The sequence below is a fragment of the Pistacia vera genome, unplaced genomic scaffold (assembly GCF_008641045.1).
Source record: "Pistacia vera cultivar Batoury unplaced genomic scaffold, PisVer_v2 Contig50, whole genome shotgun sequence".
Classification (NCBI taxonomy): domain Eukaryota; kingdom Viridiplantae; phylum Streptophyta; class Magnoliopsida; order Sapindales; family Anacardiaceae; genus Pistacia; species Pistacia vera.
Window position 1 is genome coordinate 1,340,608 of NW_022196335.1, and position 70,622 is coordinate 1,411,229.

At 35.8% G+C, this 70,622-nt stretch overlaps 8 protein-coding genes and 2 pseudogenes across 10 annotated transcripts in view; 6 read left to right on the forward strand and 4 right to left on the reverse strand.

Annotated features, from left to right (window-relative positions):
* Nucleotides 1–6,320: 6,320 nt before the first annotated feature.
* On the forward strand, nucleotides 6,321–7,305 carry LOC116105480 (CASP-like protein 1D1). The gene is made up of 2 exons (XM_031391895.1): nucleotides 6,321–6,598; nucleotides 6,700–7,305. The coding sequence occupies exons 1-2, from the start codon at nucleotides 6,372–6,374 to the stop codon at nucleotides 7,049–7,051; spliced, it is 579 nt and encodes a 192-aa protein (XP_031247755.1). The 5' UTR covers nucleotides 6,321–6,371; the 3' UTR covers nucleotides 7,052–7,305.
* A 1,470-nt stretch (nucleotides 7,306–8,775) lies between these two features.
* On the reverse strand, nucleotides 8,776–10,444 carry LOC116105570 (divinyl chlorophyllide a 8-vinyl-reductase, chloroplastic). The gene has a single exon (XM_031391979.1). It carries the CDS (start codon nucleotides 10,302–10,304, stop codon nucleotides 9,057–9,059), a length of 1,248 nt encoding a protein of 415 aa, XP_031247839.1. The 5' UTR covers nucleotides 10,305–10,444; the 3' UTR covers nucleotides 8,776–9,056.
* A 1,516-nt stretch (nucleotides 10,445–11,960) lies between these two features.
* On the forward strand, nucleotides 11,961–15,975 carry LOC116105574 (double-stranded RNA-binding protein 2-like). Its single transcript, XM_031391983.1, has 4 exons — nucleotides 11,961–12,383; nucleotides 13,031–13,306; nucleotides 13,957–14,176; nucleotides 14,536–15,975. The coding sequence occupies exons 2-4, from the start codon at nucleotides 13,061–13,063 to the stop codon at nucleotides 15,852–15,854; spliced, it is 1,785 nt and encodes a 594-aa protein (XP_031247843.1). The 5' UTR covers nucleotides 11,961–12,383; nucleotides 13,031–13,060; the 3' UTR covers nucleotides 15,855–15,975.
* Nucleotides 15,976–16,821: 846 nt separating this feature from the next.
* LOC116105563 lies at nucleotides 16,822–19,808 on the forward strand. Its single transcript, XM_031391962.1, has 4 exons — nucleotides 16,822–17,091; nucleotides 17,198–17,329; nucleotides 17,725–17,973; nucleotides 19,297–19,808. The coding sequence occupies exons 1-4, from the start codon at nucleotides 16,909–16,911 to the stop codon at nucleotides 19,573–19,575; spliced, it is 843 nt and encodes a 280-aa protein (XP_031247822.1). The 5' UTR covers nucleotides 16,822–16,908; the 3' UTR covers nucleotides 19,576–19,808.
* Nucleotides 19,809–21,193: 1,385 nt separating this feature from the next.
* On the reverse strand, nucleotides 21,194–25,583 carry LOC116105586. 3 transcript variants are annotated; one of them, XM_031391999.1, is made up of 9 exons: nucleotides 25,327–25,582; nucleotides 25,139–25,245; nucleotides 24,795–24,957; nucleotides 22,642–22,735; nucleotides 22,295–22,405; nucleotides 22,086–22,175; nucleotides 21,890–21,975; nucleotides 21,724–21,788; nucleotides 21,194–21,517 (listed from the first exon to the last, which is right to left on the reverse strand). In XM_031391999.1, the coding sequence occupies exons 2-9, from the start codon at nucleotides 25,146–25,148 to the stop codon at nucleotides 21,408–21,410; spliced, it is 729 nt and encodes a 242-aa protein (XP_031247859.1). In that variant the 5' UTR covers nucleotides 25,149–25,245; nucleotides 25,327–25,582; the 3' UTR covers nucleotides 21,194–21,407. The 3 variants fall into 3 exon arrangements, with proteins under 3 accessions (XP_031247859.1, XP_031247857.1, XP_031247858.1); XM_031391997.1 differs by having other exon boundaries at nucleotides 24,795–24,967; nucleotides 25,327–25,581; XM_031391998.1 differs by lacking the exons at nucleotides 21,194–21,517; nucleotides 21,724–21,788; nucleotides 21,890–21,975; ... (1 more) ...; nucleotides 22,295–22,405; nucleotides 22,642–22,735 and adding exons at nucleotides 23,224–23,343; nucleotides 23,454–23,545; nucleotides 23,665–23,773; nucleotides 24,010–24,103 and having other exon boundaries at nucleotides 24,795–24,967; nucleotides 25,327–25,583.
* A 4,334-nt stretch (nucleotides 25,584–29,917) lies between these two features.
* Nucleotides 29,918–38,002, forward strand: LOC116105481 (annotated as a pseudogene).
* On the forward strand, nucleotides 37,251–37,843 carry LOC116105542 (basic proline-rich protein-like). The gene is made up of 2 exons (XM_031391945.1): nucleotides 37,251–37,399; nucleotides 37,558–37,843. Exons 1-2 carry the CDS (start codon nucleotides 37,251–37,253, stop codon nucleotides 37,841–37,843), a joined length of 435 nt encoding a protein of 144 aa, XP_031247805.1.
* Nucleotides 38,003–41,622: 3,620 nt separating the features above from the next.
* LOC116105554 lies at nucleotides 41,623–44,061 on the forward strand (annotated as a pseudogene).
* Nucleotides 44,062–60,880: 16,819 nt separating this feature from the next.
* Nucleotides 60,881–64,680, reverse strand: LOC116105562 (tubby-like F-box protein 6). The gene is made up of 6 exons (XM_031391961.1): nucleotides 64,228–64,680; nucleotides 63,234–63,321; nucleotides 62,813–62,942; nucleotides 62,548–62,727; nucleotides 61,821–62,307; nucleotides 60,881–61,272 (listed from the first exon to the last, which is right to left on the reverse strand). The coding sequence occupies exons 1-5, from the start codon at nucleotides 64,528–64,530 to the stop codon at nucleotides 61,836–61,838; spliced, it is 1,173 nt and encodes a 390-aa protein (XP_031247821.1). The 5' UTR covers nucleotides 64,531–64,680; the 3' UTR covers nucleotides 60,881–61,272; nucleotides 61,821–61,835.
* Nucleotides 64,681–69,109: 4,429 nt separating this feature from the next.
* Nucleotides 69,110–70,622, reverse strand: part of LOC116105573 — a 2,934-nt gene continuing 1,421 nt past the window's right edge. Inside the window, exons 4-5 of the mRNA XM_031391982.1 lie at nucleotides 69,877–70,078; nucleotides 69,110–69,345 (exon numbers count right to left, since the gene is read on the reverse strand). Of these exons, the coding sequence (XP_031247842.1) occupies nucleotides 69,293–69,345; nucleotides 69,877–70,078 (255 nt within the window). The 3' untranslated portion in view covers nucleotides 69,110–69,292. The remainder of the gene's footprint in view (nucleotides 69,346–69,876; nucleotides 70,079–70,622) is intronic.

A 70,622-nucleotide genomic window follows, 5' to 3' on the forward strand; every position in this document is an offset into this window, starting at 1 on the left:
AGTTGTTCTAACTCGGCCTCGACTTCCCTCAATCGCTGTTGTCTCTCTCGCTCAGCTTTCTGGGTCGCCGCCTCTCTGTGTCGCAGATTGGCATTGGATTTGGATACATTTTGTATCCTCTTCTCCTGCGACACGATAGATATCCTGAGGTACAAGCTGCTCACGAAAGCCTACATGACAAAACGACATCATGCTTGAGATTGATCAGATACTAGCCTTTATCCTTGTCATTTTCCTTTAGGAAATATGAGTATAACAGCTCGTGCAGCCCAAACATCACCTGATTCTGCACACAAAGGTCCTCCAGAGCCATCAACAACCTCCACCAATTTGGCATAATTTGGGTTGACGCAATCATAAAATGGTTCAAGACCTCCTAGACAAGACGAGGGATGGGAAGCCTTGGCTTGTCACGGAACCATTTTTGATAGGCGCTCACCCAACCTTTTGCCTCCCAGTCAACCTTTCGTACGACTTTGGCACCCTAATTTCGACAGACTCCAGGATGTGGTACATCATCCTGATCTGTCATACATCACTCTCTTTCAATAAGGGTGGATAGTCTCTACTCAATATCCCGCTACCAAGCCGACTCGGCTTTTCCTCGGAGCCACTGTTGGTGGAAGGCGAACTCCCGAAATCATCAACTTCATCGGAGCCTTCCCCACTCATCCCTTGCCTATCTGACTTACCATCACTCAAAGTGGCGCCGCTGGCTAAGGGCAGTCACGTTCACCCCTTTTGGTATACCGATCGGAACGCCTCCACCCTCTGGCATCATCACCATCACCATCGTTGAGGCATTCACATACTCATTCTCAACTTTCGTCTCTGCCCCACTCCAGTCGCTCGACTCTGACTGTAACATTGAACTCTTTGTCCATTCGACTCGGGTGACCGATTGGTTTTTAATACCAAGTCAAATCCTCAACTCCAAAAGCCCCACTTGCCCAAAGCTACCGACTGACTGACTTTAGAATCAGGCTAACTCCTTGCCTCCAAGTAACTTTCAACTTGGTCTAGACGACCCCTTCTCCGCTCGATCTGGGAGATCAAGTGACCTATGTAACCAAACCCTTATCAAAAACCAGACTTCACTTAGGCCACTTCACTCAACCCAGTCAAGTAGACCGAGGCGAGCCGAACCAAAACACCCCATAACTTGGCTTTGTCTTCTACCTTCGCCAAAAACCCAAACACACCAAAAATCAACCCAACATACTTCAAGCCCATCAAAAACAAAGCAAAACCCGCTCAAGTCACTCCAAATCTCTCCAGAAATCCAAATACAAACACAACTCGTCCAAACCAGAAACGCAAACCGCAATAAAACACTCCTAAATCAGAGAATCTCCTTCTTAAGCAAACCTAGGAAAAACCCAAAACCTTTTTTTCTCTTTTCTCTATACACTCGAAACCACCTTAAAACAACACAAATGCTATCCTTGAAACCAACCAAAAAAAAAAAAAAAAAAAAATAAAAAAAAAAAAAAAAAAAAAAAAAAAAAAGACTCAGAAATAGCAGTTACGATGAAAAAAGGCCAAAAAATCTCTGAAACTCTAAAAGCTCTCCCCTACAAAAGACCTGGGAAGAAACTCTTTAGTACTTTGAGATGAGAAAGATGAAATACCCAAAGGCACTCGGGGATGGCATTTAATAACTGTCCCTTCGAACAATTCCATGTGGCAAAACCTCGTTTTGCCCTAGGCGACCTGACTTTCCTAATTCTCGCCCAAAACAGGTCGAAATCCTGACCTTACACATGTCACTAAGTTCAAGAATGCATATACCCAAAAGCATGAGAGTTGCATCTACCCTAGCATCATCATTCGGTCAACCCGACCGAGCGACTACATCTCCAATGAGTGCAGATGATTCATCCCATTACTTACCTGATCAAACACCTTCTGATACTTCGTGTCTATTCGCCCTGTCTACCTGGCCGAATGGGAAGCTCCAAACAACCAATTCACAACACATCATTTGGCACGACGCGCCAAGTGAAACAAGCTCTCATGACTTCTCTTATTCGGTTCAATGCACCGAGTTCGGACACCTTCAAATGACATTTCACATCCTCTCACTCAGTTCGATGCACTGAGTGAGGACATCTTCACAGGATGTGCCTCAAATCCCCTCACTCAGTCTAACGCACTGGGCGAGTTCTCCAAGGTCAACTCCACTTTTCCACTTGGTTAGATACGTCGAGTGAAGGTATATTTGTGCTTCACCTCCACTCACCCACTCGGCCTGGTATGCCAAGTGCATCACCTACAGTAAAAGCTATATTGTTCGGTTTCGTGAACGAAGAAGCAATACACTCACATATTCAACCAATCGGTTACAAAAGACGACTAGGCACACATCCACGCAACATCTACTCTGTAAGCTAAGCACCTCTTAACTTAGAGAGTGGGGGGCAAACTGTTAGGACCAAAAAATGTCCTCGACCCAAATAGGCCCAAAGATGAAGACACCATCAACGAAGCTCGGAGCCATGGCCTAATTCCGATCGGACCCGCAACTGAATCTGCATTCCAGGTCTGTTCGGTACATCTACCATGTTGTTCACTACTTGGGCCTAATCAACAAAAGCCCGATTCGTTAGGCCTCGTCACCAGCTTGTCTAGGCCTAGGCCCTTTGATCCTAGACCACCTTCTGGACTTAGGATCTACTTGGAGCCCAGGGTTGCCTACTTATCCCAGTACTACCTGAACTATATCGAAGTGGTCCATCACTACCCTAACTCGTCTAAGATTCATGTCTTAAACTCGTTGGGACTCTTTTTGCTACTGAGGTAAGGGAGCCAAAGGTTCTCCTTTTTTACAAAACATCAACTCCAAAGACTCTCAGTTCTACCAGGATTCAAAGATCCTACAGTCGCTATATAAACAAAAGCCAACCCTCTCACAGGAGACATGACACCTTTAGACCCCGCAGTTCTCACTCTCGAGAATTTCGCATCACAGCTATAGTTATATCTCTGACTAGACTTCTGGTAACCTTCTCTCTCCTTAACCCTCACTAAATTAGCCTCACTCGGCCTTGCTGACTTGAGCATCGGAGTGCTAAACACCACCCTAGTGTTTCACGTTTGCTTCACGTTTGGTTTCTTGCGTGTACAGGTACAGCGAATTGCTAGTGACTTCAACCTCACGGGATCAGTCCCTATTTTCGTAAAGGTAGATTTTTTGCATCTACATAAAGTTAATAATAAATATAGTAATAAAAAATTTAAGAAAAGAAAATTCATACAAAAAGAATATTCTAATTCTCTAATAAGGACATCCTTGTATAAATTTTGTGAGAACCATGTTTAAACACTATTAGATTCATCGTGACTTTATTAAGGAATTAATCTATTTATATATGTTGCTCTATAGGTAATATGTAAAAAAAAGTGGATGTCTTTACATGGACACCCCTGAGGTGTAGTGAGAGAAACAAGAAAATCCACATGTAAACTTACACCCTTATAATTAACAAACACTTTGTGAAAAGTTAATTAAAACACGGAATCTTGATACAGTGACTAATATACACATATTTTATCTTTTCTCCTACAACAAAAAAGAAGCTAATATTTGATTTATCTCGATGATCAAATTATTAAATATCTTAAATGATTTTAAAATATATAAGTTTTGACAATCCAATAAGACATTTGGAAAATAAAAAGTTTAATTTTCCATTGTATTGTATATTTACTCTTATGATAGTTACTTTTCACAAGCATCATTCAATTACAAAAGTATAAGTATTTTATTCTGAAACTATAAAGGTGTACGTAAGTGTTTCATTCTGAAACATGCAAGTCTCCTTGTTTTGTCACTGAATCTCAGGGGAGTCCATGTAAAAACTTCAATAAAAGTGGGAGTTCATTTTCTCATTCCATAATTTCATTTGGAAGCTTTACATTTGTAGTTATCAAAAAATTAAATTAAATTTAAGTCAATAAAAATTCATAATTTCACAAATAAATTAAAACTCATGGTAATTTTCAAAATTACTTAATATTTCTTTATAGCATGAATTAATTTTCATATTCATATCTTTCTAGACCTAAAGCAAATACAACTACCTTTTTAATCTTCTTTCGGAAAGATCTTTATTATTTCTTTCTTCTTTTCTAAATTTTATAATTGAGAAAACAATTGCAAATTACATTTGTTTAAATGGAAAATTGATCATATAACTAAGACTTTACTAAAACTTGAGTCGAAGAAGTGTTTTTATATTAGTTTTTTGAGTTTTTTTAGAGTTCACAACTTTATACAAAGAGAATATATTAAAATATTTCAGATCTAAAGTAAAATAATGAATATATTTATAATTTTTAATATATATAAGAACAACTATTATTATTATCATTATTTATCGTTAAATGATATTATACCCCTATCTAAGGTAGAAGTTAGGAAATACGTAATGGACCCTAAGCTCAGCCCATCTATAATAAAAGTTCATAAAATTAATGGGCTAATGGAGAAATCAAACAAGACCCACTATCAACCTCAAAAATTCAAAATTCTAACTCTAGTATTAGAAATTTATATTTAAATTAATTATTAAATTACCTTTAATTTCGCATTCTTTATAATCACTTTGATATAAACACTTTGAAACTTGACCATATTCAATAAACTCTACCTCTTTATATTTACTTTGATAAAGTTAAATTTTTTTTAATTTAAAATTTAAATTTTTTTAATAGATAAATAAGTTTTGTATGGGAAATTTTATATTACAAAATATATATAGTTTTAAGCTTGTTATAGTTTCTCAACCTTTTCTTTTAAGATAAGTCTTTTTTTTTTTAAAAAAAAAAAAATTATTCTTCATGCTAAAAATTCAATTTTTTAGGCTTATGATCCTTATCGGCATTCCTAGCGAGCTCCAAATGCCCATTGGTATGCAACAGCACTTGTATAATCAATTCTTATAGACTTATGATCTAGGTGATGTCGGTAAACTCGCCTTCGGCCACGGATGACCAGTGGCTGCTGACGGTGGTCATCTTGTAACAGTGAGTTTTCATTTTTTTTTTTTTAATCTCGTAACAAAAAAAAAAAAAAAATTAAGTTAGTTGATTTGTTAATTAAGCTTTAATATAAAATTAAATTTTTACTTATGCAATAAATTTATCGTCTTTAATATATTTCACATGCAGGTAAAATCTGAATATATATATAGAAACCACATAAATTACATAATATAAGTTTGCTTATACATGCAGTCAAGTTGAGCTGCGGTTTTGATGAGACATGATATGGCCGTAGTTTTCTTTGACTGCCAGAAGTTTTCTTCAATCTTCAAATTAAATTTCTATAAACTAAGACCGCGTTCTGCCTGAAAATCAAGTTAGTTCGCAAAACAAATCAACACGACACCTCGGCGCCACCCCCGCGCCAGCGGTGACAATTCTCTTCCCCTGTAATTTTATATACAATGGCCAACTCATTACTTCTTTCCAATTCCAACTAGATAACTATTCTTTTATGGATATTGCGCAGCAAATAAGCAAGATATCCCAGTTTTTCATGGACACCCCTGAGGTTTATTGGCAATACGTAAACCCATAGATTTCAAAATATGATACTTAAACCCTTGAATTGAGGATATTTGTGAAAAGATTATATCATAAAGGTAAAATGGACAACCCAATAGAAAAAAGATACCAGCTTCTTTTTATTGCAGGATAAACAGTATTACTATGCTCACAAACCTTTCTCACTAACTCTTGCTCACAATACGACGTGTCATCTCGTAATTGATCGGTTCACAATGGATCCTACCTGCCCAACAATGAGTCTCATCTGTCTAAATGTGAGCTACGTCAACGTTTATGAGAAAAAATTGTGAAAAATGTTTGTCAACCCATCTTTATTCCAGAATAAAAGGCAAAGTAGTGTATAATTGTTGTACCCAAAATTCTTTGTCAGAATCAACCTTTCACAAATTCTTTCAAAAACAAGAATGTAAGTATTCCATTCCAGAATTGATGGGTCTCCTTGTTCTTTTACTAAATCAGAATGGTTTTCATGTAAAAACCCGAAGATTTCATAATCTTTCGTATTACAGAAGGAAGTTTTTTATAATTCATTTATATATGCAGAAATGAAGTAGCCTTAACTAATTTAAAGATATATCCCAGCTCAAATTCAACGTCCATGGCGATTAACAATAGCTATTAATTTCAACTTCACCCGACGTGCAGGGAACTGCTAATATATCTATATTTGAGCCTCATCCATCACTACCCGAGGTTCATATATATATATATATGGAAATGGTTCATCTTTGCACAGTACAGCAAAGAAAGACATTATAACTTTGAGTAGTCTTTTAGGCAACAAATAACTAAAAGCTATGGCCTCTACCTATAAGCCAGAAACGCCGTCAAGATCCGAAAAGCAGTCTCCTGCCGGTGGAAACTGTTCCGCCGTTGATGTGACTCTCCGGGTGTTATTGTTTGCAGCCTCACTGAGTGCTGTTGTTGTCATGGTTACAAGCAAGGAGACAAAACTTGTGGCCCTGGCGGTGCCACCCTTTAGTATCAGAGTTCCTTCCAAGTTTACTTACTCTCCAGCCTTCATGTAATTAATTCAAATGCATTCATCTTTTGCCTTATTTATGGATGACTAGAATGATTCTCGATTATGGAAGTTTAACGTCAATTTCCTATGTCTTTGTGCAGATATTTTGTGGTAGCATTATCGATTGCTGTTGTCTACAGTTTCATCACAACTCTTGTATCACTTTCAGTAATGGCGAAGCGGGTTTCCCCGAAACTTTACTTGCTACTTTTAGCATTCTGGGACGTGGTGATGCTGGGACTTGTAGGTTCAGCAACCGGAGCATCAACTGCGGTTGCATATATCGGATTAAAGGGAAACAAACACACAGGGTGGTCAGAGATATGCTCTGTTTACGGAAAGTACTGTCGACATATAGGAAGCGCGTCCGCGGTCGCATTAGTTGCTTCCATTCTGCTTATTCTGCTCTCTGTGCTGTCTATTTACTCCCTTTACAAAAGGGTCCGTGATTAGAGATACCAGCTATAAAATTTCTACCTCCATCATGCCATTGCTGCAGTTTATGTGTTAATTTAATTATATGTTCTGTGTATTTATGTATGGCAAGGGTTTATTGAACGGTGTTTAATTTATTTGTATGTTCTTTCATTGTATGTTATTTAAATTTATTTGTAAGTTCTCACTAAAATATGTAATTTAGTTGATGACATTTGTTATGCTGGCAGACCCTATTGTTGGGATAAGATGCTATTGAACTCTACTTGAGCATTTAAAAATAGAAATTCAGATGGCTACCATTTAGAAATTTTGTACACCGAAAGGATCAGTCTAGACAAAATAGTTTCAAACATCGTCACTTAAAAGTTGGAAGAGAGGCAAATTATTAGCAGACTTGGTAATTAGACTTCCACTCAACGACTAGATTTGCTAAAAATATATGCAAGAGAAGCCGAGTTCACATAAAGTAATTGGTATAAAAACTATGCTCCTCCTACAACCAAGATCAAATCATAAGACTCATTTCCTCGTGTACTCACCACTCAACATAGTTTATCCTATAAGCCCTCTCATTTTCGCTCCATAAACAGACACTGGTAACACAATGATGAGAACAATTTGCTCAGAGATGCGATTTCTTGCCCTAGTCCCAACAAAATGTAACGGGGACTCATAGTGGGTCTGTTAAAGCACTTCCTAGCAGAAACAGCTAAGAGACGGGAACTGTTGTATGAATTGAGATATAAAGAAAACTAGTGATGGGGGTATCGGCCTGGTATTGTTGAATCTCTACTAGCCAAAGCTTACACAGGTCAGCCAACATTAACAGATGCATGAAGCACCAAATATGCAGCTGTTGCCACTCTTTCCATGGAAGTGACAACAAATTTGGGACTCTGCAATGCCCTAAACTTTGTTGTAATTAAACTTGCCAATCTGTGATGTACGAGAGTGTAGGGGAAACAATACACAACTAAGATCATTCATTAGGAATGAGAGGATTTAAACTTACAAAGGTAAAACCATTTCAATGCAGCCATGGAGGCAATAGTACCATTAACTACAATCTCTGCAATAAATCTGCAATTTAGGTTTATATCAAGTGAATCTATCACTTAGACGGGTTGAAAAGCATAGTAATAAAAAGAGGGTCCCAATAAGAACTTACAAGTTCAATCCCTACATGACAAGGTTGCCCTCAAGTCTTGAAGCAAAACTCTGGATACTGGCTACCCAAGACTTTTACCTTTGTCCAGATGGTGCCCATATACATTGCAATTGAAGTTTTTTATGTCCACTGCCAATTTATAAACTGGAAACTGTGTATTCTAAGTCTGACCTACCAAAACTATTCAGATAAGCCTCCTGTAATTGATAATTTAATTTTTCATCTAAAATTCGATTAATTGGACTTCAATTTAAATGAGGCAGGCAATGAAGCTAATGACCAAGTGATAAAGAAACAAAGAATCTATCTGTGGCATGAACTGTTGAAAGTACAAAAACTCTTGGACTCCATTACTCCACACATATCTAGACAATGGCCATATATTGGTATTCTAAGGTTCCAAATCTTGCTTGGTGGTGTGTTCTAAAATTGAAGCAACAGGTGCTTGATCAACTTAAGACATATCAAAACACACTACATAACAATAAAGAATGCTAGTTGAATTATAGGCTACATTGGTGGAATAGAAGACAGCTCAACCTTCTTTCACAATATCAAATCCTTATTCCCTCATAAGTCCATTACCAAATGAGCATTCTGCAATTGATTGGCATCAATTTCACTACAGAGACAATCATACATAAACATGTCATTGAACATTTATCATACATTTCCCACAACATTAATTTGTGCATTGGATAAATGGAAATCTTTCAAAACATTTAATACAATCCATACAACAGCTTGAGAACTTTCTGAGAGTAGCAAACCTCATACCTTTTTGCATGCCGTGTTACAAAACTGGTGATATCAAGGGAGCACTAAATTTACAACTTTTACAAACAAGAAGATCTAGAAGATTGTTTGTTCCCCCAACTCCTGACCAGCCATCCCTTCCCTAAGAACCCTCTTAAAGAATTCCTCCAGAGTGTCCTTTCCATAACTTGGCGTTTTTTCGGCACTATACTCACCTGTCTCAGGATCCAAAACCAACATGCTCTCAGCTGCATAATACCTTCCAATTTTCCCAAACTCAGCTGCATCTTCCATAGCAGGAAAAATCTGGACAAGGAAATCAAGAACCCCAATAGCAAAATCCATGATCCCAATTGGCACTTTGAGGAACTTGGGTTCCTTCCCCAGAAGTCTAAACAATATCTCACCTTGTTCCAATGGTGTCAATGCTTTCCCTGGACCACCAATTGGCAATATTTGGTTAATCTTATCTTCACTCAGCACACAATCCGCGATAAACGAAGCCAAATCCTGCTCACTTATTGGCTTGCAAGCACATAACCTCCCATCTCCAAACATCACATAAGGCTTCCCATCTTTCACCAACTCAACCTGTCCCCCTAAGCTTTTGAAAAATGCAGTTGGCCTCACTATACTATAGGTAAACCTACTATCTTCTTCAGCCTCCTTCACCAATTCAGCCTCAAATTTCAGCTTTGCGCGCTGAAATTCAAGAAGGGGTTTTTGCACACATATTGCAGAAAGTACAACAAAATGTGAAGCCCCACGATTTCTACCAGCAACAAGACTATTCCTTGTTGCTTCATAATCAATTTTCCATGAATCTTTCACCCCACCAGAACGACTAGCAAGGCAAGACACAACCACATCTATTGAAACTCCCAAATTTTCCAAATTTTTCTGTAAAGTTCCCACATTTGTCACATCAGAAAAGCACACATTTGCTCCTTGTAACTGATTCAAGGCCTCTTCCTTATCATTTTTACCTCTAATTCCACTTCTTTCTCTAGCAATTGCTATAACATTAAAACCTCTATTAACCAACTCTTTCACTACAAACTTCCCAATATACCCAGTTGAACCCACCACCACAATGTTAATATCTTTCGGATTCTTGTTTCTAAACGAATATGAACTGGTTTCAATAGTTGTTGTTGCTGAAGCTGTAATGGGGTTGAATCTTTTACAACTAAACTTAAACGGCAGTGATAAATTTACATGAGGAAAGGAGTTTACCTTGATTTGATGATCAAGAAAGTGAGAAGAGAGGCGACTGCCGGTGAAACTTTGACACTTTGGTGAATGAAGAGTGAAGACATTGGAGAAGAAACAAAGTGAAGCCATTATTCTTGTTGTAGCAGACGAAGAAGTTTGAGCGTAGAAAAGAAGGGCTGAAATTTGGTGAAGAAAAAACACGACTGTTAAAAGAGAATGTGAGGCGGGCGTTTTGTGAGAGTTTGGCTTTCATGGCCGTTGCTTCAAGGTAGATTCTAAACGATAGGTGGATAATATCTGCTTAGAAAAACTTTGTTTTGAACCTTAAAGTTTTGGATTTTACATTTACATCCTTCTGATAATTAGTTCCCAATGGAAGCATTATTACTTTAAATTAAGAGAGAACGACCTTGTCCCACCCAAGGTTTGGCGAAATGACCTTTTCCACCTATCAAGTTTCAAAATAACACTTTCACACCCTTTGTTAGGTTCTGTTATGTTTTTCTTTAATATTTTACCGAAAAAACGAAAATACCCTTAAATATTTGACTTTATAAATTTTTTATTATTTTTTAATTAGCCAAAATGTCAAATATTAAATAGTCAAAAAAGAAAAAATAATTATCCCTTCCTAAAAAGTTAGAAATAATGTTATAAAATTGTTTAAAGTTAAATGACCTTAATATTTATTTATTTATTTATAATATCATCAATATCTCATCACTATTAATCAATAATCTATTAAATTTATAATTTTTTTCATAATATAATGTTTTTCATTTTTACTAATTAACATAGAAAATCAATATTCCTAATTAATTAAATAAACAAAAGAAAAAATGTATCTTTACACTTGAACTAATAAATAATCGAGTAAAGACTTTGACTTAAATAAATTTAATTTATAATAAATTAATTAAGAAATAAACGATTTAAGTGTATTTTAGTCTTTTCAATCAAATATTAACAGAAAATACTAACAGAACCTAACGAATTGTGGAAAAGTGTTATTTTGAAACTTAACGGGTGGGAAAAATAGTTTTCGTTCTGCCAAACCTTGGGTGGGAAAATGTTATTCTCCCTTAAATTAATTAGCTTTGAATTTTATGATAAATAAATCAAGAGCCTAAGTTGTACACTTAACAGATTAATTGGTTATGACAGAAGTTAAAAACTTCCATTTGTCTTTTACTTTGTTTATTAATTAACTTATATTTTCGGTTTTAATTTTTTTTGTACCATAAAAACACCTGACCATAACTCTAATATTGCAAGACTAATTGTCTACAGGCTAGTTCATCTTTGGCTTGCCACAGACACAGAATATTTGAAGAATACTTAGGAAAAATTTCGAATGTCATCATAAACTCAAAACTACATTATTCTTAAGATGTGTTTTCATAATGCTTTTTCAATGGCCTTATTGTCAAATTTAAAGCCTCATTCTCCAGAAAATATCAGCTAAAAGAATAATTTAGTTTGATTATTCAGTTTATTGTTGGTTTTATACTGATTCCAAGAAATGATTCGCATCACGTCATTTTTTTTGAAAGCTATGGAAGACCAGGGAGATTAAGAGTTTGAACATGAACAGGATCTAAGATCAAATTTTAGGTTGGATTTTGAGTTTAAAATGAATGAGTCAGTGTCCAATAATATAATTGAATATATATATATATATATATAGAGAGAGAGAGAGAGAGTTGCTTGAGAGGCCTACACAGGAGAGTAATTATAAGAAAAAGACATTTAACAAAGGCCACAAGATATCAACATTCGGAGTAGATAAATGCGCTTAAAGATTTAGTGCGGTAGGCGCAATTATCAAAACCACCAAAACTTAATACAACATTCAATAGTGGTTGATGTTAAAAGAAGGGAGTTTCTTTTTTATCGTTTGTATTATTTTGTGTAGTTTAAGAAGAAACAAGTAACTTCATCATCCAAGTATGAAGTATGTGAAACATCAGTCAGTTCACAACGGTACACAGTTTTAGCTCAGTAGCTTATAGCAGTAGAAAGTAGAAACACACTACTCTACACAGAAAACAAAAACAACAGCACAAAAGATCAAAATTTAATCAATAAAGCCGAGTTTGTCGTTTGGATCTTCTTGTACTTCAACTTTGTGGTAACTATGACTTCTATATTCCAGTGATCGACCCTTCACATGGGTCAAAAAATTTCAATGCTTGAGACCCTTTTGAGGTGAAGTTCCTTTCTTCTTTTTCTTTTTTCCTTTTTATCTTTATTTGTTATTCACAGCTCAAGCTCTCAAGATTGAAATTTGATCGAATAGGTGTTAGTTTTATGTCACTCAGGTTTCTGGGTATTTTTTTGTAGAAGTATGTAGAATGACTTTTGGTGTAAAGTTTGATTCTTGAGACACTTCTGTGGTTTCCTGAATCTGAATAAGTATCTGGGTTGTGGGCGATCTGATGAAAAGTGGTTTTTGAATATAATAATTTATAAATGGGGTTCTTTAAATAAAATTTAAAAACCTTCACCTTCAATTCAATACAAGTAGTGAATACTGTGTCGGTTCAATTCATTGTGTAGTTCATGGTTGGTTAAGTGTATCTGGAGTTTGATAATTGGGCTGAGTTAAAGATCATCATATGATTCATACTTTGTCATTTGTCTTTCTTGTTTTTGGTTGGTTTCTTCATGGTTTAATTATTTTCTTGGCTGTTTGATTTAAAGACTTGTTTTCCTGAGAAAAGCCCTCTGGCAAAATGCTTTTATGGTTTTTGGTCTCATTGGATTGTTTGACTAATTATTAAGCTTCTCTGAAAGATGAACTGCTTTTTCTCTGTATCTTCCAATAAGACTGAACTTTTCATTTCTTTCTGTAGATTCCCTTGTGGTCGTCTGTAATCACAGGGATGTATAAGAATCAGTTGCAAGAATTAGCTCAGAGAAGCTGTTTCAACTTGCCATCGTATTCCTGTATCCGAGAAGGACCGGACCATGCCCCTCGCTTCAAAGCTACAGTTAACTTCAATGGGGAAATATTTGAGAGTCCAACTTTCTGCAGTACTCTCAGACAAGCCGAGCATGCTGCAGCTGAGGTTGCACTTAGTGCGCTTGCAAAGAAAGGCCCCTCTAAAGCCCTGGCTGCAAGAGTATTGGTATATGCTTAACACAGTTTTTGCTTCCTTTCCCTTTTATTTAATTTCTCACCTGCCTATGTTGAGTCATTTAATGGTTTATTATGAAAATTAAAGTATTCACCTTACATTATATTAGGCTTAGAACAGTCCTTTATAATATCTAGAGATGACTTAATATTAGATGTTATAAAAGACACGGAATATGTGATCCATATATCATTGTAGCATTATCTAAAGTGGGTTTATCTGTAGTAGCTAGTAAAATCCCTTGTCATCATAAAAGTGACCTGTAATTGAATCCTGCTTAGTAGGGAAAGGATGGTTGATGAGAAGGGGAATGGCTTTCTCCCATTTGGTTGCTCTTTGGCCCATTGAACCCAAACAACCGATTATGGATTCAAATGGCTTCCTCCCGTTGTGCAACTCCTTTGCCCACTGAACCTGCAGTGGACCACAAAAAAGTTGGGGGCTGGGGTAACATGTCATGCATTCAGTGTTCTATTCATGTCTTCAACCTTTTTCTTACATGAGAAATTATACCCAACTGAAATTTAGTAAATTTATGTTGGCTCATTTTGTATTCTACATGGGGTGTAATAACTGTCATGGTTTTCCATTCATCATTGAAAACTAACCTGATGCACATTTTGAAAATCTCTTCAACACAGGATGAAACTGGAGTTTACAAGAATCTACTTCAAGAAACAGCTCACAGAGCTGGGCTGAAACTGCCGGTTTACACAACTGTTCGATCTGGACCAGGCCATTTTCCGGTTTTTTCTAGTATAGTGGAACTTGCTGGAATGAGCTTTACGGGAGAACCTGCTAAAACAAAGAAGCAAGCACAGAAAAATGCAGCATTGACTGCTTGGTCAGCCTTGAAAAAATGTATGTGTATCTTCTCTTATCAGTTTTTTGCTGAGTGCTCTGGCTTAATCATGTCCAAGTAGCGTGTAAGAATTCTACTTATGTTGTGATGGATATAGTTCACTTGCCCTAGGACAATCACAAAAGAAAAGGGGGAGATGGGACAATTAGGTGACTGTTCCATTGACCGATGACCTTTATCCACAGAATATGCAATACCTGAAACTTTTGCATACAGGATTTGCCAAGGAGCTTTAATATATGCTAAATCCTTCAGTCGGAGTTTTTTTTTTTTTTTCTTTTTATTCTGAAAGTAATAATCAATGTTATGTGTGTCTTACTGGCCCAGTCTGATATTCTCTCATGGTGCTCATGTGCAGTGTCAAGGTCAGCTTCTTCATCCTCTTCCTCTCCCTTTTCTTCTTCTCCATTTTCAGAGACTGGAACAAATGATGACCAAGAACAAGTAATTATTGCCCGTTATCTTGCTACTCTAAAACCACCAGAAACGAAAAATTCACAACAAAGAGAAAGGCGACTTGGGCGGGGTTCAGGTCCCATTTGGAGGGATGTAGTCCCATATGGTGATACTAGATCATATTCTCTGCAGCACCAAAATTGGCGGTGCTCGCAGTTTTCTCCAGAATTGTCTATGTACCATACTTATCCCCAAGAAAGACCATCGCAGCAGCAGAACCACCTGTTGGCACTTTCATCTTTACCAATTTCTCCCCCTAGACCTCACTTTTTTCCATTTATTAGATCCTTATTCCAGCCAGATCATGGACAATGTTTCCTGGAGCAGGCACAAGAACCTGTTTCCCTTGTTCCCGAAATTGGCCCTTTTCTCTATTTCTCAAACCGTGTGATGCCTGTTCCTTTTAGGAATGTTTCCCAAGTCACTATACAAGAGATAGAGGAAAACTCTCAAATAGAAGAGGAATGGGCTAAGGGCGATGGAGGTTCCAATTGTTGGAAAAACAATTTCCCTTCAAATGTACCCAGGCTTCCTCCAACTGAAGTTTCAAATTCTTTGGTTACCCTCACCAGTCATTCTGAGCATAAAATGCAGGTGCTTCAGGAGAGGGATGAAGAGAAAAGTGGTGGTTCAGCACCCACTGTTAGAAACTCAATTCAATTGCATAGCAACCAAATTGAACAGTATAATTGGATTCCCCCCGGATTCATGGATGCTAGTTATAGAACCAGTGCAATTAGCACAGACAGGAACAAGTTCCGGTTACAAAACTCAGATGGCTTTGACTATCTGCGGCCTAATGTTAGAGCTCCAAACACCCCCATGACTAGCTCTCCAGCATCAGTCAAGAATTTTGTGCCAGCTTCATTTGCAGCCCCTGTGACGATCAGAACAGCTGGTGCCATATCCACCAGTAGCCTCAGAACTGAGAGTTCAAATCCTCTTATGTGTGCTCCACCTCCAGTAAGGATTGCAGCATCTGCATGTTCATCAAGACCTTGGCCTGAAGGCATGAAGAACATGGGAAGAAGGCCTTCAGTTAATTTTATGGCACCTGCAGTTCATGTCCGGTCAGTTGTTCCAGTTTGTTCAGCTCCACCTATTAAGAAAGCTCCAGATCCCGGCATGGAGCAATCATTTCCAGGGGCCGAGAAGAGAACTAAAGAACCAAGAGGGGACACATCAGCTGCAAGTTCAGACTTTAGTAAGCTTCAAATTTGAGCAGCGGATAATCTTTTGAGTCTGTGTGCATAGTTCTAGTTGTTAAAGGCTGTTAGTGAGATAATTTAATGTTGTCTATTCCATATATATATATACATATACATATATAGTGACTCAGAATAAAGCATTATATAAATAAAAGAATATATTCTTTGAAATAACTTATCCTACTGTCTTTATTTCTGATCAACATGAAATGTTGCAATGCATCTCGAAGTGATTCACATTTTTCCGTCAATTTTGTGATTCTGATTGTTCTTCAGATTATTGCAGTTTACAAAGAATTNTAGTGAGATAATTTAATGTTGTCTATTCCATATATATATATACATATACATATATAGTGACTCAGAATAAAGCATTATATAAATAAAAGAATATATTCTTTGAAATAACTTATCCTACTGTCTTTATTTCTGATCAACATGAAATGTTGCAATGCATCTCGAAGTGATTCACATTTTTCCGTCAATTTTGTGATTCTGATTGTTCTTCAGATTATTGCAGTTTACAAAGAATTATAAAGTTTGACGAGTGAAAATAAATTCACAAGTTAGTAGATAGTTTTGTTCTGGTGGGTCATTCTCATTGGCTTGTTTTTCAATGCAAACATAGCGTATGCGTATGCGCATTGTGCATTTACCTTCAGAAATTAGAAATTTGGCCATGGAGGGAGACTGCCATGTGCTCTGCATTGTTCCATAAGAAATTGTGATCATCACAGAAACACCTCTAAATCCTTTTATTGTAGCTTAAACTTGCTTCTTAGATGGGTATTTCTCGAAAAAGAAAAGGTGATACTTCCTTTTTCATGGGTATTTATTAAAATATATAACGACGCCGTTTTCAAGAGCTAGAACATGCTGTATAACGACGCCGTTTTCATCCGTTTTATACGCGATAAGCAAATCACCACCGTCAACTACTTGGAATCATCTATCAGAAAGTCAGAGTTACAAAATCAGAGCCAGCTTCCACATTTGTAGTAGTGGCGTATCATGACAAAAAATATATAAGGTTTTTACCTTTTTAAAGTTTCATCTTCATCTGGAAAATGCATACAATTAATAACGATGGAATCGTTTCATTTTCATCCCAAACTGAAGAAGAAGAAGAAGACGAGATGAGAAACATTCACTTTAACAAAAAATCTCAGGCAACCATGAAGCAATCGCAGTGTGTTATTCAAAGTTCACTCCCTGACGATATTGCCCTCAAGATTGCTTCATTCCTTGAGGTTTATGCTTTATTCATCAAGTGTAATGATAAATGAATTTATTTATTTTTTTCATAAATTTGGTAATTTTTTAACGATTTGACTATCTTACTTTGGGGAAATTAAGGAACCAGAAGTGTGTGCTTTGGGAAGTTGTTCATGGTTTTGGAGAAACTTATGCGGGTCGGATTGCATATGGGAATCTCTTACAAGACAAAGATGGCCAATTCTGTCAATGTTCAATGAACCTTCTGTAACTGTATGGATCATTTTTTTTTCTAATATATTGAATTTTAATTTCTTATTTGTAGTTACTGGAATTTGGAATAACTTCGTTGATTTTCCTGGGGTGAATTTTCTTTTTTAAGCACACAAAGATATAAAGTTTGTGTCTTTGTTCAACTATTTTCTAAATTTTATAGAAACCTTGAATATTTTTGTCACGATTTGCATCAAACCTGAATAGATATTAATCAAATTTGTAAAGCTCTGTCGTTTAAGTACTTACAGATTTAGAGTTGTTTCTTTTGTTGAATTCATGAACGTCTGAAATGGGTTGGAAACTTTGAATAATTTTGTACGCATTTCGTATCAAACCTTAAGAGAGGTGAATGAGATTTAAGTATTTACAAAATAAAGTTTTCGGTTATATAGGGATGGAGGAAATTATATATGAAACGGCATCATGAGATGGCAAGTGGAACAAGTGATGTGGTTAAGTATGTGGAGCAATGCATGCGATCAGAGTCACTAGAGGTTGGAGATTATCTACATGCAATTGAAAACCTAAACGCTATACAGCTTGGATTCAAAGATGTGCAGATGTTTCTGTTTAAGCCGAAACTGAATGTGTTGCTTAACTTGGTCGGCTTGCACTACTGCATTTTCTGGCTTAAAATGCCGGTAACTACTCCTGCCTCTTATTTTCATCTTTATCAGGCTATGATGTTTTATATGCATTTTCGGAAATGGGAATGATTCTAGTTTGAGTAAATGTTCATGTTCTTGTTTTAATTGGTTATATTACATCATTATTGTGGTATGAGAGTCCGTCAAGTGGAAGTTGTCTTTGCATCAAATATAACTACCCATTCCATCAGTCCTTTTTGGAGGAGGGAATAAAAAATGTAAAACCATAGTCAGCAACGTCTATGGTTTATCAGAACTATTCCATATCTGGGTAGTAAACCTGTGCCAGCCGTTTCATCATCTGTAGGAATAGAGTTGGAAGTGGACATGGCTGTAAGGACTTTGAATAGTTCAGTTATCTTGATGGATTAATTGAATACCAGATGATTATAATTTTGGGTTTACCTAGGTTACCACTTTTGCTGATTTCTAAGCTGCTCCTCTTCTATATAAAGGTTATCCTCTCTTCTCTTGAAGTGTTTTATTGGCAATTTTTAAGTTTTCTAACCCTGAAGCACACTGTGGAGAGTCTTCTCTACCAAAGAAATCAGAAGAGATAGAAACAGGGAGTTTATGGCTAAATGGTATATGCTACAATTTGGCATCATTTAAGGATAAAAACAGTATTAAAAATGGTATTTGAATTAGAGTTGGTAAAGTTTCAAGTTACAGATTGTCTAGTCCTAAGCCTAGTTCAATAGTGAGCTTTATTAAGACTTTTCCCTGCTGAAGAAGTCTTTTGTCAAGTACTAGCTTTAAAGTCTGTTCACTTTAAAACTGCTTTTAGCAATAGCTAGTGTGCAAGTACTCTATGCAATTCAATTATGGCATTGTGCTGTAATATCAAGTTTAGCCAAATAGGACATTTCAGAGAGAATTACCTGTAAATAAGCATTGGCTAATCTTGTAATGGATAGCCCATTGCTTTTACATATGCAAATGTTAAGGCCATGCACATGTTAAAGGAACCTTTTTCTTATTATCTTGTTGCAATCTATTTTCTGGTTATCAAAGCTTGTGCATTATACTTCTCACAAAAGTACCCGACGTCCACCATGGTTGGGTAGCAAACATGAATTGAACACCTAAATTGCAATTTATATGTGGGGCCTCACATATCAGTGAGCTGCCTACCTGAGAATACTACGTTGGCAGGGTCTTCATAAACAACATTCATCAAAATTTGCTTGTTTGTGAGGAAAAGTTCTGATTTTGCATAATTACAAGTTAATTATTATTAGATAGCATTTAGCAACATTTTGACTTTTGCGATTATAAGATATATGATCAATGATGTTAGAACATAATAATTGGCAGCCTGAGATTGTAATGGAAGCACTTCAGAGTTGCAAGATTTCAGAGCGTCAAGTGTGCGTTAAATGGTGGAAGCTTGGCAGATGGTTCTATGGCTTCCGGATGCGAGATGAGTCTCGTTCCCGTCGGGTCTCTCTGGCAGATCTTGCAATGACAAAAGAAGCAGAGGTTCTAGGAGTGCTTCACCGTGGTGCCATTCATGAGGTTTTACGAGTTCAGATCTCTTTTGTTAATCCTTCACGCACTCCATGGTGTTGTCAAAGCTCCCAGGCTCTGGGTTAAAAACGTTATAATGATGCACATATGTACATAAGCTTCTGTTATCATTGTATAGCTTATCAGAAAACCGTATTTCAAGGATTTGTGTATTTATTTCATAAATCATAAAAAATATAGCAAATTGTAACATATTAATGATCTTTGAAATGCCATATCCGAATAAAGTTTGTTTGAAATTTGCAGTGTGGACTTATAGTTATAGCAGTTAGTTTGGCATACTTCTTAGGGCAGTCAAATTCTTTCCTGGTTTGTTCACCCATTTATTGCTTCTGAGACCCACCTTTAGGCCTCTTTTAGAGAGAGTAATCTTTAAGTTGCATGGTGAATAAGACCAATCAGAGAATGATATTAAACATGGAATTCGAAAGACAATAAGAAATAACAATGAAGAATAGTTACTTCCTATAAATAAATGAAAAGAAGTATGCCAAGTAGAGAAAAGAACCAATTATATTCAATCTTTCAATAGCAGACAAACAACTTGTTTCCTTGAAAGTAAACACATAAAAAATCTATGAAGCTATCATAGGTGTTATTACCATCTGCTGTATGCAGCTACAAGAACCATGAAAAGATACAGGGAAAAGAAACAGAGATGGCGTAAATCTTTCATCGGCAACGGTACACGGCGTAAACAGCTGGCCTTGGTTGTGGAGAGCAGACAACCATGATGGCAAGAGCTATGACAATCACAATGAGAAATCCCATGAAATCTAAACCACCATCATCAGACTCTGCGCAACACAACTTCCCCATTTCTCGTTTTCTTTGTGTCTTTACTAGGGAGGAGGAAAGAATAATATAAAGAGAACAGAAGACGGCATCTCAAAATGAAGTCAACTTGACTTGTGATTTTCTATACAGTTTTAGTTTACCTGGAACCTTCCAAGGAGTCTTTGGTTGAATATTCTCCAGCTCATGGCCCTAAATTAATCAAACCAATTACGCATGCTAATCCTGTACCGAATTGGGTCCTGTAGGATACCATAGCTCTTTGTCTTTTCCTTCTCGTACACTCTCTTTCCAAGTTCAGTATTTAATACAATTAGTAAACATGATGGCCAATTGACATTAATAATTCCAACGATGATGGTTGATGTATGATGATGATGTGATGAGGATGAGGATGAGGATGAGGATGAGTAGCCATGTTGACACTGATGATGGTGGTAATAATAAGGCAAGATTGCCCTATCTATGAGCATGATGCACAAACGTGAAATGGTGATAATGCCAACACATCAATGCCCATGTTGCTTAATTGTCATGTGAAATTTTCATCCCATGAGTAGCTTCTTCTTTACCAGATTAACTCTTGAAAAGACCAATTGGGTGACTGAGATTTTGTAATCTGCACATTTACTATTTAATATTGTCATTGTTTAGGAATCCCAATGTTGGATCTAAACAGTAAACATAGTTGACCGTCATTGATTGCTTAATTTGCACTTTACAGTTTACAGTTTATAGATCAAAGAATGTAATTCACCATCAATCCCCATGCATTAAGATTACCAGGTCAAAGGGCAGTTCAGCAGTCCATACAGTAAGGCACAGATAACTTGAGTGAAATGTTATGATCATCTACTAAGAGAATTAAATGCACAGAAGACTTCTACAATGACCACAAAGAATAGAAAATTTTATTTTATTAGAATAAGGTACTGTTCTTAACTTGGTATCACTCTTATTTACAAGTCAATTCGCCAAATGGGAAGGAAGTTAAGACAAGCAAATATCAGTCAGTTCCATGGTGAAGCATTCTCAGTACCAGCTAAACCAATTCTTTCCGATTTGATTGGATTCATTCTGAAGATTGAAGATAATTGCAACAGTTACTCGGAAAATCCAAGGAATTGAGCAAAGCTGGGGTATTTTGGCTCCCATCCTATTTCCTCTCGAGTTTTTGAGTTGTTTAATCTCTTACCTAAAGGATCGTTGGTACCTGCAAATACGAAATACACAAACTTTCTTGAGTCCAAAAACCAAACAACAAAAAGTAGCTCCTACAAGGAAAAAAGAAAGAAAAAATCAATGGAATGCTAATAATGTCGACACTAGGATGCCACCATACATCATGTTAGTAAAGCTATAATTGATACTTAACCTGTGATTTATCATCCATCTATAACACATCATTTGGGACCTTACCTGTAAAGCCCTCAAACTTTTTACTGAATTTCCCACTTTTACAAACCAAATCCATTACTTCCTGCCTGCAAAGAGATGAACAAATTTAAAGCAGTATAAATTATTCTTTCCCCTTTTTTTAAAAATGTGGATAGATTTTTCATCTTGTCATAATATTGATGCCAACCTGGATAAAGGATGGTTATCACAACCCAAGAAAATTCGGCCACGAAACTTTTTCTTCAAAATTGCAACTGATAGGGAAGCTGCATCCTGTTAACAACCACAAAAATTAGAACAAGCACTCAATTCAGTGTTCCAGCATAACAGCTGGTAACCATAACACAGTGATAAATCAAGAAATGCAAGGACAAGGTTTTCACCTCATAATGTATCAGATTCAGGATGTGATCTGGACGAACTTCAACAGTCTGCTTCTGTAACCAATAGACATGTGCACCTCTATCTGCCTTGTATAAATAGTTAAGGTTACTACACATAATACCAGTATGGATAAAGAATCCCAAAGCCTTTTCAGTAAGTAACAACAAAAGTCTCTGAACTTTCTTCAACAAATATAAATAAAGGATATGTAAAGTCCAGCCAATCTAACGACACAACCGCCAAATTCTAGCACCACTTTCTCGGCTTTTAGAAGAACATCTGTCCTAGGGCTCCTCCCAATTGGCACCACTGGACTGTCCTGTTAAGGATATTAACACTATGTAAGAAAATCACCTTTCACCAAACAAGAAAATCTCAATTGCATATGCAGCATATCGTTTGGTAAAGTCACCAAACAAGTTGGCAGATTGAATTTAGAAGACAATGATATATCTCTGAGTCAATGTGGTATGGTATGCCTCTTTCAGGTCTAAAGAAGAAGAATTTTAAAAACAAATGCAACTATCAGAAAAATGTTTCATGTTAGATGTGCACCTCATCACATGATCCATTGTCAAAGCAATCATATGGTGCAGAGCTTGATGTAAACAGGAAAGAGCCTTCACCATTCCAACTCGATGCAGCAAGCCTGATTGGTTAAGAGTTCAAACAATAAACTCAGTTAATAGAGATGAGTAGNTCCAAGGAATTGAGCAAAGCTGGGGTATTTTGGCTCCCATCCTATTTCCTCTCGAGTTTTTGAGTTGTTTAATCTCTTACCTAAAGGATCATTGGTACCTGCAAATACGAAATACACAAACTTTCTTGAGTCCAAAAACCAAACAACAAAAAGTGGCTCCTACAAGGAAAAAAGAAAGAAAAAAATCAGTGGAATGTTAATAATGTCGACACTAGGATGCCACCATACATCGTGTTAGTAAAGCTATAATTGATACTTAACCTGTGATTTATCATCCATCTATAACACATCATTTGGGAGCTTACCTGTAAAGCCCTCAAACTTTTTACTGAATTTCCCACGTATACTAACCAAATCCATTACTTCCTGCCTGCAAAGAGATGAACAAATTTAAAGCAGTATAAATGATTCTTTCCCCTTTTTTTAAAAATGTGGATAGATTTTTCATCTTGTCATAATATTGATGCCAACCTGGATAAAGGATGGTTATCACAACCCAAGAAAATTCGGCCACGAAACTTCTTCTTCAAAATTGCAACTGATAGGGAAGCTGCATCCTGTTAAAAACCACAAAAATTAGAACAAACACTCAATTCAGTGTTCCAGCATAACAGCTGGTAACCATAACACAGAGATAAATCAAGAAATGCAAGGACAAGGTTTTCACCTCATAATGTATCAGATTCAGGATGTGATCTGGACGAACTTCAACAGTCTGCTTCTGTAACCAATAAACATGTGCACCTCTATCTTCTTTGTATAAATAGTTAAGGTTACTACACATAATACCAGTATGGATAAAGAATCCCAAAGCCTTTTCAGTAAGTAACAACAAAAGTCTCTGAACTTTCTTCAACAAATATAAATAAAGGATATATAAAGTCCAGCCAATCTAACGACACAACCGCCAAATTCTAGCACCACTTTCTCGGCTTTTAGAAGAACATCTGTCCTAGGGCTCCTCCCAATTGGCACCACTGGACTGTCCTGTTAAGGATATTAACACTATGTAAGAAAATCACCTTTCACCAAACAAGAAAATCTCAATTGCATATGCAGCATATCATTTGGTAAAGTCACCAAACAAGTTGGCAGATTGAATTTAGAAGACAATGATATATCTCTGAGTCAACGTGGTATGGTATGCCTCTTTCAGGTCTAAAGAAGAAGAATTTTAAAAACAAATGCAACTATCAGAAAAATGTTTCATGTTAGATGTGCACCTCATCACATGATCCATTGTCAAAGCAATCATATGGTGCAGAGCTTGATGTAAACAAGAAAGAGCCTTCACCATTCCAACTCGATGCAGCAAGCCTGATTGGTTAAGAGTTCAAACAATAAACTCAGTTAATAGAGATGAGTAGGGGGGGCATTAAATCAATCCCTTTTAGTAACTATAGAAATCAGGAAACCAAGACTATGCTCTGCAGACTTTTTCCTTCATAGTTTAGTTTCTGTTATAACACTTTTTGAAAATATGCAATAGGCTTTTTTAACCCATTGCAGTGCTTGATGGAGTTGCCTTATTATAAAACAAACAAGTTAAAAGGAAAAATGATAAGTACTTTTGGCCTATGTTTGGTAAGGTCTCCTCCTTGGAACTAAAAATGATATGTACATTGAGCAAGAGACAGCATTTTTTCTTTTTAACCCCTCAAAATAGATAGATATTAATTCACAAGATACCATAGCCTGGTCATTTAAAATGACGGAGACACGTTTTAAACTGTAATTCCATTAGTTGTTGAGTATAATAATGTTTAAAGCCTCAAGCATCCCTCAGAATACAAAGTACATTTTGATAAGTTAAAGAGTGTTTGTTCAAGTGAAGTCACCAGGATTGCTTAATTCAACAATACTAAACAAAATTTGAAACAATATACCATGATTATATCCATTTATAAACCCATCTCAGACAAACAAACATTGCTTTCCAGAAGCTCCAAACTTGTCTTCACTGCATTTCAAAACTTGAGAAAATAAACAACTAAGCTTCCACAATTACCTGACATCACCAGGGTAGTCCGAAGTTCGGGATGGAGGAGCACAAAAAATCACATAGGGAAACTTCTGAGTCACTTCAGTCCCTTTCAAAGATGGATTAATCCCCATCTCGATCAATTCATCATGGTGATCCGCTGTCACCGTCTGCCCATAAATTTGACATCCTGGATGTTCCTACTCAACATTAAACCCCATTATCTCTCTCTTTTATCCCAAAAATCACTAATCCCGTATAGCAAACAAAGAGACCTAAACTAAACTAACCACAATTTCTAAAAATACCCAAGAAAGAAAAATTAAAATAATACAAAAACAGCTAATAAAAATTTAAACTTTAAGCTATACCTGCCTCCATTTATCAGCAACTAAACGGCCCAGAACCCCGGGACCAACAATAAGCAAATCATTCTCTCCCACCAAACCAGACGACGCACCCTTCGCTTCCTCATTCACTGCATAAACATAACTTAATTTAACTCAAACAAAACATCAAACACACTATTAACTAAAAATAAAACAACATGCATAATTACCCGCGGTTGAAGATGCTTTGACTTGGAAAGAACTCGCCATTGACGATAACACTGATGACATGGAGGGTCTGAATGGTTTGACTCTGCAAGTTTGATTCTTTAAGAATAGGGATTTTTGGGAGGTGAAGAAGTCAACAACTAAGTAATGACTGTAAAAAAGTCTGGCACAAGAAATGGTATTGGTACCCATTTAAGTGCGGTTTGAAAGAGATAATAAGATGTTGATTGGGTTTCGTTTACGCTCAGCCCGAGAGAAATTAAGGAGACACCAAATGGATTTAGGTGGGTTATGCGGATTCTTCACCAACCAATATATTTTCAACACGTGGACCGAGGAATTCGTTTAATTAGGATGATGTTGAGTGTTGACTCTTCGTTGCCCGTTATATTTCTTTTTTACCCGACGGTCACAAGAGGATTCCAGCTTCCCAACGACGACGTTTTTGTGCAATTTTATCCTGATAATTTTTTATTCCAAGTGTCTATGGTACCTAAAACTCCCTTATAACCTATCTAATTGTTATGGTTAACAACTTACAAATTTAATAGATTAGGGTAATTATATAAATATGGTAGGTCTCTCATGCAACTCAAACACAACCCCTCCCCTCCCTCCTTCCCCGATTATAGGCTTATAGCTAACCTCAATAGCTAAAAGATTTGTCATCCGATCACGAGAGAAGAGGTTATCCTAGTAATTTTATATTGATGATTATAAGTTTTGTATGATTAAGGATGTAGCACCATAATATGAGTAGTTGAGAAGCATAAATATGTGAAGATGAAGTAAGAGAGCGTGGGAGGAATGTGTGATTATTGAAACACTTATTATAATCAACTACTTTATTTAAGTGTATTATAAGTTAATTCTTTCGTATTAATTACTTGCTTCTTTCATATGTATTTGATAATGTGATCCATGCATATCTATAGACATCATAGTGTTAATATAGTTAATCTAGATAATTATCCAAATAATTTGTCAAAAAAAGTACTATGATGGATACAAATAATCTAGATAATTGATAATTGTTTAAGGATTTGATGATTTCATATGTATAACAATATATTACATTATATTGTCTGTTATCATTTACTTCTAGTGACTTCCGGATTAGATTATCAAGATCTGATACGTAGCAAATAAAGGTATAAAAACACGTAATCAATCCTCCCCTAAAACACATAAAATAACCTTAAAATAGAGAACATGTCACTCTAGTGTAGATAATTACCTTGCTTTCTTCATTTGTTAGCTAATTAATCATTTAAATTGTGTTGTGCCTACTACTAGAGTTTTGAAAGATCTACATCAACTCTCTTATAACCTTGTTGGACGATACCATCCTAGAGAATGATAATTACGACAGTCGACTTTTCATCATATTATTACTGATCACAAATTAGGAATTTGAGATAAATTATAATAAGTAGATATCAACTTGACGATTTTCACCCACTTCATATCATATTGAAGATGAACAACTTCAAAAAATTAAATAAATAAAATGAGTGAACCACACAATTTTGGTTTGGTAAAATACAATTTTTAAGTAGAAGTTAGGTAAAATACACTCATAAATAAAAAAAAAATAAAAAATTATAGTTGGAAGTAGAATACAACAAGCCAACAACTCTTCACTTACATCATTCTCCTTTTTCCACCTTGTCTAATTTGTTTTACCTAAACCTACTTCCAATTTTTATTTAACTTCAATTAATTTCATCCAAACTTAACTTATATTTTTTCTCATTGTTCACCTACCTTAACAACCTTGTTCTTCTGTCCTTGTCTTCTTCGTAAACCCATTCTAATCACTCCGTATCTTTCGTAATGTCTTTAATCGTGCGCCCTTGGAGTACAAGAAAAATGGTTAAATAAAACAACCCCTCACCTTTTATGAAAACAATACCTTTTATTAATATCAGTGTTGTGGGCTAATATATGATGGTAATTTCCTTATGAATATAATTTTGCTTATGTTAACCACAATTAGATGACTTGATGATAAAAGAGTAAAAGAAAATTTTATGAAGAAGGGTGGGCGGTCCTAAGTACCTTGCACTGTTTGAAAGAACTATAACAGAAACTGATCGGTTCTGGTTCCTAGAAACCTGAAACATAAGTTTCAGTTTCGGTTTCGGTTTTAGTTTCGGGTACCTTGGTTAATTTCAATTACCCTATACTTTTTAAATATGATAGATACACCCTTAAAAAATTATAATACACCCTCAATAGTTTACAAAAATTACAATCCAGTCTTGGTTCTTACCTAGGTATCCAAACCTCAGTTTCGGTTTCGATTATGATTTCGGTTCCTGGTTCCAATACTATAGGAATCGAAATTAAACCGGAAATTCTTGGTTCCAATTTTTCAAAATCAGAATCAGACCCTACTAGAGTCAGTTTCGATTTCAGTTTTACCTTTTACCCATGCTCATCTCTATTTATGAGCTTATGAGTTTGTGTCTTTCCAAACATTAATAGAAGTGATTATTAGAACTTTTATCCGGCTAATAATTTTAAGACTTAAAAGATTATTTGAAATACATTTAAATTACCCGAAACGATTAAAAAAAAAAAAAAAAAAAAAAAGGACACTTTAGCTTTATGTATTGTTTTGGCGAGTGGAGAGGGAAAGGCTTCGTCTTCTGGAAATTGAAAAGACACAATTGCTGACATTGGAGCATTTTTATTTTTGGAAGATCTGTTTCCTCATTTTCTCATTTTTCCCTTTTTGTTTGGCCTTTATCAATTCACTATGCAACGCTTTTACTGTTTTCAATATTAAGTAAACAATAAATATCCCCAAAATTTAAATAAATCAATTGATACTCTCCTTTAATACACAATATATTAATATTATTATTTAAATGTATGTGACAATATGATTGGAAAATAGGTCCAAGTAAAGCAGAGAATATCTTTCGTTGAATATACTTTAAATGTGGTACCCACCACAGTCCCCACCACGCACTCCCCCAGTTATAATTCGCCACCTCATAATCATATGGAGCCTGTTTAAATTTCATTGACGTGGCAAATTTTGCCGACTACATATGGCACATTATGGAAGCTTCCTCACCATATCATACGCTCCCTGAATGATAGTGAGAGAATTTTGACCTGTATTGCCTGGCAATCTGGACTGTACTGTATGATATAAAATCTAAGGGATAATAACAATTTCATCCCTAAAATTTGGTTTTAACGACTTTGCTCTTGTAGAATGTTTTACTATCGTTTTGGTCTTGAGATTTGCTAATGTGACAATACCCAAACCTGCCCAAATTCAAAGGAACCGAACCAGTCGGTTCCTTGAATTTAGAATCAGAATCGAAATCATCCAGTTTTGGTTCCTAGAAGTCAGGAATCGAAACCTAAAATATCAATTCCAGGTACCCAAGTTAATTTTAATTACCCTATACCTTTTAAAAAATTACAAATACACCTCAATAGTTTACAAAAATTATTTTCAATACCGATTCCTACCCGAGTATCCAGATCTAGATTTCTGTTCCAATTTCTGATTTCTACAGGGATGGAATGGGAATCGGAACCTACCAATTCCTGATTTCTAGAACCAAAACCTACCCTATGAGTGCTAGTTCTGGGTATGAACCGAAACCGGAACCCTGGGTACCAATCGATTATAGTTCCAACTAATTCTTTTGCACACCCCTATGTGACAATAACCAAAACGTCATTATAAAATTCTACAAGACTAAAGTGTATTGAAGCCAAACCTCAAGGATGAAATTGTTAGTTTACAAGAAAATCTTAGGTGTACAAGTACAACCATGTACACATTATCATATGTATTTATACAAAGAGCAATGCTAGTTTTACAAAAGACACATACAAAGGGGGCATACAAAGATAATCCCCACCTTTGATTTTCATGATTTCTCTCTCTCTCTCTTTCCGTTTTTCCTTTTTTTTTCTTATGGATGATATCACTTTGTAGCCCTCTTTGTATGGGTCTTTGTAAGGATAACATTTTTCTTATACAAATATCAAACATGTTAAACCATTCAAATCAAATTTTAATTATACAAATTTTGAATGAAATATAAAAACGAAGATTGTGTGATAATATTTAATTATAAGATACAAGTATTAAATAAATTAGGTGATTTGGTATTAAAAAACATATCCACTGTATAGTACAGTATAGTTTGGTGAGGTTTAATTCCTCTTTCTTCTCTTCACCAGGGGTTATACCAACGTCCTCCTTAAAGTTCAAGGACAAGTAAAACACACTCAAGGGATATAGATAGTAACAAATACAACCAAAAAATTGATCACTTTACCATAATACCCTTTTTCTAATTATATAAACTCTAAATTTAATTAAATTCCATACTCAAAGAATTATATATGATAAAGTAGTCAATATTTTTGATGTTATTGTTACTATATGAAACCTTTGGGTGTGTTTAAATTTCCTCAAACCTTGAGGAGGACATTGTTATAAACCCCTCCCTTAACCACACTAAAGAGTCAAAAATTATAAAGACCGGAAAGAGACAGTAGAAAGAAGAGAAAGAAAACAGATCTCCAGTTTCTCTTTCTTGACATTCTTCACAAATCTAAATACATAAATACAGACAAATTTACTCATTATTATTTAATTTTATTTTTGCCACCATTAATTCTCAACAATTTTCCTCAATCAAAATACAATACACAAGGAAAAGCTAGTTTTATTTTACTGTTTGGGTTTTGCTTTTTCATCTTGAAGCTCACATTTTTTTGTTTGTTTTTTTGACTCTGCCCACAATTTGTGGCCACCTTCAAATCATTTCTCTCCTTTCCTTTTGTCTTAAAAAAGCTAGGTCTTAGGTCATCATCCTCTTCAATTATCCCCATCTGCATTCTCTAATTAATGTCTTTTTCTTTTCTTCTTTCTGAGATTTGCTTCCCTGAATTATTATTATTATTATTATGTTGGGATGGAGGCAAAAGTGATAAAATGTTGTGAGCGAAGCGATGAGTGTGTTGTTGTTGGTTGAGAAATATGGGATGTGTGTTTGGGAGAGAGGTATCGGCGGCTAAGTCCGTTGAGCGAAACGAAGGGGAAGTGGTTAGGGTTGAGAGGAAAGTAACGGAACGGGGTGAGAGTCGGAACGGTGTGAATCGGAAAGACGGGAATAATGAAGAGGAAGGGACTGTACGGCCGAGGGGAGAGAAACGACGGTCTTCGCGGCCGAATCCACGGCTGAGTAATCCGCCGAAGCATGTCCACGGTGAACAGGTGGCTGCTGGATGGCCATCCTGGCTCTCCGCTGTTGCTGGAGAAGCCATCAGTGGCTGGACCCCACGCCGTGCAGATACATTCGAGAAGCTCGATAAGGTGAAGTGAATTTGAATTATTTTAGGTTATTTTTGTCGTCGTTGCAATTAAATTTTGAATGTCGTCTTTTATGTTTCTTAGTTTCTATACTTACTATAATTAGAATAGATACTTTGATCAAGTAATATGGATTTTTTAAGAAAAAAAATTGTTTTTACCGATTGGAGTTCTTTTTTTTTTTTTTTTTCTTGGTAGATTGGGCAAGGTACATATAGTAATGTGTACAAAGCGAGGGATACTTTGACTGGGCAAATTGTGGCATTGAAGAAGGTACGGTTTGACAATTTGGAGCCTGAGAGTGTGAAATTCATGGCTAGGGAGATTTTGATTTTGCGCCGATTGGATCATCCGAATGTTGTAAAATTGGAAGGTTTAGTGACCTCAAGGATGTCCTGTAGTTTGTATCTTGTGTTAAAGTACATGGAGCATGATTTGGCTGGTCTTGCTGCCAGCCCAGGAATCAAGTTCACCGAGCCTCAGGTATTGGGATTTTTTTTTACTTTGCTATGTTTTTGTTGTTTGCGACAAGTAGTTGATCTTATTATGTGCTTTTATCTTTATTCTATGTGGACATGGCAGGTCAAATGTTATATGCACCAGCTATTATCTGGGTTGGAACACTGTCACAACCGCAATGTGCTGCATCGTGATATTAAGGGATCAAATCTTCTTCTTGACAACGAGGGAATTCTTAAAATTGCTGATTTTGGATTAGCATCCTTTTTTGATCCAAATCACAAGCAGCCAATGACTAGTAGGGTTGTTACCCTATGGTATCGACCCCCTGAACTTCTTCTTGGTGCCACTGATTATGGTGTGAGTGTGGACCTTTGGAGCGCTGGGTGTATTCTGGCAGAGTTATTGGCTGGGAAGCCTATCATGCCTGGTCGCACTGAGGTAAATTTGAATGCTTTTTTTATTTAGTAAGTCCTCTTAATCATATTTTCCTTTGATCTCAGATGTATCAGTTGGGTTGCATGATGTAGATTGTTTCGTTTATGCTTTAGGTGTATCATCTTGTTTATTTTACATTAAAGAATTGACCAGGTAGCAATGTAAATATTCCTATTAGATTAATGAAATGGCTTGATCGATTAGATATTCAACTTGATCTGTAGTGTAGGGCTCCAATTGGTTGGTCATTTGTCTGTGTGTCTATTGGCATTCATATTTGGTCCATGGATAAATATATGCCATGTATTATTGAATTTTCATTTCATGGTCTCTCTGTCAACCTCTAGGCACCACATTGCTTCTGTATTGAAACTCAGATTTTGGCTGCTGCAATGTGGATCCATAATAAGCTTTAGTTACAAATACCTACTGCAGCACAGTCAGTAGCATTGTAACTGGATTCATCAATATTAACCATCCAGGTAGCATATCAATCACAAGTTGCTGCATGAAAATTTTGGAATAGCAGTTACTAACTCTAGCTGATTTCTGTGGGTTTTGAATTGCTATGTGTATAAAAAGAAGAATAGCAATTTGTAGAAAAGCCTTACTGAATAATTTGCTACGGAAGGACTTGTCTCCGTGGACTAGATTGTAAATTATTGGCTTAGTTTAGTGTACAATATGTGCTGTATCTATTGCAGTCTTATGTTGCTGGTTTTTCCATAAAAAGAAAGAGAAACATTTTGTGGTATAAGGGAATTCCTGGTGTTTCATGTATGTGCCGGCTTAGGCGTAACAGAACAAGAAAAATAAATTTGATAATTTTATTTGCAACAATTTCATCTATTGCTGCTAATGGTTATCTTTCTTGTTGCTTAGGTGGAGCAACTACACAAGATATTTAAATTATGTGGCTCTCCTTCTGAAGAATATTGGAAGAAGTCAAAGTTGCCACATGCCACTATATTTAAGCCTCAGCAATCTTACAAAAGATGCATAGCAGAGACTTTTAAAGACTTTCCACCATCATCACTACCACTGATTGAGACACTTCTTGCAATTGATCCAGCTGAACGTCAAACTGCTACTGCTGCATTGAGGAGTGAAGTGAGCTTTTTATATGATTTTGACATATACTGAAATGTCTCCTCTCTATGCCTATGTCTGCTTATAGCAACTGTTTTGTCTGTTTTATTAGAATCCTAATATTTGCAAAATTTTGTAGGTGACTATATAATGTTTGATCAGTTAGATGATGACAGATTGTGTAGCAGCAATATTCCAGAGTGCATTTCATAATTAATCTTTCTTGGTAGTCTTTCACATTTCAGACAATTGTCATATCGCATATTAAGGAGTGGCTATAGCCTCATAGGGAATGTGCATCTTTTAGTGAAGCATATAATCTTTTCTATAGTTGAAATTTTTTGCTTACATATACTGCACGATACGTAAAACTTATTATAGCTTACTGATAATATATTAGTTCTCCTCTGTGTTTTAAGATGCTATTGCAGAAAATTGCCGGGCCTTGGTGATTCTCACCTTGCTCTGGCTCTGGGCTCAACTATTGTTATCACATTCATTTATGAAGGCTTGACTAAGGTTCTTAGATATTGTAAGCATAAAATTTGTTTGCTCAATATAACTTCTATAGCAACTTGGACATGTACAGAGGAAATTTAGATCCCCTAGTTATTGTTAACACGGTCAAAATGTCTTGATTATTTTTTCCCACCTCTAGCTTATGAAAACATTTTTTTTCGTACCTCTAGCTTATTAAAGAACCAGTATTGAGTTGTGTTTGCAAAGGCCACATGTGCTCACTCTGGTTCCATTTCTAGGATAATATACATGCGGTTTCTGGATTCTTTTTGGAAACATGTGAAATGTTTTGGATGGGATATAATGTTCAGTTGTTATTATGATAAATTGCTCATGACTTTGCAGTTCTTCACAACCAAGCCTTATGCCTGTGAGCCTTCTAGCCTTCCAAAATATCCTCCCAGCAAAGAGATGGATGCTAAACTACGAGATGAAGAAGCTAGAAGGTGGAATGGTTTCTCATACCCTCAGTTATCGTTTTCTGATTACTTATATTTGTTCTTGAATTGAAAAGACACGAGTTTGAGAAACTGTTGTTTTTATTAATCAAACTGATTTGACTCTATTAGAAAAGGAAAATACCAGTGCTTCTTTTACCCCCCTTTTTTGTATGTGTTATGTTGACACTGTCTTAGGATTGTGGTTCTTGCCATGTCCTGTTTTGGGCATTTCTACTTGTGTACTCATTTGACTCCTCAACCATGTGATAATGATAATTCTTTGTTCTTCTTCTTCATTATCATCAGCAACAAACCAAAGAGGTTACACAAAACTTCCAGTGTTGTTTCCTTGTAGTTACTCCACCATTCCCTCATGTTTCATGGGTCTGTTCTCTCTTTTTTTCTGCTTCACTTAATGTAACCTTAAATTCTCTTACTGATGTAGGTTGAGAGCCGCTGGAAAAACTAATGCTGAAATGAAGAAAGTACGTTCACGTGATCGAGCTGTAAGGGCAATGCCTGCTCCAGAAGCCAACGCTGAGCTTCAAGCCAATCTTGATGTATGTAAAAAACTTTCATCTTTTCAACTTAAGTCATGCATTTTTTTCTTAACTGACAAGATGAATTTGCTGATGCTCCAATATTTTAATTCTAATGTTAAAGAATTACAATTTTATCAGTAACTTTTCAGAATAAATCATGTGCAACTTATTATTTTGGTGAAATATCTTCACAGAGAACAATTTGATGGAATTTTTGTTGTATGGCACATATGATGCATGTCCTACAGAAGAAAGAGACAAACATAGTATCAGACATCCAAACTTTTATCCGCATCATGGATTCTCTTTGTTTTTTATCCTTCAGAACTAAAAGAACAGGAACTGAAAATTAGAACAAACTCAGAATTTAGTTTTCTTAAAAGACTATAGGACTGGAACTCCATAATGGACTGATAATGTCTATGATTCGTTGGCCAGTGTCATTATAAGGATTGATTTTTGTCTCTTTCTATGAAGCTGGCTCTATTTATGGGTATGAACTGCGTTGGCCTCTGCTAAAATTGTCACTTTAAAATTGCGATCTTTATATTTGCATTTAAAATTTATGGGGTCTGCATGCATGCCTTTGTTGTCCTGTGGTCTTGTTGGGTAGTCATGCTGGAATACATTTATTTCTACACGCTAGTGATTGATGGATTATTAATCTAAAAATGTTGTAATCCATAGAAAAGGCATTTTTTTCCTCTGCACTTTTAGTAGGATACAAAGTGGATGCATTTTAAATTTCCAAATTGGTACCAGGCATACTGTGAACATATATTATTTAAGTTGACTGGTATCTGCAATGCTCGTTATTGATAATGCTACATACTCAGATATATCTTGGGTTCAAAGTTTGGTGTGTTTGTTCTTTTTGGTTTTAGAGTTCAGTGTAGATTGCTGATCTGATCATTTATACCTCACCACTTACGGTTCTCTCTCCTCACAAACACACACTCCACACTGTTCTTAATAATGTTAAGTTGGAAATGCATTACTATTGTAATTAAGTATACGAAATGCATTACTATCGTAATTAATGATGTTTTACTTTGTTCAAACTGTTTCTACGTGTGGCTTTTTCTGGTTTTACAGCTTAAGTTGCTATTTTAATTTATCAATTGTAATTTTTCCCTCAAAAACAAGGCGCCGGCTAATACACACATGCAAATGCTAAGAGCAAGAGCGAGAATTTCCTCCTCCACACCAGAGGACTCTTGGCTATCCATTGGGTTCCTCACACCACATCGATCCTGTGTTTATCCTCCTGATGTCCCTTTTAGTTCCACGAATTTTCTCATTTGCAAAAGCACCTATCAGACTTGGTCCGCCCTTTGGTGGACCCAGCATCTGTGGGTGCTCCAAGAAGAAAGAAACACACGGCAGTGATGGGCATGCCAACTCAAAGTCATCAAGAAAGATACACATTCTGGTCGAATCTAAAAGAACAAACATTGTAATATCATTTCTGGTTTTTGGTGAGATTATTCATGAGCTGCAAAAGCTGCTGATCCGTGTTTCATAAATCCAGACCCGGGAAGCCAGTTAAATTGTATGGAGAGGTAAAATTCTTGTATTCATTTTTTTCCACTTGTTCAATTTTTTTTTTTTGTTTTTTTTTTCTTTTCTTTTTGGTATGGCGAGAAGCTTCCCTAGCAGTGTATATGTTTACATTTATTCCTTTGTGTTGGAGACTAAACTTTAGGTTAGTGAAAAATCTAATAAAGCTGTCCTGGCTACTCCAATTATTTTTGCAAATTAACCATAGTTTGAGGTATACACTACATTAGAAACTTGGTCAGCTATTGTTCCATTTGCTCTCTAGTTTCTCCTTTCCCATGAAACTAGTGTTCCTTTTCATCCACTTTATGAGAGCTCTGATTTTTTGTCGGCATAATAACTTGAGGTACTGAATGCTGTGTATACGCCTATGGGTTTGGTGTGTAAATATCATCTGTTCGGACGCTTTTTATTTGTTCTCACAAACAATTGTTTGCCAGGACCCAGCTTATGCTGTAAATATTATGGTTACATCGACCCTCATGTCTGAAGATTACTTTGTTCTAAAAGATTTTGGAGCTTAATCAGTATGAGATTGTGTTTAAGTAGAGATTTCTTAGCTTCATTCTAAGAAATCTCTGCAAACCATTATAATATTCTGCAAAGCAACTTATGGAAATGATGTCTGAGGGCAATTGAGGTGTTGTCTATTTCTAAAGATTCGGGCATTGGGTTTAGATTTTAGAGTACGCTGTGAATTCACTGAATTGTTTTCTTATTGAACTTCTCTTACAATTTGGTTGCTGGGAAAATATGGAACCAAACCAGGCAAGATGCTATATTTATTTTGCTTTCTTGTAAAAAGTCTTTGTCGGTAGAGAAGATCTAGCTGGAAATCTATTTATGCTTCTTTGGTTGCTGGAAAAATAGAGAGATTTTGTTGGGCTGTACCATTTTCATTGAATCAAAATATTGAATTTGTCCTGTTTAAACGAAATGATAATCTGGAAGCTGTATAGTGTTCTTGTGATGTGATGTTCAAACCCCCTCTTTGGTGTTTGCTCTTGTGGACCTTCCACAGCAAAGTTATCTTTTGGGTGTTCTACTTCTACACCTTCATTTCGCTTTCCTGGAGATATCTTGATTCAAACTCTGTTTCATTTGTCACATAATATTTCCAATATATATGACTAAAGAGATTCCTCTCCCACTTTTTCTTTCGGCTTTCACTTTTTCCTTTCCCTACACAAAGCAAAGCTCTGAATTCTAATTCAACTAAAAAAAGTTTGCTGCTAAGAATAGAAAAGTAGTTATAAGAAGACCAGTAGCTGGGTTTTGACGGGCAGATTTATAAAACTTAGAAACTAGTAGAATTTGCTTTAGAAATTTCATGTGCTACGCTTACCGAAACAGAACTGTGCAACCTCTATATATTGTTTTAAGTGTCCCGAGTTCTAACTCCCAAGTTTTGAGCTTGAATCTCTCTAAAACTTTGATCCTAGTGTTTGCTTTAGGCCTTTAAAAGAGCATTTTTTCATAGTTCCAGGGTGAAGTTGGAATTGGACTGAGTTTATATAAAAGAAATGAGACCACCTCCTCCAGGTGGGCCCGGCTGGGGTCCTCCTGCTCCTGCTCCTGCTCCTGCTCCTGGTCCTGGCCCTGGAGGACCTCCAGCTCCGTGGCCCAGACCGCTGGGCTTGCTTGGCGGCTTTTGCAACGCTATTTCTTCTTGGTGCGCAACAATGTTACACAACACAGTCGTATTTATAACGAATTACAATCCTAAAATTTTTAAACCTTTCAATCGTTTATGATTCTTAGCCTTTGATCAGTTTCTTCAAATTGATGATTGTGAAGTATATAACTCTCTAATATTGTTTTGGTTTGCAGCCTGTATGTTTTATGTTGCTGCTGGTTACTACAAGACTGCTTTGGTGGTCCACCTCCACCAGGTGGCTCCCCAGCTCCTCCTCCTGCTCCACTTGGACCCATCGGACCTCCACCACCCGGACCTCCACTTGCCCCAGGTCCTCCACCTCCACCAGGACCTCCACTTGCCCCAGGTCCTCCACCTCCACCAGGACCTCCACTTGCCCCAGGTCCTCTACCTCCACCAGGTCCTCCACCTCCACCTGGTGGACCACCAGCACCGGCGCCGCCACCTCCTCCTCCATGATGTTGAGGGGTTCAATATAGGACTGTCTATTGATGATAATACCGGAGGGAAAAGCTTATATGTCGTGTAGAAATGTGTTTGTATATGTAGACAAGTATGAACTGATTATAGGTGTACTGTGAAAGTCGTGGTATGGCGTGGCTTTTTGCCATTAAAATTGGCTTTACCCTTTTCATTCTTATCATTAAATCAACCAAGAAAAGTTGATCCAACGGTACATTTGAGTGGCGACGGTTGGTTCATTCAATTCTTACCAACTGTTTGTGTGATTGCTCTCTCAATCATGTCATGTGGGCTGCTGCAATAGGATAAGAGAACCGACAACATTTATTGAAGAATTATACAAGGATAATAAATTAAAATTGGAATTTAAAGGGCAAAGCATTTAGTCGGCTTTGAATATACTGGCCAGCAAACCAGGCAAAACCTTGGTTTTACGATGAAATGATTTTTGGGCCTACTGGTCCAGCACTGTATTTGTTGGGTGCAATTGTCCCAATCATAACTCTTGAAACATAAAATCTAGAGCATCAGGCCATGGCAATGTGTTGCTCCGTATGTGTAAACTATAATGTTTTAAAGCTTGGCCTCATCCGACTAGTTCAACTGGTTCAACCAGGAACTGGGGCCTTCACCAGGCCAAGTTTGTATTTTTTCTATACATCAAAAACCTTAGAAATTGGGACGGTCATTGGTGAACAATTGAAAGCCAAGATGTTGAGGCTTTTGAAGATGAATGGTATGGTGACGGAGGTGATTTTAAGTGAGTAAATCAATCGAAAATTAAAAAAAAATAGGCGAACGAGGGTGTGCGAGATGTGTCTTGGTTAGGAGGCTGAAGAGAGTATTTTTGTGGTGATGGGGAGGGTTGTCGACGCTAGTGGTGGTGAGATCTGGCCGAAATTAAATTAATTTCAACCAGATCTTAGGTAGATTTTTTTAGGAATAGGTCAAGGATAATTGAAATTGTATTTGATGTGTCGTCACTGCTAATCAGTCGGCCGCCGATTTGCATTTGAGAAGTGTTTGCTAAATTTAAAACCTATAAGGACTTGACGAAATTTTAAGTGTGTATTTGCTAAATTTTAAACTTTTGGCCATCCGATTTGATCAGTCAATCAACCTAAGACCCAACAAATTTGATGGGCTTCACTTCGAATTGGTTATTAAAACAATTGGTAAACTGACTTGGATACTTAATTATTAAAAAAAAAAACTATAACATCACCGTAAAATCAATATGACATCAACGGACACGTATTGGTGGGCTAAAAGGTAAAAGCCCGATCTCATCACTCAGCACCGCCACATCTAATTGAAATAAGGTTAAAACCGTAAATAAGAAAGGATGAGAGTCACCAAAAACAATACAAATCTTAAAAAACAGGAAAAAAGGTTGATCATCTATGAATGGGCCCGTAACTTTTTGTCGTAGAATCAATCATTCAATTTGGCTGAAACTTTGTATTATCCCAATTTGAATTAAAGGAAAAGGGTTTCCAATATTGCAACTTTTGTTGTGTCTATCAAACCAATTTGTTTATACTTTTCAAATAGAATCAAGTCGTCTAAACTTTATATAAGCTCTTTTGATCAATAAATAAGCCTAATCAAATAGGCTCTAAGTTTAATTAATATATATGTAAATATACCTGATTTTTAGGGTTTGTTGAAAATTTAAAAGGAGGATGAAAATCATGTCATTTATTTGTTTAAATTCTTAAAATGTGGTGGATAATATTTGACTGTAATACGCGGAAACTAAAATAGAGAGAATTGACAGGTTAAAAAGGACAAATATTTGTACCAAACACTCATAAAATTTATGGCTGAAAAAACTTGAACCAACAAATCTTCTACACGAAAGAAAGACGCCCACTTTAATTGAATTATTGATCCACGTGTTTTGTTAATTTGGTGCCACGTTGTCATACCATTTCTACAATATTTGAGTAATGTTTATCACATGAATTTAAATTATTTTTATAAAGTTTTAGAATGTGATTGTGATTTCCACAAACTTCGATTCCTATGTTGACACTTGAACTAATGAATGTGTTTATTTACCTAATTAAATAATTCACTAATTCATTTTTAATTAAAGAGTGCTCCGTCTTATTCAATTACACATAATAAAATAGTTTTTAATCATACCACGTTAGTAAACCAATGAATTTACTTTAACTTGAAATTTTGTAGCGTGCAAATCTATTCCAAGTTACTTGATTGCTTTGATTAAAGGATTGAGACACAGATTCTTTGAAACAATCGTGTAACACCAACTAACTCAACCACTATAAGGTAGTTTGATGATAAAAAAGTAAAAGAGTTCAACATAAGTCTTTGAGTTCGAGTCTCTCTAGACATTAATGAGAATGATTACTGAGAGAATTTATTCACTTCAAGGTTTCAAAGAATTAGTTAATGTGTGTATAAACTAATTCGGACATTCAAAAAAAAAAAAAAAAAAAAATACCACCAAAACCCAAATACATACATACTCATCCAAATAAAACCATCCAATTGATCATTTTAACAACTATTAAATTGTAATCCAATCATGAATGGACACAAAAATGAGCGCCAACAAACATGTGATATGAAATTTATTATCCACAAGACGGTTTGTCTTTGTCTAAAACTGTGGGCTGTGGCAGCCAATGGATGAGGCCCAGCCAAAAAGTGTACCTGGACCTGACTCAGCTTATGCCATTGCCACGTGCCAACGCCTATCCAAATCTTCATCATTGAATTTCTGAAATACTGGTCGTTGACCTGAGGGTCCCCCTAACTTTCCACGTCACCTGCCTCTCCTACCCACTCATCCTATTTGGAATATTTTAAATTTACCCTAAGGTTTTCCCAAGTAACATTTTTCCCCCTTAGGTATCATAAATCTAATTTTAGTATCCCATTAGAGTTTTAGTGTTTGATTTAATGGACTACGCATACAATTTGGTAAGTCAATTAACAAAAATTTCTAATGCAAATGTGACAAAAAGGGGTAATTTTTCATTTTTGGTATGTAAGGGGAAAATATGTTTATTTGAGGAACACCAGGGGGTACGTTAAACTATATAATTTATGTTATATCATAGATAATGTTGAAAGAACGAGGACATGTTGGACCTTGTCTAAGAATAATACTAGGTCAAAAATCCTTTTTCATAAATTTTCGCTCCATCTTGACGTGATAATTTACAATTGGTCAGATTATAATGAGTTTCACATGGATCCAATATGGGTCTTATTAATTAATTATAAGTTGACCAATAGTGAGCTATCACATCAGGATTGTGAGAAAAAATTTATGAGAAATGATTGTTGATGTAGTATTATTAATCCTACAATACATAATTATTTTGATGAAGTATACATGAGACAACAATGGAAGGAGTTGCTTTATAAATTATAACAATCTTAACATACGGATAAGATATTCCATTATTGATGACGCATCATAATATCATTCTTATGTATAATAATAACCATAAATAAATTGTCCAAATAATATTTTTAAATAATAATAAAAAAAAAAAAAAACATCAAGTCAATGAACAAAAATGTTGGCACACTATTTTTAAGAAAACATATGAGGCTCAAAGTTGGATAACCTAAAATAGCGACACGTGTCCGATTATTTGAACAGGTTTCTTTTAATGTTTATTTTTATCAAATTGTCTTACGTGTACACATGAAATCCCGTTCCCAAGTTTCTATATAAACGAGGAATCGTCTCCTTCATTCCTCAATAATAATAATCTCCTCATTGGTGCGATCTGCCTTTCATTCTATTTCTGTTTCTCTTTTCTTATGTGAAGCGGTTCGGCTTCTTTTTATCTGGTTATTGGGAAATATTTTCCTGGGAATTATTTAAGATTTTTTTTTTAAAATAAAAAATCAAATATTTTCCGACCATGGAGGTGTCTGTGATGGGTAATTCTCAGGGAAATATGGTCAGGACAGAATTAGCCTACAGAAAGTTGAGGTTCTGTTGTGTTCCCAAAAATGATAAGTTAATATTTTCTAGGAGAAACAGTGGTGTTTGTTTGGTGGGTCAAGGTTCGAGGTGGAGAAAAGCTCAGCTTCGATTTACTTCAAAAGCTGTTCATTCTCAACCCCTTGTCCGATCCGATCGTCTTTCTGCTACTAAAAGCAAATCGGTATGTTTTCCTTTGAAATTTCATTTTTTGTTTCGAAATTAAGTAAATTTATTTGTTTTAGTGAAAATTTGTATGTTTTTTTAATGTTAGATATGCTAAACTTGTTTATTAAGCAGTTCCTTGAGCTGGGTTGTGTCCAGATTTTACAAAAAAGTTGTAAATTGTGGAATGAGTTTTCAATCTTTGTACACAATAAGCCAATTTCAGTTAGTATCGAGGTGGATCAAGCATAAATTCTGAAAATTATATATTTCATATTTCACTTGACAAGGAAACTGAAATAATTGTTGAGTTAACTGAGAGTTCTTTTATGAGTTAGCGGATTTTAACTTGGTGTATTTATCCTCCAGTCTGATGGTGTAAAATTGTTCGTTGGGCTGCCGTTGGATACTGTTTCTAGCTGCAACGGAGTGAACCATGAGAGAGCGATAGCGGCTGGGCTAAAAGCTTTGAAACTCTTGGGAGTGGAGGGTGTTGAGCTACCGCTGTGGTGGGGAGTAGTGGAAAAGGAAGCCAGGGGGAAGTATGAATGGTCAAGCTACCTTTCTGTCGCCGAGATGGTTCAGAAAGCCGCTCTGAAGCTTCATGTTTCACTCTGTTTCCATGCTTCCAAGCAGCCGAAAATTCCACTTCCAGAGTGGGTATCCAAGATTGGTGAATCCCAACCTAGCATCTTTTATAAAGATCGGACAGGACAGCATTATAAAGACTGTCTGTCACTGGCTATCGATGATCTTCCAGTTCTTGATGGGAAGACTCCAGTTCAAGTTTACCAAGAATTTTGTGAGAGCTTTAAGTCTGCATTCATGCCTTTCATGGGTTCCACAATCACGGTATGAAGTTTGGTTTCAATTTCTTCTTAGTACAAGCAACCAGAGTCTTGAATCTTTTACAGGGTACTGATGATAATTGGCGTTGAATCTTGGTACATTGCAGGGCATCTCAATGGGTCTAGGACCAGATGGTGAGCTTCGATATCCATCTCATCAAGGCAAAAGCAAAACCCCAGGAGTTGGAGAGTTCCATTGTTACGATGAGAACATGCTTAGACTTCTTAAACAACATGCTGAAGCAACTGGAAATCCTTTATGGGGACTTGGTGGTCCTCATGATGTGCCCAATCATGATCAATCACCTAACGTAAACACTTTCTTCAAGGATCATGGCGGATCTTGGGAGTCTCCTTATGGCGACTTCTTCCTTTCCTGGTACTCAAGCCAGTTGATATCTCATGGGGATCGCCTTCTCTCCCTAGCCTCTTCGGCTTTCAGGGATAACGGAGTGAATGTTCATGGCAAAGTCCCACTCATGCACTACTGGTACAAAACTCGGTCCCATGCTTCTGAATTGACAGCTGGGTTCTATAACACAATCAACAAAGAAGGTTATGCAGCAGTTGCTGAGATGTTCATGAAGAATTCGTGCAAAATGATATTGCCAGGATTGGATCTTTCAGATCATAGCCGCATCATGAGTCCTCGACCCCGATTATTACTCGGACAAATCAAAGCACTTGCACACCCTACGGGGCGAGATTTCTGGGCAGAACTCATCAGTCTCAGAAGCTCCTGCTGGTTTTGATCAGATAAAGAAAAATTTGTTGGGTGGAAGAATGTGGTAAACTTGTTCACGTATCAGAGAAGGGGAGCTTCATTCTTTTCACCGGATCATTTCCCTTCATTTACTCAGTTTGTAGGAACCTTAATCAACCTGGATTGATTCGACGATTTAGCAGAAGAGGAAGAATCACAGAATCCTCACATATGAATTCAGAGATAAGCATCCAAGTACAAACAGCTTAGGTTTGGTTTACATTGATGTAAATATAATGTTATTGTACGTGAAGATTGTATTGGGCAGAGGATACCAAAGAGGACTAGGGACTTCTTTTTTTTTATTGAAACCGCAAAAAAAAAAAAAAAAAAAACCATAAATTGTAAAATACATATGGTGAAATTGTCCTCAAAGTTCTTCCTTCACATTTCTCGTTTAAGTACTGTAAATTGGCGTCTTATGTTGCAGTGAAAATATTGCTGGTGCACAAGTTTCCCTCTTTGATGAGTTTTAATTCATTAAATTTGTGTTGGTTATAATTGAGTGTAAGGACATGAGATTACACTAAAATGGGAAGATTGAGTTCAATAATGTTACGTGGATTGAACACATATGTATTTCCTAAACAAACTCTGGTTAAAGATGTGATTTTGATATAAAGGATCACTGTATAAAAATGTGATCATCTGGAATTTCGAAAATTGTTTATATGTTTTGGGTTTCTTTTGAAGCTGAATTTTGGATATGTTGTTGTGGACTTCTTGAGGAGTGTTTAGAAATTTATTTCACTAAAAAACTCGAAGAATTGAATTTTATATGGATTTTTGAAGTTGCTGTGTGAATTCTGGAATTTTCGTTTCCTGCATAACATGTATTTTTGGAAAATGATTTGATGCATCTATTCTTATCTAAATTATATGATTTTAAATTCAGGTGAATCCTATATGTGTCTAATTTAATTCTGGAGAGTTTCATGAGGTTTAGATTAAGGGCTGAATTGTTATGACTTTTAAAAGTCAGTAACCCCAATTCTGGAAACAGTTGCTGATTTGAATGAATTGAAAGAAAATTGTTTTAAATAGTTATTGATTCTAGAATGACTTGAGAAAATTATGGGAACAACTTATGTGTCTCTGGAATCCCCCATTAAAATTATGACTTAAATTGATGAATGGATTTTTTATGAAAAATCCAAGAGCGACCGATGTTCGATTATGAGACAGTTTTGTTAAAGAAGAAGTTAGGTTAATCTTTTAGTGTGTGTAATGTCCAATGATTTTAATATTGAGGTGTTACCTTAGGGGGACTTATGTATAGAGAATTTATTGGATTTTGTATATGGGGAGGCAAGCCGGGGCATTATTAGAGGATCTCAATCTTTTTCGGCTTAAGGGTCGAGCTCTAAAATGGTGAGTGGAAAAAAAAAAAAAAAAATCTAAAACCCTAACTTTCATTTTAATAAAAGTTACTCTAAATGTTTATTTATACTTGTTTACTGTTTTAAAATTATCTATGATGTTTGATTTCCTTACATAAATGAGCTTTATTGCAATGTTATTGTTGGAAATTGTTGATTGACATGAGAAAGATGAAATTTTGATGCTTTTGGGCAATAGTTTGAAAAGAAATGAAAATGGGTTGAAATTGTTAGATTTGAAACATTTGAGAACTTGCAATTATATTTTCAAGTTACATGAGATGTTTGAAATTATTATATTTTATGAGAAAAATGTTTTGAGAATATGTATGAGTTGTTAGTGATTTTCAAACCACCCTACGTAGTACCCATCCCCCTCATGATATTGATTTGATTCTACGCATGCGTATGATTGATCATTTACCGGCCCAAGTGGGTCGAAGGCCCGAGCGAGGCAGATATCGCTACATAAGATTTGATTTGTCGACCCAAGTGGGTTGAAGGCCCAAACGAGATAGATATCGTTAGACATGATATGATTGTGTCGGCCCGAGTGATGCTTGGTCTCACTGGGTCGAAGGCTTGAGTGGTGACTGATTCCCTCTAGCAGGATGGATTTAGTGGTTTAACCTGCGTGATGTTAGATCTTATCTGATTGGACATATTTACCTTAGGAGATGTAATTTGCTAGTTTCTTTACAAATGGTTTCTGCCCACAAACTAGGGCCAGAATCCATAAACTTACCTTCATTTCTACAGGCCATTATGAAAAAACGAAAAGAAAAGATAATCCTCAAAATGTTGTGTGTATATCCGCTCATTAAACTTATCAGGAACTGAATGATTGTCGTGGATGAAGCCAGGTGGAAGTTTCTTAATGAGAGAATTTAATTAAAAACATTAGCCTCCAAAATGGACCTAGATTCAACAACTCCATACGACTATATGAAACAATGTGTTTTATGGATCATATTAAAGAATAGATTGATGTGATGTGATGTGATGTGTTGTGTTGTGTTATTATAATACAGTAATTAAAGATAAAATTTATAATTGAGTTAGTGTGAAAAAGCTTGCTTCTTTTGGTATTTAGTCCAATACCAAATGAAATCATCTCATCTCTTTGCCTTCCCTTCTCCAACATTGAAAGTGGGTGTGGGTCAGACCTGTTTATAGTTTAAACTAATCCGATTGTTTTGACCAATAATAAGATAAAGTATAGTATTTAAGTAAAGTATAGTATACCAAATGAAGTATAATACAGGATGCCAGTTTTTTCTGGATGGAAATTTCCGTGCAATTTCTCAAGTCAAGTCCGAGGTGGAGTCAATTATCAAATGGTATGATGAAGAAATATTTGATTCATCTCTCCCTTTCCCATAAGCATGAGCACATGTAGAAAAAAACCAAAACAATCCTGTAACAATCTACTAGTTGTGGGACCAACACAATATTATTTGGGACCATGAAATATTTCTATATCTAGTTAAACTAAACGAATAATGTTTGATTCATGTGAGATTTTTCTTAAATTAATGTTAGTAATTAAGAGAAAAAATATACATTGCTTTAGCCTACGTAATCCAATGGAACCGACCTACTTTGCTTAATTTAAATCTCCAATTGATCCTGATTAAAAGAAACAAGTAGTTGAAATGGATGGATTACACGTGCATTAGTTGGAATAATTTGACTAATACCAAAAGGAGGACATGATATTTAGTGTGTAACACATTCTTAATTCAATAAAGCTATGGACACCGGTATTTTTACACCGAAATATTATACCGGCCTACGCTCCCTCGATTCACACCAACAAACTAGACACGTTTTACGTTATTTCTATTTTTTTCTAGTGAACGGCCGTTCATCAAATGGACGACCGTTCACTTACATGGACGCTCGTCCATATTATATGTAGGGGTGTTAAAAAAAATGCAAAAACCGAACCGAACAGCTAACCGAACCGGTAACCGAACCGAAAAAACGGTTAACCGAAAAAACGGTTCGGTTACGGTTTGAAAAATTCAAAAAACCGAATTTTCGGTTCGGTTACCGGTTCGGGCAAAATTAGAAACGGTTAACCGAAAACCGGTTTTCTAAACCGGTTTTTCAAATATATATATATATATATATATTAAATAAATAAATAATAACCTAAACTAAAATAAATCCCTAATTCACTCAATCTAAAATCCCAACCCAAATTTTTTTTCTTAGTTTCTAATGTATTGTCTATATTTACAATTTAATTTAGGACAAAATTAAAAAAAAAAAAGTTTTATAAAAAAAAAGGGAAAACCGGTTCAAAACCGGTTAACCGCTTTTTTTAAAACGGTTAACCGGTTTTCCGGTTAACCGAAAAACCGGTTTTCCCTAAAACCGGTTCGGTTTCGGTTCGGAAATTTTTCCGAACCGAAAATCTGGTTCGGTTTAGAAAAGCGGTTAACCGGTTCGGTTAACCGCTTTTGAACACCCCTAATTATATGGACGGGCGTCCCTATTTAAAGGACGCCGAACGTCCATCAGTAAAATAGAATAAAAAATTCTTATAAAAATTAGGGATGGTGGTTCATAGGTTATGGATGACTATCCCTAAATATTGGACGGGCGTTCATATTTTAATGGACACCCGTCTATTAACAATTCTTTTTAAAAAATTAAAAAATATTCAGGAACGGCCGTTCATCAGTTATGGACGACCGCCCGCAAATAAGGGACGCTCGTCCTTAATCTGAATATGAAAATTAAAAAAAAAAACTTTGGGGACGCCCGTCCATAAATTGTGGATGGCCGTCCCTTACGTTTGGACGGGCGTCCGTAAGGAATGGACGCCCGTCCATTATTTTGGTTTTAAAAAATAAAAGAAAAACTTTGGACGGTCGTCCATATATTGTGGACGGCCATCCTTTAACTGTGGACAGGCGTCCGTAAGGAATAGACGCCCATCCATTATTTTGGTTTTAAAAAACTAAAAGAAAAACTTTGGACGGTCGTCCCTTAAGTGTGGACGGGCATCCAAAACTTAAGGACGACCGTCCATTCCTTATGGACGACCGTCCTTAAGTTTCGGATGGGTGTCCCTAATTTTTTTAAAAGAAATAGTAACAAGCATTAGGTTAAAAAATTTTGGGGGAAGTTTTGAAAATTAAAACACACAGTCGGGGTCTTCTTCTTCATCTTCCATCTACACTGTTGTTCTTCGTCTTCCTCATCTGCCATTGGTAATTAACACTTTCGTTTTTCAAAATTTTTTTTTTTTTTTTTTTTTTTTTTTTTTTTTTTTTTTTTTTTTTTTTTTTTTTTGGATGAATGTGTTGGATTGTTGAATGGAGTTGAGTTGATAAAGAGAAATCCAATCAATTTGGTGGGAATGATTTGTGTGATTGATAAATAGAAGTGTTGTGCCATTTCTATTGCTTGAAATACTGGTTCTTTTATTGTCTGAGTTGTTCTTCGAATGTTCTTTTATTTAAACTTTATTTGGGTTTTCAATTGTTTTGTATGTTGGCTGCTTGTTGGATATATGAGTTGCCTGGGTCATGAAGATATTAAGCGTGTTTCAGAATGAATTATAAGCTTGCATTTTTGGGTGACATTGCAATTGTTAGGTTTAAAATGTGTGACTATATGCTGTGTTATTTATATGTATAAGTAGAGTTTGTTGTATGAAGTTAAATGGTGTGTGAGACAAGATGTTGAAGCTAAAATGTGTTTTGTAAAGGGGAAGAAAATTTGCTAATTGAAGAGGGAAGAAAATCTGCATTTTTTTGTATGGGTAATATTTGTTGAACTGTTTTGCATTTCAATCAGGACTCCAATCAGGAAAGACTGTCACAGATAAATAACTTCGAAATTGTTGTTAAAATTACATTAAAATCAATAGCCATAGTGATTCAGATTAGTCATTTAAGTACTCCTCTAACTCTTGACAAGGATCCGAAAAAATTATGTCTGTATACAATGGCAGTCCAAATTTCCACAAGGGCACCAAAATATGACTAAAAACAAAAGAAAATTACATTTCTGATGCCAAAAGATGTTTACATGCAAAATAATTAAAAAGTACTAAATAAATAGTAAATGACAGTTGATAGTCAGTGAGAATATGTGCAAGGGGAGAAAGAGAGAGATGCATTATGTTGTATCTAATGGTCTCAGCAGGAAAGAACTTACGTGACTAGGAGGAATATGTTTTCCGCTGAGAAGGTCAAGCAAAAGGGTGCCAAAACTTTACATCACACTTTCTGGAGTTACTCTTTCTACAGTAAGAATGAGATAAAGGGGATACAATAAAGCTAGGGACAACGAAAAACCTGTATCGAAATTTTGTACCGGCCTACGTGTAACACGCTTCTGATTTTTTTAATAATTTTTTTCTAGTGAACAGTCGTCCATCAAATTTGGACGGCCGTTCACTCACATGGACACCCGTCTATATTATATGGGCGGACATCCATATACAAGGGACGAGCGTCCACATTTAAAGGATGTCCGTCCATAAATAAAATACAATAAAATTTTTTTATAAACATTTGGGACGATCATCCATCTGTTATGGACGACCGTCCATTACGTTTGGACAGGCATCCATTTGTAATGGACGGCCGTCCATTATAAATGGACGCCCATCCCTCATGTTTGGACAGGCATCCATTCGCCCGTCCATACTTAACAAAAAAAAAAAAAAAAAAACTGCTCAACTTCTCCACTTTCGCTTCTCTTCTTCTTCTTCTCTGATCATCTAATAACTGCCCATGACTTTTAACTAATCAGACTTTTAAGTAAATGCATGCAGATATGCATATGGACCTGTACATCTCCATACTCAATACTGATTAAGGCAAGAATACATTATTATTATTATTATTATTATCATCATCATCATCATCATTAGCATTGGAAGCGCTATCTTCTTTGGCCTTCACTTGCGCCTTAGAAACAGAAGCTCCTAAAGCTCTCTCCTTTGTGTTGTTTTCTGAAAGAAGGAGACTTCTGTGGCGAGGAGCTTTTGACCTGGGCACTGGAACCCAAATCTAGCATTAACCTCCCATCCTCTACCTGGACGATGAAGGCTATGAGAGAGGTTCAGGCTTTTGCTCTATCGCTGAAGAGTTAAAATTTGCGGCCACTCAATTCAGGCGCCTTCACAATAGACAGGTTCAGCACACCTTCAGGTTCTACTCATAACAGTGGAGGACATGGGCCGCATGCTTCATCCCAACTGCATGGCACCATTATTCCAAGAGAAAGAAAATGGAACATTTCCGAAAGGAAGACGAAGAAGCAGTATCCATGTTTAGAATTTATTTATTTATTTATTTATTTTTTTAAGTATGGACGGATGTCCATTACAAATGGACGCCTGTCCAAACATAAGGGGTGGGCGTCCATTCATAATGGACACCCGTCCAAACGTAATGGACGGTATGGACGGCCGTCCATAACAGATGAACGGTTGTCCCAAATGTTTATAATTTTTTTTTTCATATTTGGTTGAAGGACGGGCGTCCATTATTTGTGGGCACCCGTCCAAAATTAATGGACGACCGTCCATAATAGATGGACGGTTGTCCCTAATGTTTTATAAATTTTTTAATCGTATTTTAATCAGGGACGAGCGTCCTTTAAATGGGGACGCCCGTCCCTTGTATATGGATGTCCGTCCATATAATATGGACGGGCATCCATGTGAGTGAACGACCGTCCAAATGTGATGGACGACCGTTCACTAGAAAAAAATTGTAAAAAAAATTCAGACGCGCGTTATACATAGGCCAGTACAGAAGTTCGGTGTAACTTTTTCGGTGTCCATAGTGTTATTAAAGGGAATATATAAGGCACAAGAAAGTCCATGGGAAAGGATCACAAAATAACAAAAATATGAGATTAGATATGCGCACAACGTCCATGAAATTACACAGTTAAACAATCATAAAAGCTAAGGAATTAAGACAATTAACGATCTATTATATAGAACTTTATTTATAACCCAAGATATCAAGATGTCAGTGAGTGCCAATACCTTTTGACTACCTTTTTCTTTTTCCTTTCTTAATACTCACAAATATCTTGACTTTTCCAGTATTCATCAAGTTCGAAATTAGGGGCTACTTCGAAACCCTACAACCTTGACAACCAGGAAACTTATGGTATAATTTTATATCAAGTAAGTGCCCCAAGGGATTTGAACATCTAACCTCTTATTGGAACTAAGGGTCTCTAACTGAAAAAGAACCCCTTTTGACCACTTCTGTAATGGAATTACAGATCAGAATTTCAAAAGCAAATAGAAAACATTTAACTTCTTATAGCAAGTAAGTGCCCCAAGGTATAATTTTATAGCAAGTAAGTGCCCCAACGGATTTGAACATTTAACCTCTTATTTCGAAGTTATGTTCATGGGCATCATTGACATCTCTAATAGTATAGCTGAAAAAACAAATAAAAAACTTCTTGTTCTGAACTCCCACAAGAACATATCTAAAGAAGAGTATGTTATTGATATTTTTATACCACATTTATACCAGAACTTACCAGGTAGTATATGAAGTTTAGGACAGGATGATCCAAAACATCAAGGTTTGCACCTTTCTCGAATGCATTAAAGCACATCTATAGAAAAAAGGAAAAAAAATTTGAGTGCTTTTGCTTTTATATTCTGTATCCAATTTTACTGAAGTACATATGTGGGCAATAGATTGGTAGGTTTTGTGGTTTGTGATGTCTTTTATACAAGCTCATCTACTTTGAAAGCTAATTGACAATCTGTTTAGGTTTGGCAGATAATGATGATGACTTTTTTATGTATACAGGTTTTAGAAGAAAGCCGAAAATGGTGAGAGCAAAAAATACAATTATTCCTCATGAAGGCCCATAGTCATCTGCAATTCAATTTCGAGACTTGCGATATAAAAAACAATACGAGGACGTGTCGAAAAGAGATATTTGCCTTGGAAGAAGTTTGGATTTAGGACTTCTAATAAGTTTAGGTTTAGGTGATGAAATAAATGGTTGGATTAATAATGTGAAATGGGATCGATTGGTCGGTCTTAGATATGATGGATATAAGTATTTGATCTATGAGTTTTTTGGTAGTTTGGAAGTTGTAGAGACAGATAGTGATGAGTTTCTGGCGTATACAATGTTTTTTAGATTAAAGAATCAGAACTTTGTAGTGAGACCACAAGATTTAGCAACCTAGATAGGATTTGATTTTGAAGGTTTGGAAAACGTATCTAGAACCTGGGATTCCAAACAAGCTTGGATTGATGTTTTCGGGATAGGGACTTACCATCCACATAGGTGTAAATCTACAAAGTTAAAGAATCCTGCTATGAGAGTATTTCATAGATACCTAACGTACACATTTAATGATAGGAAAGAGACAAATGGAAATGTGACGGTTAAGGATTTAATGTTCATGGAAGCAACAGTAGCAGGGAGGCAAGTTAATTCAGCGAAATTATTGATTAAGAAGTTGGGAGAGATTCAAGCAGAAAAAGGAGAAATATATTGGGGGATGCTTGTTACGCTAATATGTGACAAGTTGGGTATTGAGATCACCCCTGATGATGCAGTAAATAAGATTAAGTTTTCTGTAAATAATGTGTTGAGGGATGTGACATTGAATAAAATGGGTTTGATTAAAAAGAATATGGCAGGACAATGGTTTGTGATTAGGGATGAAATGGAGAGAGATGCAACGGTTCAAGAAGGTGTTAGTGTTCCAGAAGGGGTTAATGAATGACAAGTCTATGTGCGCAAAAGAAGAAGAACGAGTACTGAACCTGGATCATCTGAGAATGTAAAAGATATGCCTTCTCATACTTTACAGGAAATAGAAAGCAGATTTGAGCGGATGGAAAAGTTTCAAGAGGAGCGTTTTTCACGTATTGAGAGGCAAATGCAAGAACAACATGATCAATTGCAAAGTGATTTCAACACGTTTGTATCAAGAATAGAAGAAATAGTTGACATCATTGGGGAATGCATTCCAGAGATTTTCAACATGATGAAGAACTTCTCAACAGCCTCCTCCTCCTCCAGTCAACCTCCACCCCCTGCACCATCATGAAGAATTTCTCAACAGCCTCCTTGTCAACATTCTTGGGGAACGCACTATGAATGTTAATTATGATTATATGTACTTCAAATGCTTAGCTTTATGTAAGAAGATTATTTTTGCCTACTATTTATAAATAGATTGATTTCAGCGGATGTTCTTAATAAAGATTGTCTTTTGTTTATAAATAGCTTTGTCTTTTGTTTATACATATGTGAACTACTCTTTTGAATGCATATGTATATGTAATACTAGACATACCGAAAGACATCAAAATTCAAATCTCAATGAAATGCATATCCAAGATTCCATCAACAATCAGAGTATGCAATGTAATGATAATATATACTGAAAACATGCATAATAAGTTACATTAAGGTCATTATCATGAATTCACTACCCTACACAACCAATGACGAAAATACTAAAAATAAAACAACTGAATAAGCATACAACTCAACTGCATTCGGCAAAAACTAACCAAGGCATGAAAAATTTCTACCAAATACAATTCTATATGCTTCAACCTGTCAACAATATCAAACATCTCCCAACGAGACATGTTCATTATTTACAAACTCCTGTCCATTATAGAAATTACTTTGTCTTTCGATATTCTGAACCGGACCAGTGGACATCTGTCATTGTTTAACAACCACAATTTAGCACACGTTATAGAAAACTTAAGGCAATTACAATTATACAACATACATAACACATACCTGGGTAGTAACAACATCATTCGACAACACTTGAGTTTCCGCATCGGCCACGGAAGTACATGAAAGAAACTGTTCCTTTTGTCGCTGCACCGATGATCCTTTTCCTAAAAAGTAGCATAATATATTAGTAATCAAGTCGATATTATTCTAAACTTCAAATAAGTAAATAATGTTTTTTTTTTTTAAAAATCAGCATGTAAGCATAGATGTATAACTCATATCAATTCTTTGTTTTTGTAATTTTTTCTTTTTAACCCTACGTACAATTTCTTCAACCTTCGATTGCTTTCTTCTACATGGAGGATGACCTTTGCTGCGAGCTGCCTGTGGACTAATAATTAGACTATTCCCCTCTTTTGGAGGACTATCCCCATCTTGCTACTCAAACCGGTTGTGGAAGAGATGTTCACTTTTGTACCAAGCCCTCCCTCACTTTCCTTTTGCTCTAACTTTTTCCTCATGTCAATCATAAACTCCGTCATCATATTATAATCTTCCTCATTGTTTGATGTCATATCCGCTACTGTCAGCATTAAATTAGACAACTTATCAAAACGTTGTCCTTCAATGTTGGTGCTCCACCTATTATAACTCACCTTAATTTTCATATGACATCTGTTTATATTTTTCCTCCAATGCCGTAAAATGTACTTTTTCGGAACGTGTGAAACCTTTTTATGAATCAACACCATAATAACATGTCTGCATAAAATCCCCCTGAACTCAAACAAATGACAAGTACAATGAATATCACACGAACTTTCTTCAAAGTATACCGCAAACGGAACATGGTGACTACTATCTCCAAACCAAACATCTTCCAAAACTTGATACTCCTCGTATGAATCACATTTTTTTAGAAAAGATAACTCACATAAATCTTCCCCGCAATCTCTTTTTGAAACTCTTTAAACTTTGCAGTTGTGTATGCACTTCGAAATTGTTTCTCAATAGGGTAATTAGTTATACATGGTATCCAAGATTTGAAAGATCTAAAATCAGCCTCCCTTTCTTTTTCCGCTTTAGCTCGTAATGCATAATCATATTGTTCCACAAATTGTTTCAAAGTAGTTTTGGAATTGACATACCCATCAAAAAATGCATTCATACTTTCACTATGTTGGGTAGTAGACATACCTGTCCAGAAAGTATCTTTAAGAAATGCAGGCACCCATCGTACTCTTTCTTTGTACAATCCACATAACCATGCATTCTCGTGAAAGTTATGCACATCAACAAATTGATTCCAACGCTCTTCGAACTCTTCACGCGTAAAGGAATCATACACAACATTTTGCAACTTAAACTTTATAGTTTCATATTCCTTATACCCTCTTAACTTTTCAGGCAGTTTCTTCATTATATGTCACAAACACCACCTATGTCTTGTTCTAGGGAAAACAATCTCAATTGCATTTTGCATGGCCTTCTCTTGATCAGTGATAATTCCATTAGGAGCAACATCCATGCATTCAAGCCAAGAACGAAATAGTCATACAAATGTCTCAGTGTCCTCATGAGAAATTAACCCACAACCTAACAACGTCAAATGTCCATGATGATCAACCCCCACAAAAGCAGCAAATGGCATATCATACTTGTTCGTCAGATACGTTGTGTCGAATGTGACAATATCACCGAATTCTTTATATGCAGCCCTACATCTAGCATCAACCCATAGCACATTCTGTAATCGACTCTCTTCATCTACATCAATCATGTACCAGAAATTTGAATTCTCCTTTTGCATTTTCCTAAAATACTCAAGTACTGTCGAAGCATCTCCAACTCCAAGTCATATCTTTCTCACTTTTTCAATGTAGTTCCTATAATCTTTTTGTAGAAACGTCAAATTCTCTATACCTCCTGCCTCAACTGAACATGACTGAAAATTCTTACACGGTTTAATCCCAGCCACATCATTAACTTCAAGTCGCCTTTTCACATAAGGTTGTATCGTTCGGTTAACCTTGAAATATCTTCTTTTTGTCGGACTTGTAAGATCATGGTTATGTTTAAGTAAAATTAATTTAATTTCCCATTTGCATTCACCATTCAAAGCTGCACTAATCTGACTCTTATAATCTGTTTTGGCAACAGGTTGTTTTTTCAAGGTATTTCTTGACTTACATCTCTCCTTCCCAGAACAAGAACATGCCACTGTCACATATCTCATCTCTCCATCTTCGCCTTTTTTTGACGTACGCATCATTGCTTCAAATCCCATTTTTTTACCATACCGTTTGTAATACTTCACCAGACTATCAACTGAATCAAACACCATTCCAATATGAGACTCTACTTCTTCCTCTGCACATCCCATATATTCTAATTCATCACTTTCATTTTCCTGATCATTTAATAGTTTTATAATAGACAAAATTAGAATGTACTAATACAACACATCAAAAGAAACAATACATACAATAAATTTAAAATCATGTTAACGAAAAAGTTAAGGTTTTGAGCACAATTTACCTCAACATTATTGAAATGAGGCAAACTGCACTCTTTCATATTCTGTAATTTAATGCAAAACCAATACTATTGTTTGCGTTCACGAATCTGACTCATAACAATCACCAACAAATATTCTCTATCAGTTTTTTTCTATTGTAACATATATTCAATCCAAAATAGAATACAAAACTAAATAAGTGCATAAGTTAAATAAAAACCGGTTAACAACCTCAACAAATCTTCTTATCTCCCTTTCCATTGTAAAAAATTGTTTGATGAAAAATTTATAGCTTTCGTTCTTGTCACGGTAGTTGGAAAATGAGGAAGAAACGGCTGAGGAATGCAGACGCAACGTAGACACGAAGAACAGAAGGCAACGATGAAGCAGACATCGGCGATAGGTATAAAATGAAGTTTTCTTTCGCTCGAAGAATTTTGGCGCTGGTTTTTGGAGAAGCGTATTGGAGAAGCTAATGTTATTTGCAAATTACAAATATATATATATATATAAAACATTTCATTATATAATGGACGGACGTCCATTAATTATGGACGGCCATCCTTTACATAAGGGACGGCCGTCCAATCCTTATGGACGGCCGTCCAATCCTTATGGACGGTCATCCATACATAATGGACGGGCGTCCATTCCTTACTGATGCCCGTCCACACTTAAAGGACGGCCATCCACAATTTATGGATGGCCGTCCAAAGTTTTTCTTTTATTTTTTAAAACCAAAATAATGGACGGGCGGCCATTCCTTACGGACGCCAGTCCATAGTTAAAGGACGGCTGTCCAAAGTTTTTCTTTTGTTTTTAAAACCAAAATAATGGACGGAATGGACACCCGTCCACAGTTAAAGGACAGTCGTCCGTAATATATGGACAACCGTACAAAGTTTTTCTTTTAATTTTCATATTTTGGTTAAGGACGGGTGTCCCTTATTTGCGAGCGCCCATCCAAAATGAATGGACGGTCGTCCATAACGGATGAACGACCGTCCCTAAATGTTTTTTAATTTTTTAAAAAGAATTGTTAATAGATGGGCGTCCATTAAAATATGAATGCCCGTCCAATATTTAGGGACAGTCGTCCATAACCTATGAACGGTCGTCTCTAATTTATATAAAAAAAAAATTATTCCATTTTACTTATGGACGGGTGTCCTTTAAATGGGGACACCCGTCCATAGTAAATGGACCCTCGTCCATATAATATAGATGAGAGTCTATGTAAGTAAACGACCGTCCATATTTGATGGACGGCCGTTCACTATAAAAATATTTAATAACGCGTTTGGATTGCCAATGTGAGTCATGGGACACGTAGGCCGGTACACGTTTTCGGTGCAAAAATGCCGGTGTCCGTAGCGTTATTGTTCTTAATTTTACCTCAATTAACTGAAACTTATGCACCAGCAATGCTTTCGTGGCAACATGAAATGCCAGTTTGCAATACTTTAACGCAATGTTTTAAAATCCAACCCGAGGTAAAACCCGGCAAAGTTGCCGGGTCTTGGGTTGACCGGTTTGACTGGTTGACAAAAACTTTCAAAATTCAGCAAATACACCCCTAAAAATTCTTAAGTCCCTATAGGTTTGAAATTTAGCAAACACACCCCAAATACAAATCGGCTGGCAACTGGTTGGTGGCGATGACACCCCAGATGCAACCTCAATCATCCATTAAGCCTATTTCCCTTAAAATATACTCAGGATCTGGCCGAAATATGTTCGATTTCTGCCAGATATCACCGACGCCGACGTAGGCCTTCCTGGCCAGATCTCATCAACGCCGGTGTCAACAACCCTCCCCATCACCCAAAAATTACTCCCCTCTGCCTCCCGACCAAAACCCACCTCACCCCACCCCGTTAGCCTCGTCAATCGCCAGCAAAAGCTGATTGTTTCTACTGCCATTTTGTTTGATTTTCAGTCGATTTACTCACAGGTAGGGGTGGGAAAATTCGGTTAACCGAATCAGTTTTTCGGTAAAAAAAAAATTGAACTGAACCGAAAATTCGGCTTGGTTAACCGGTTTTGTCATTTATTCACCAATTTTATATTTTTTCACCTTGCTTCCCACTTGGGTCACCACTCCCACAATCTCATGCTTGTAATTTTATAGTAGAGTAATTAATATATTAAATTGGATAATGATTTTAGAAGGAAAATATGAGAAGGGATTGGTTTAGCATACCCAAGAACAACAGGATAGGATGAAAATCCATTGTCATTTTTGACCATATGATAATCAGAATGACAGATCTCATAATAAATCATTATAGCCAAATAGCCAAACTCGCTTGCTTCCTATCTAGCGCCCGAAGTGCAGGTGATCTAATACACAATATTTCAAACAACACTACACCAAATAAGAAGGGGCAGATCTAGAGTATATTGAGGGTGGGCCCCTCAAATTTAAAAAAAAAATATATTTATATGTAATTTTTTTTCTTTTTATGACAATTTCAACTAAAAACATATAATATGAATATTATATACTATTACATTTTATTTTGGCACACCCTAACAAGAATTTCTGAATCTGCTACTACAAATGAGCACACATCAGATTTTTCTATGAAAGTACTCTATCAAAAAGACAAAAAAAAAAGGTAAAAAGTGAAGAAGAAGAAATGAAGGAGAAGAAGATGAAAAAGGAAGAGAAAAGTGGCGGATGAAAAGTGAAGAAGAAGAAATGGAGGAGAAGAAGATGAAAAAGGAAGAGAAAAGTGGCGTGGACATGGTTGTCAAATCGTGTATCGTATCGTGTATCAAAAACTTAGAGTGCGTTTGTTTTGTTATTTTGGATAGGATTTTGGGAATAATATTGGGTAGTTGAATAAGGTGAGTATTACGAGGTAAATTTTAAAAATGAACAAAAAACCTCCTAGGTTTGCTAATTTAAATAAACACCCCAATATATAAATTTTTTGTAAAATGACAAAAACACCCCCACCCACCCACCCACCCACAGTGCCAGATTCCAGCCACCACCGTCAAAATCTGGCCAGAAAATGGCGTTACGACGCAGACCGGTTGGATCTGGCCAGTCATGCATCGATATGACCTTTTCCGACCAGATCCAGGCCAGATCTGGCCGTCAACGGCTGTTTTCAGTCAATGATGACTATTTCTTTGGAGATCCACTGTGGATCTGACTGGAAAAGACCAAATCGACGAATTACCGACTAGTTCCAGTCAGTTTTACGCCGTTGTGACAGATTCCGGCAACCACGGAATCTGGCAACTATGGGTGGGTGGGGGTGTTTTTGTTAATTTTCAAACTTTTTTTCTAGTGGTGTTTAATTAAATTAATAAATTTAAGGGGTTTAAAAGTAATTAAAAAAATAGATTAGTATTTCTCAAATAATAAAACAAACAAGTATTTTGGGAATAGGATTGGGAATATGGATTGGAATAACAAAACAAACGCACCCTTAATTTTTCGAATCGTGTATCGCGTATTGTATCGTAGGATACACATTTTTCAAAAAAAATTAATAAAATAATCAAAATTTTCTAAAAATTAATATCATCCTCAAAATTAATTAAAGAATTTTGTGGTATTATTGGCTTTAAATTATGGTATTACATAATCAAAATTAATCACAAAACTAATAATCTTATATCATTTTCTCTCAACTTTTCATATCATTTCCAAGATCAAGTCAATATCTATATCTTCACTTGTATTATTATTATCATGCAAATGGGCAACACATATTCCTCGTCACTTTCTTCATGCAAAGGGCAACATATATTCCTCTTCACTTTCTTCATGCAAAATGGGTAAATTTGGGCAAGTTTTAGTGAATTGGGTTGGGTGACTCGGTTCCAACTCGGAATTTTTTTTGGGCCTTTGGCCCAAGTTAATAAAGTCGTATCGATTTGTATTGATGTTTTTAAGGATACGTATCAACATATCGAAAGGTTCAGGATACACTCTCTGATACATATCGTTGGCGACCTATATTAAATTGTATCGTATAATACGTATCGGGTATCGCAGGATACTAATAACCATGGCGTGGACCCATATATACTTAGGGTTTTTTTCTCTTTAGATCGGTTTTAAAATCTGGTTTCAGTTAACCGGTTTGAAAATATCTATAAACCGAATAATCGGTTTATGGATTTTTCAAAATCATAACCGAACCGGTTTTTTGAAAAACCCAATTTTTGGTTCGGTTCGGTTCAGTTTTCGGACCTTTTTTCCCACCCCTACTCACCGAAAATCAACTCCATCACCACCATTGCATTCACCGACACTTTCTCTTCAAAAGCCCCAACATCCCAACCGTCAATTGTTCGCCGATCATCCTTCCAAATCCTAGGATTTGGGGTGAATAGGAAAAATATAAACCTGACCTATTGAAGCTTTCAGGTCCCAGTTAAACCGACTGGGCCAGACCGGGTTTTAAAACATTACTTTAACGAGAAATGTGAAAGGAAAAAATCATAAATCCTATTTAATCTTGAGTTATTCCACAGTTATATATTTTCAGAGAAGCAAATTTGGCGGCAGCCCGAAGATCACCAACTTACATAAACAAATGTACAGAGATTAATTTTGCAATGCAGAAATGTTTGCTTTTACCATATATGAGATGCAACGAAGAATTTTCATGGTGCTGAAACCTAAACATAGGTTAAGATTAAACTGGCATGTCAGTGCTCATCAAAATTAAATGAGGGATCAGATAGCAAACAAGCGAGAGCCAAGCCATTTTTTCCTTGAACATTGAAACTATGTACACAATCAAAATAAATATAATATACAGAGGATGACAGATGACTAAGGTCCAAATGTCCTGGTCTTCCAATGAGACCAATATGCCTTCTCACAATCTGATCATAGCTAAAATTTCAAGCCAAGTCATCAGAACCTTGAAAGAATAGGCATATTCTTTGCATCTATCTCCTTTATGCAGCCTAGTATCAGAATCTCCCCACAACAATCTTATTGTAATGCAACTTGCAATGGAACCTCCAAACTTGCTGCTCCATAACCAAAGGAGAAAATATTGTTTGTCATACTCATCTGGACAATAGGAAATCAACTTGGTTAGTCAACTCATTCTCAATCTTTGCATATCAGACAGTTGAACAGGAAACCAAGCTATACAAATGATGAAATTTTAAGCTGGAAGTGAATAACTTAACTATGGAAGAGAGAGTCCATAACTCCATTCATACATATTCAATCAATTAGTTTATTGCAAATCTATATGTGATCAACCCAGATTGATCATATCATCTGAGCAAATCAATCAGGTACCAAATCTTACATCTAAATTGCTCAATCAGGGAATAGGATGTTTAAAACAATATTTAAAGAAAGGTTTTGCTGATACATGTTCTATGATCACTTAACAATTTTAAGCATGTCCTCCACACCCATGGTTGATGCATCAACGAGACAAATTGGCAGACAATCCAAAATTGTTAGACATAAAGCAATCTTTCAATCAAAAAGTACCTCCTGACATTTGGAAAACAATACGGAACATGCACATCTATTACTGTGTGAACAGATTCTACTATATGTCTGTGCATGCAATGTATTTTCAAATGAGTTCAAGTTCAAACCTGTATGACCATGTGTCATTCACAAGCAATCTTAGTGTCAAAGCTGCTTAGGCAGATTGCAAATGCTTGAAATGCAGATATCGGGTATCGATAATCCATTGTAAATAAATCCTTCCCCACTTTTCCAAACTGCAGGATGATTTTCTCATGTTCTGGCCGTGCTGGTCCATTTTCAGGAGAAGCTACCAGCTGAAAGTTTTTCACTGAAGCAACTGTTACTCTTCCATGGAAATTCAAGCACCAACACTGGAGCTGCTCATGCCACCTGGGAGCCTTATTTTTTAACACCAGTGGTACCTCTTTCTGACTGGTCAAAGGTCCAGATAAGAACTTCTCCAAGCGGTTTGATTTCGACCGGAAAAATGGGATTGATGGGAAGGAATCCACATTGCTGGGAGAAAACTCTGTCTGCGTTGGGGCTACTCCTAAAGGTCCAATAGAAGAAGCAGAAATGGCATCCATATTACAGAGCATTCTCCTAGGACCCCTGATTGTCATATCATGAAAAAAATTTAAGCATTGATTAAAATGCATAAAGAAGTTCACAAAATAGCTTTTAATTTTATAAACCTGGCTAGTTTCTATACACAAATTTCATGTAGTAGTAGTTTAATTGTGTCCTTGCAGAGCAATAAGATGTAAGTAAATTAAAACCTGCATGCGTAAATATTTTTTTTTTTTTTCTTCATAAGAGGCAAATTAAAAGTTGCCTAAACTAAATGCTTACCTAGAACCTAACACATTCAATTCATATGAGATGTGAGCAACTGGATAGTTGCCATGTGGGACCCTCGGAGAAACTTGTTTCAAATTCACTAGTCTAGTGGAGCGACTTCTTGTCATCTTGGCTCCAGCGTGAGGAGGTTGCCCATCGTAAACTATAAACTTGGTTCCTAAGAAGTTTGATCTAGCCAAAAAGAAAAATATCAAAATTTGAGACCATGAAATAACCCAAAAAGCATTGGTCAAAACATATTTCAGTTATAGCACACCTCAGTTTCCCAATATAAGTGTTGCTCCCTTTTGACATATCATCAGCATGCAGAGAGATGATATAATCAGTGCAGGTGGGGCGTCTGCACTTGCGGGCAGCAAGGAGAAACTTTCCATCATCAGCTAGTGCTGCCATAGAGACAAGATGATCAAAAAGTTAAAACACACTCAGAAACAGAATAACAAGAAACAGGTTATATCATATTTATTTAATCAGCAACTGAGAAGAACGATCCAACAAAAATAGATATCCCAGGACATACCCAAATCTTGTCTTTGCCTTTTTTATTTATTTATTATTTATTTTTTAAAAGAGGTTTACCAAAAGACAGTAATTCCAACTACATATAGCTTATTACAAGCTTAAAATGTACATATTGCAGTACTTAGAGATCAATATTTCAGACATCAAATGCTCACCATTCGTTAAACTAAGGTAAAGGTGATATGTTTGGGTGGACCGGTTGCGTTTTATAAAGCACTGAAGGAGAAAATCCCTTGGTCCAGGCTGCAAAATGTAACCACACAAATTTCAAAACGCATGACAGAATATTCTACAAGCAGGAAAAACAAGCTGATCACGAAACTCAAAACTCAAAAAATCGTCAGAACAGTAGCCAATACATCACAAGTTTCATAACCCACAACCAGTTTTAAATAGTAAACCACTGATCAAGGATACCACATTGCACGTCAATTAAAGCTAAAATAAGAATAGGCATTTAACCCCCCAAAAAACAGAACTAACTACACTCTGCTAAAAGTAGAAGCTAATGATCAAGTGGACATACATGATAAAGCTAAAAGTGGTCTGCTTGCACTGCTGTCAAATAGAAGCTTACCATAAAGTTTCTACATCAAGCTCAGAATGATTGATATATTGTCGGAATCTAAAGCATAGTCCCAAGTTAATCTTAGTAAATCACCACTAAGTTTCACAATTGAGACACGAAATGATTTAAAACTCAATTAGAACTGCCTTGAAACAAACATGGTTCCCACTTTCCACTATTTAGGTAGGCACATATGTTAAAAAACACCAATATAAAGAAATTCGAAGCAATTTATTTGAGATATTCAACCGCCCAATTTTTATCCATCACAAATCTTAAATCCCCACCCAACCAAAAAAAATATCTGCATGAGGTATTAATTCATATAAACAGAAAAAGAAATTGAAATTCTTGTATTGCACTTTCAGCAGGTCTAAACATAGCAACAGAAAGCTTAAATATTTACCCAATTTTTTATATTTAAAAAAAAAATCATTCTTATATAAAATTAACAACCAAAAGAATACGAAACTTATTGAATTCACCAATTAAAACCCAGAAAATAAAAATAAAGCATTTGATGATAAACTAACAAAAAATAAAATAAAATAAAAACACGATAATCAAAATTATAACAATACCTGTTTAACGGAGATGGGGAAAGTCAAATAACCGGAAAGTTCAGGGACTTTAACAATCTCTTTAGTGATCTGTCTCCAACTGGTACAAACTCCGGCACACGCGACCACACTCCTCCGAGGAGGCCACGCGCTCTCCGACGCCTCAATCTTAAGGAGAATCTCTCTGAGGAGCTCCTGTGGCAGGTTGGCCCAGCAGCAGGAACTGGAACCGCCACCACCGTCGGGGTCGTCGTCGACGCCGTCCCTGACGACGCTGTGCGACCGCGGCCACATAACTTCTTGAATTATATTCTTAATTATCATGCACGTCACAGAATAAAGTTGTCTTTTTTATTTATTATTTATCTTTTTTCTTTTGGGTTGAGAGAAGAGAGAAAGGTTTGCTGTTGGTGGGTGGCTGGCTGGTGGTTGTTTTTGTGTAAGTGAAGAGTGAGGAGCGAACAGAGAGTTTTATTTATTTTCTGTATTTTCCTTTTTTGGAATTTTTTTATTTATGGACTTTTTCTGTTGATTTTATTTTTTATTTTTTTATTTTTATGAATAATCTAAAAATTAAATATTGTTTGTGATGACTTGGATAATATCTAACCCTTAGCAGTCAATATGTCCTCATCGACAAAGCTGCAAAATATCTTCCCCTCTTTTTTGTCAATTGTATTTAAAAAAAAAAAATTCTATAAGTGGAATAATTAATTAATGAGATAAATTCAATGAATCACAAAAATATTAGTGTATAGAGTTTAGATGAAAATCCAATAGCATTTAATTGATAATAAAAATATAGGTTTTGCATTTATGTGCTTAGTCATTATCAGTAGCAATAATACCTAACACCCTTCGCCTCAATAAATTAAATCCCTTTAAATAACTTGAATTATAAGCTTTTTTTTTTTATAAATAAAAAATAAATAATTTATAATAAAACGGTTGGTAGGTTAAGTAAGTACAAATCAATGACTACTAAATGGTTCAACCCAATTAAGTTATTAATAAGAATGATCATCCAAAGATTTACTCTACCCTCAATTTAAAAACTCCAAAATATTAATTATAAATTAACTTAAACACCTTGTTAAAAAAAGAAAAAGAAAAAAAGAAAGGTAAATATACATCCTAACATGATAACTCAGTCCTTGTCCTCGGCGTTTGGTTCGACGGAGAAAGTGGGCCCCACTTAACTTCAATAATGTTAATTAGTTAATTAATAGTACCCTTATCTTAAAAGGTTTTCCCATGAATTATGAATCTCAGAGTCTCAGTCCATAGGCTGAGACCTCGAAGATCCTCCCTTAACCGGATCCTTAGTTTACGGTACATAATCTATCTCTCAGCTTCTTTTGTCTGTTTAACATGTTTTAATTATTTTAATACATAGTTTTTAATGGGAGCGTTGAAGAATGGTGACATTTTTCTACAGAAATTCATTGCGTTAAACATTCACCATTATTTACACGATTCAAATTAATTCAACGAGTTTACCAACACTAATTTCTTATACTCATCATTGCCACAATTACATTCCTAATTTAATTCTAGTTCAATTAGGTTTTTCTGTTTTCATATAAATGTATGAATTTTATATAAGATAAAAATATAATGAAACTAAGCAGAGAAAAATAAACTCCTCCGAATAGTCACTTCAACTCTTACTTCACCTGTAATTTTAAAGAAAACAGAAAAAATAAAACAGCACCAATCACTAAGTTTCATCTTATTATTTTTTTATATAATAAGATGAAAATCATTCTTCAGATCAATGAATGAAACAGGGAACAGATTTATGTGATATTCATATAGTGCTAAGACTGATAATATTATACAAGAAGAGAAGAAGTGCCACTTAAAAGACAAACCTAGGATTCTTGCTCGCTTTCTCGATGTGGGCCTGGAATGAGGAACTGACATTTCTTTAGTGTTTTACATCCAATGTGAGTTAGAAAAAGAAGGATATTTTGTGAGATATGGAATCATTGATAATAGTGCCTACTGACTAGTAGTAGATAGAGACGAGCAGAGTATGTGTAATTGTGAACGTCTGGCTCTTTCACAACTGTCTAAGACGCACACCCATTATTATTCATCACATGAACAATATGCTTAATTCATCTTCATTAATAACAAAAGCCGCCTCTAAAAGTGGGTCTATGCCCTCCCTCCGCCTCCATCCATCTTACCATTACTCTTATTCTATTGCTTTAAATGATTGTGTTAAAAAATAAAAAAGGAAATCTAGACATTGCACTAGTTCTACTTCCACCACTCTGCAGCACATCCTCTCACGATGTGCCCTGATTGAGAACTAACCTAACAATTTCTAAAGTCCCAACAAGAAGACATGTCCTCAGTTGACGGGGTCCATCCTTTTACTCAAAAATCTTCAAGGTGCTATCCAATTAAGTGAAGCCACCACATAAAGGGTAGCAGATTTTGTATTTTTTTTTTTTTCAAACAAAAATACACCATTTTCTGCATTTAATGATATAATGGGCCGGAAATTCAACAAAAACATTTAGTGCAAAGAAAGAGGATGTCAAAGTCTACTGAGTCCATGCCACTTCTAATTACATAATTGGCAATTAGCTGGTGGCAACTTACCGGGTCATGTCCTCTGAAACTCATACTTGATTTCTCCTTGAATTGGAGCACCAAGTCCCACTCTCACCAAACCCTTCAATGCCCACAAGTTGCGCATTCCAAAATATCATTTATAATCAATTGTAAGCTCTGGAACCATTTTTTTTTTTTTTTTTTTTCAAATTACAGGCAATTCTGCAGACTGTAGACGTTATCAGCAACTTACTGTAGTGACCCAATTAAACTGCACCCTTACCCACACAAACAGAAGAAAGGAAACATATATGTAGAACATAAACCTGTGCAATACCTTACTAATTCTAAACCACAACTAAAACCATCATCTACCCTACTTACTAAAAATTCCAAAATTGATGGCAGTGTAGATAATAAAATCTAAAATTGAATGCAATCTAATTGTCCCAACACTCTCAAAGTGTCTGGATTTTCTAATTCAAGAACAACCACAAAACTACTATATGATTAAAAGATACTTTTCTTTATTTCCCTTGAATATAAACAGATGAAAGATGTCGAGTATAACGTAGAAAATAAGCATAAACATTTGTAATGATTTGCTTTCTTGATTTCAAAAATGGATCCTAATCTCATATATTGGGCTACTTACACCTTTGCCAAGCAAAAAATATCCTACCAGGACTTCTATACAACAGGTACACTACCATTAGGTTGCTGCATGTTTCCCAGCAATTTTCCTACAAAATCAGAGACAAAACGCATATGCATCACTTATTTCACTTCTTCAGAAACTTTAAACCAATAACTTAAAGGCAAGGAAACAAGATAAAAAGGAATAAATACTGCAATATATCACTGGGATTCATCATTTGTTTTACTCAATATTATTNAATAAACTCCTCCGAATAGTCACTTCAACTCTTACTTCACCTGTAATTTTAAAGAAAACAGAAAAAATAAAACAGCACCAATCACTAAGTTTCATCTTATTATTTTTTTATATAATAAGATGAAAATCATTCTTCAGATCAATGAATGAAACAGGGAACAGATTTATGTGATATTCATATAGTGCTAAGACTGATAATATTATACAAGAAGAGAAGAAGTGCCACTTAAAAGACAAACCTAGGATTCTTGCTCGCTTTCTCGATGTGGGCCTGGAATGAGGAACTGACATTTCTTTAGTGTTTTACATCCAATGTGAGTTAGAAAAAGAAGGATATTTTGTGAGATATGGAATCATTGATAATAGTGCCTACTGACTAGTAGTAGATAGAGACGAGCAGAGTATGTGTAATTGTGAACGTCTGGCTCTTTCACAACTGTCTAAGACGCACACCCATTATTATTCATCACATGAACAATATGCTTAATTCATCTTCATTAATAACAAAAGCCGCCTCTAAAAGTGGGTCTATGCCCTCCCTCCGCCTCCATCCATCTTACCATTACTCTTATTCTATTGCTTTAAATGATTGTGTTAAAAAATAAAAAAGGAAATCTAGACATTGCACTAGTTCTACTTCCACCACTCTGCAGCACATCCTCTCACGATGTGCCCTGATTGAGAACTAACCTAACAATTTCTAAAGTCCCAACAAGAAGACATGTCCTCAGTTGACGGGGTCCATCCTTTTACTCAAAAATCTTCAAGGTGCTATCCAATTAAGTGAAGCCACCACATAAAGGGTAGCAGATTTTGTATTTTTTTTTTTTTCAAACAAAAATACACCATTTTCTGCATTTAATGATATAATGGGCCGGAAATTCAACAAAAACATTTAGTGCAAAGAAAGAGGATGTCAAAGTCTACTGAGTCCATGCCACTTCTAATTACATAATTGGCAATTAGCTGGTGGCAACTTACCGGGTCATGTCCTCTGAAACTCATACTTGATTTCTCCTTGAATTGGAGCACCAAGTCCCACTCTCACCAAACCCTTCAATGCCCACAAGTTGCGCATTCCAAAATATCATTTATAATCAATTGTAAGCTCTGGAACCATTTTTTTTTTTTTTTTTTTTCAAATTACAGGCAATTCTGCAGACTGTAGACGTTATCAGCAACTTACTGTAGTGACCCAATTAAACTGCACCCTTACCCACACAAACAGAAGAAAGGAAACATATATGTAGAACATAAACCTGTGCAATACCTTACTAATTCTAAACCACAACTAAAACCATCATCTACCCTACTTACTAAAAATTCCAAAATTGATGGCAGTGTAGATAATAAAATCTAAAATTGAATGCAATCTAATTGTCCCAACACTCTCAAAGTGTCTGGATTTTCTAATTCAAGAACAACCACAAAACTACTATATGATTAAAAGATACTTTTCTTTATTTCCCTTGAATATAAACAGATGAAAGATGTCGAGTATAACGTAGAAAATAAGCATAAACATTTGTAATGATTTGCTTTCTTGATTTCAAAAATGGATCCTAATCTCATATATTGGGCTACTTACACCTTTGCCAAGCAAAAAATATCCTACCAGGACTTCTATACAACAGGTACACTACCATTAGGTTGCTGCATGTTTCCCAGCAATTTTCCTACAAAATCAGAGACAAAACGCATATGCATCACTTATTTCACTTCTTCAGAAACTTTAAACCAATAACTTAAAGGCAAGGAAACAAGATAAAAAGGAATAAATACTGCAATATATCACTGGGATTCATCATTTGTTTTACTCAATATTATTGTCACTGTTGAAAGTCATACAAAAGTAGAAGATTTATTAAAATGGTAAGGTTGTAGTTAACTACACTTGTAAATACAATGCACAGTGTTCATTCAGAAAGACGGCAAGCCACTTAACTAAGTTTAAAGAGCTCATCGTAAGTAGTTCAACCCAACCGTGCACTTGAGCTTAACATTTCATTTTATTAGCTTAGAATTAATCCAAGTGCAAACAACTCAAATTTAAAATAATATATATGTATTAACTAATCGATAGACGAGCATAGTTGCATTGATATTCAGTGACATCATGTAAAAACCATGTTGCGGTTGAAGTTCGATTTTATTTAGCTTATGACCTCCCCAAATTTGGACAAAAATAAAACATATTAGTAGACTACCTGAGTTGCCTGCAAAAGGATAAGCCTTCGAGAGATATTTACTTCTTGCCAACCCAACAGAAGTGTTCTGAGACCTTATAACATTATCAACTTGAAACTGATTGGAGAAGTTGGTGGCTGGCAGGCATCCTCCTGACTTACCCAATAATACTTCTGAATTTTGTGCAAGAATTTGATCAGGTGTCTGCACAGAGGACTCCAGCTGATTTCAAGGAAACAAGCAGCAGTAAGCCATTCAGTCATCAAAAATTAATTCATGTAAACTAAAACACATTGAAAAGACTTGGTTGTAAGAAATATATGAGATAAACAGATACTTAAAAGAAGTGTGACCATTTAACAAAAATATGAGAGCTGATGTAGCCATCTTGTGCTGATACATTTTGTTACATCTTGCGTTGTCATAATATTGTGACACAAGAATACAGTAGTTTCATGCAAGATTGTAGTGTCTCACAAAGAACATCAGGCACAGAGCATTCTTCCCTTTTTTTTCAAAAGTTTAACAGATCAACCCGAAAGATGGCATTACTACAATAACATCACCTGGTTTATGAAGATATCAGTACTGTAGTAACAGCAGTCCAGTAAGTGCAAAAAAAAAAACCAACCAAGCCATATATATGCTAGGATCGTCTGTCAGTACTGACTTAATAATGTCTAAAAATCAGGCAAGACAAACAACCTTTTTATCCTTGTAAAAAAGTGAAGGATGTGAGAACTGATGAGAGTAGAAAAGGGGGATA

Bases quoted from the DNA above. Each gene is read 5' to 3' on its own strand.
- LOC116105570 (XM_031391979.1), bottom strand. From the start codon at position 10,304: ATGGCTTCACTTTGTTTCTTCTCCAATGTCTTCACTCTTCATTCACCA.
- LOC116105586 (XM_031391997.1), bottom strand. From the start codon at position 25,516: ATGGGTACCAATACCATTTCTTGTGCCAGACTTTTTTACAGTCATTAC. The intron at 25,246-25,326 runs GTAATTATGCAT...ATGTTTATGCAG, and splicing joins CAAAGCATCTTCAACCGCGG to TGAATGAGGAAGCGAAGGGT. The intron at 22,736-24,794 runs GTAATTGTGGAA...TTAACCAATCAG, and splicing joins GACTACCCTGGTGATGTCAG to GCTTGCTGCATCGAGTTGGA.
- LOC116105574 (XM_031391983.1), top strand. From the start codon at position 13,061: ATGTATAAGAATCAGTTGCAAGAATTAGCTCAGAGAAGCTGTTTCAAC. The intron at 13,307-13,956 runs GTATATGCTTAA...TCTTCAACACAG, and splicing joins CCCTGGCTGCAAGAGTATTG to GATGAAACTGGAGTTTACAA. The intron at 14,177-14,535 runs GTATGTGTATCT...GCTCATGTGCAG, and splicing joins TTGGTCAGCCTTGAAAAAAT to TGTCAAGGTCAGCTTCTTCA.
- LOC116105562 (XM_031391961.1), bottom strand. From the start codon at position 64,530: ATGATAATTAAGAATATAATTCAAGAAGTTATGTGGCCGCGGTCGCAC. The intron at 63,322-64,227 runs GTATTGTTATAA...TACATTTTGCAG, and splicing joins TCCCCATCTCCGTTAAACAG to CCTGGACCAAGGGATTTTCT. The intron at 62,308-62,547 runs GTAAGCATTTAG...TATGACAATCAG, and splicing joins TTGAATGTGTTAGGTTCTAG to GGGTCCTAGGAGAATGCTCT.
- LOC116105563 (XM_031391962.1), top strand. From the start codon at position 16,909: ATGCATACAATTAATAACGATGGAATCGTTTCATTTTCATCCCAAACT. The intron at 17,330-17,724 runs GTATGGATCATT...TCGGTTATATAG, and splicing joins TCAATGAACCTTCTGTAACT to GGATGGAGGAAATTATATAT. The intron at 17,974-19,296 runs GTAACTACTCCT...AATAATTGGCAG, and splicing joins TTTTCTGGCTTAAAATGCCG to CCTGAGATTGTAATGGAAGC.
- LOC116105480 (XM_031391895.1), top strand. From the start codon at position 6,372: ATGGCCTCTACCTATAAGCCAGAAACGCCGTCAAGATCCGAAAAGCAG. The intron at 6,599-6,699 runs GTAATTAATTCA...GTCTTTGTGCAG, and splicing joins ACTTACTCTCCAGCCTTCAT to ATATTTTGTGGTAGCATTAT.
- LOC116105542 (XM_031391945.1), top strand. From the start codon at position 37,251: ATGAGACCACCTCCTCCAGGTGGGCCCGGCTGGGGTCCTCCTGCTCCT. The intron at 37,400-37,557 runs GTGCGCAACAAT...TTTGGTTTGCAG, and splicing joins TGCAACGCTATTTCTTCTTG to CCTGTATGTTTTATGTTGCT.